At 35.8% G+C, this 54,920-nt stretch overlaps 5 protein-coding genes across 5 annotated transcripts; all 5 read right to left on the reverse strand.

Annotated features, from left to right (window-relative positions):
• Positions 1-6,900: 6,900 nt before the first annotated feature.
• LOC116172166 lies at positions 6,901-7,686 on the reverse strand. The gene is made up of 2 exons (XM_031489317.1): positions 7,351-7,686; positions 6,901-7,299 (listed from the first exon to the last, which is right to left on the reverse strand). Exons 1-2 carry the CDS (start codon positions 7,399-7,401, stop codon positions 6,961-6,963), a joined length of 390 nt encoding a protein of 129 aa, XP_031345177.1. The 5' UTR covers positions 7,402-7,686; the 3' UTR covers positions 6,901-6,960.
• Positions 7,687-11,803: 4,117 nt separating this feature from the next.
• Positions 11,804-12,528, reverse strand: LOC116172522. Its single transcript, XM_031489753.1, has 2 exons — positions 12,369-12,528; positions 11,804-12,320 (listed from the first exon to the last, which is right to left on the reverse strand). The coding sequence occupies exons 1-2, from the start codon at positions 12,429-12,431 to the stop codon at positions 11,976-11,978; spliced, it is 408 nt and encodes a 135-aa protein (XP_031345613.1). The 5' UTR covers positions 12,432-12,528; the 3' UTR covers positions 11,804-11,975.
• Positions 12,529-15,026: 2,498 nt separating this feature from the next.
• LOC116172153 lies at positions 15,027-15,822 on the reverse strand. The gene is made up of 2 exons (XM_031489298.1): positions 15,680-15,822; positions 15,027-15,621 (listed from the first exon to the last, which is right to left on the reverse strand). The coding sequence occupies exons 1-2, from the start codon at positions 15,728-15,730 to the stop codon at positions 15,277-15,279; spliced, it is 396 nt and encodes a 131-aa protein (XP_031345158.1). The 5' UTR covers positions 15,731-15,822; the 3' UTR covers positions 15,027-15,276.
• A 2,619-nt stretch (positions 15,823-18,441) lies between these two features.
• On the reverse strand, positions 18,442-27,352 carry LOC116171411 (methylcrotonoyl-CoA carboxylase subunit alpha, mitochondrial). Its single transcript, XM_031488243.1, has 10 exons — positions 27,245-27,352; positions 21,215-21,327; positions 20,983-21,163; positions 20,718-20,935; positions 20,284-20,665; positions 19,852-20,236; positions 19,681-19,802; positions 19,071-19,356; positions 18,838-19,022; positions 18,442-18,787 (listed from the first exon to the last, which is right to left on the reverse strand). The coding sequence occupies exons 2-10, from the start codon at positions 21,247-21,249 to the stop codon at positions 18,494-18,496; spliced, it is 2,088 nt and encodes a 695-aa protein (XP_031344103.1). The 5' UTR covers positions 21,250-21,327; positions 27,245-27,352; the 3' UTR covers positions 18,442-18,493.
• Positions 27,353-27,639: 287 nt separating this feature from the next.
• LOC116170895 (GTPase-activating protein) lies at positions 27,640-36,332 on the reverse strand. The gene is made up of 10 exons (XM_031487450.1): positions 35,721-36,332; positions 35,382-35,502; positions 34,705-35,334; positions 31,721-31,913; positions 31,518-31,666; positions 29,796-30,216; positions 29,508-29,743; positions 29,126-29,232; positions 28,509-29,073; positions 27,640-28,457 (listed from the first exon to the last, which is right to left on the reverse strand). The coding sequence occupies exons 1-10, from the start codon at positions 35,773-35,775 to the stop codon at positions 28,349-28,351; spliced, it is 2,586 nt and encodes an 861-aa protein (XP_031343310.1). The 5' UTR covers positions 35,776-36,332; the 3' UTR covers positions 27,640-28,348.
• Positions 36,333-54,920: the final 18,588 nt, after the last annotated feature.

Below are 54,920 nucleotides of genomic sequence, written 5' to 3' on the forward strand. Positions count from 1 at the left end.
TCTTAGGAACCAACTTTTCGGTTGCTTCATGAGATTTCGACAGGATTGTATCGGGAACAGTGGAACATCCCACAACGTTTATAGCGTCCATTTTTCAGTGAAAAAAATTCAATGTCAACAAACTACAAACTATAGCAACGGCCGTTGCCACAGAAACAAGGTAATGCGATTTTTACAATATAATGAAATTTTGTAATCTTTGAAATGAAATAATGATACAAAACAGACTTACAGTATGAAATAAAATACGTTACGATATACGTCCGGTAGTACTTGTAACAGTACTCGTTTAAGACATTCTTGACTCGGCACCTGACGTCGCCTCGTCCATAATGTCTAACTCGTACTGTTACAAGTAACCTACCGGACTTATAACGTAAATAACTATTGTTAGTACATAAATTTTTCGATTAGAACCTTTTTCTGTTTCGGTTTCCTTTTCGCAAGCTTTGCCTAGTTCCTTCGACACGAAGATATTCTCCGCTATAATTTTAGTAATGTCTACTTCCCCGTTAGCCGTTAAAAATCCCATTTCATGATAAAGACATTTGAGAAAGTCGACGAATGCCTTGTCGTTTGGTAGATCAACGTCCTTCAACATATTTTGTATTGAATGCGGATTGGCGTTTGATTTTTCCATACACTTTGGAGTGTGTGGCATCATTAAGGCACCCCACGCGGATATGGCGTCAGCGGGTAGCTACAATTAGAAACTCTAGTGCACCAAGTATAATTGGTAAATGTTACCTTCTTCGCCACACTGGCGACAACCAGAATAGTAAGTAGTACCCACACTCTCATTGCTTATAGCGCAGTTTTGGAACGCAGACATACAGGGTTGCTTATATAGAACGGTAGGTAGAAAAAATTTGCGGTAGTCATGTAAGGAATTCGTGCAGAAGATTATAATTTTTAATCAATTGCGAAGAGGTTTCTTTTGATAGATACGCATAAAGACAGGCACGAATAGCAAATTAATATGGTTATATCATCACTTTTTTGGCTCTATGAAGCTGTCAACATGACAGCACTGTATTCTGGCCCATCGTAATTACGTTTCTTCTTATTAGGTCTAACAATATTCCAAATCTCGCGAGTTACGCAATTATATAATCACAGATATGTGATAAAATCAAAGGTCAGATATGGATTCTGTTAATCTGCATAATTTGGTTAAACATGAATCTTCACACTTTTATAAACATGTTACAATATTCTTATATAATGTATAACGTAAAGTGTGTACTGGATAGCAGCCATTTGAATCCTTGTTGGTTGGTTGAGTAAGAGATTTTGTTTGTAAATCGAAGACATTATTTAAATGGGAAATCTAAAGTTAGTTGATAAAATGTAATTTTTATTTAAATTTAAACATTATTCGACAATTTTATCGTGTTAACGTCAACAATTACGATCTAAATCCGCCATTAACTTAAGTGCTCTGAAGTACCAAATTATTGTATCAAAATAAGTTCTCTTTGAAATGCTTACTCATTAGCATTGTGGGTTATTCCTACTTACCTTGGTTGCAAATGACATGAAGATGTAACCTATAAGGGGAAAATCAAAGAAAACCACATTTCGTGACCAAATTAAAACTGGCACCTTATACGGTACCGGCAATTTATTTCTATGGAAACATATATTCACATAGCAAATAATCTATCAGATAGGTTTAACCGTAATACGAAATTTTGGAATTAGGGTAAAAAGTTCTATAACTAATTTAATCTATGCTTCCGGTTTGAAGCATCAAGACAAGCTTTTTAATACAGAATTTTCATTAACATGCCCTAGGCGAATTGCATACACAATTCAGGACAAAGTTTCGATGCAAATGTGGTTCACATCAGAAGGATAAAATGCACGGTGATATTAGCAACATAAGCCATTGGGTAAGGTCTTTGAATATAACATTTTATATTCAAAGGTAAGGTCTACAGTGATTGGCCACTTAATCAGTATTTTATTATACTATTTTCATGTATTGTGAGAAGGCTTCTATATGTCTTTGTATTGGTGAAATGGTTTAGTATAATACGGTTTGTGAATCCGTCAAAAATAAAATGTTTTGACCGTTTAATTATTAAATTCGTCAAAAAGGTCAGAATATTTAGTCATTGGCTACCAACACACAAAGTGGTTATATTGAATCCTCGCTCATGATTGCAGCCTTGAGAAGGATACATTCCATCTGATTTAAATGATAGAAACAAGAAATTTTCTTTCGCTTTTTTCTAGAGGGATTTTTTCACACGGAGATCAGCGACAATTGCCCAATATTCTAATGTTGCGCGAACCAAGGTAAAGTATAATAATTTTAAAGTGAAAATGTTCACGAAATCTTTAGTATACGAATTATAAATCCTAGTATTTTAATTGCTGGGCTGAGAATGTGGGCCTATTATATGCCAATTATATCTGTCATATGAGATATATAAAGCAGTCTATTACGCCCGAGGGCATAATGAGAGGGCATAATGGATCATCATTTCATTATTCCCTCAAACGGCCTGTTAAATACTTATATTGACGGAGTTATATTATGTAATAAAAAATGATGCTACTTGATATGAAGCACTTTAATGTTGCATATAATGGGGGTTTACAGTATAGTTGAATTCCGCAGTTCTAATTTAATAAGCGTGTACCTGAAACCATAAAACACTTTTTTGGACAGTAAAAGTTTATTTAAAAATAGAGGCTGATCAGCAAAAAAATAATGAACATGTGCGGTTTTAAAGGTTTATTCAAAACGATATGATTGTGGCGGGCTCTGTGACGTAATAAGCCCGACCAATCAGTTCCTATTAGAACCATTCAGATGACATAACGACTTGGCAATATTGCAGGAGAATGGCATTTATAACTTGCGTCATCTGTCACAGGCACTTGTCACTTTCGTGCTAGATGCAGTCACAGCCGTCTATAATTACAAGCCATGCTGAGAAGTTTGGCAACGTTGTTCGAAAGTCAATCGGTGGGCCGATGTAAGTTTTAATGGCGTCTTGTTGCTCTTGCAAAATTGCATTTTTCCTCTCTCCTGTGTTTCGCCTTGGCGGTTTTAATGTAGAAGAAAGATACTTAGGCAGCTTACAATTGTGCATATATATTATTTATTTACAAAAATGGATAATAACATTTTTTGACTTTAAAATTCGGAACGCTGTAAATTGGTAACTGCATCATAATGTGTTTTCCATCGAGATCTCCGAAATTGGTGAACTTCTGTCGAAAGAGGTGGAGGTGAAGCACACGCTTGAGCACCTAATTTCGGCAAAAGGATAGTAAATCGCTGTGCATCAGCCAGGTTTTATCAACCACCAGGTGTGATTCAGAATGGCAGATTTTAAGCCCGTCGCTACTCCAGTGGGTCTAGGTACGAAGCTTTTAAAGAGGGGAGCCCCGTAGACTTCAAATTCCCGTACCATGAACTCTTGGGAATAAGTTGAAAGGTTCCTTCAGAAAATCGATTTGACATGTCCGTGCTAGAATACCTGAAATACAAAGTAATTGCATTTTTTCACGATAAACACTTACCGTACTTATACCACGTAGTGTGTAGGTCATATTTGAGCTTGTACAGGTACTTTGAACTTGCTTGTAAAGGGTCCAGTAACAAGTAGCCTGCTTTAGAGGTTAAGACAACAAATCCATATATTTCGTTTAGCAACTTACCTGAATAATAATTTCTGTTCATTCCATACGGAGTAACACAAATTGTCGCATTCTCGCTCTGTTAAAACAGGTAAATAGGAATATTACACCCAAAACACGTATAAAATACACCTGAAATCTGTCAAGTTGAATTAGGAAATCGGCCTACCATGCAGTGTTGCCATAATTCTCAGCACGGCTTGTAATTATAGACGGCTGTGATGCAGTTAAACATCCCTGTCAAAACGTCAAATGTGACAAACGTCAGACCCTCGCGTAAGGTTGCCAGCTCACTTCTACGTGATTGGTTGTAGGTTTGTGACGTATTTAGTCTGAAGCGTTTCAAATTCGGACTAAAAACACAGCTTTTCAATAATTTATTTTGGGTTTATTTTACTCGCAAATAAAAATTGAGGACACACGGGTCTTTTTATTTTTAATGTACTTTGTGGATTAAAAATAAAAAATGAAGGCGGGATGACCCCATTATGTAGGTACTATTATAGGTACCGTTTGATAACAAAAGTGAGCGGCCGGGAACAAAAATAGCGAATAAACGATTAAAGATAGGCGTTAATTAGTTAAAACAAATTAAGAACCGGATAGAGAAGGACATGTTTTGGATTCATTCAGTCTTAGACAACGAGATGTTGGTACGTGCGGTCTCAACTCAAGATATTAGGTCTAGACACTAAACGCAAGTTTGAGCTGCGAGTGAATTAACATACGTGTCATTTCCACAGGCTGAAAAAATACGAATGAACTAATCGAGCGTGCTCGTACATTTTATCTACCATGCTAGTGTAAAGAAAAAAGTCACTATAATGGTTTGTTTCCCGGGAAACCAAAGAAGGCGGTTGAACTTTTGTCGTCATAATCGTAAAATTATTATAGTAACCGCAGTAAAGAAAATAGTAATAAAAAATGTGCCCAATTGTGGGCAGAACAGCTTCCTAGCTCAAACCAAATATTTAAAAAAAAACGTTTTAGGGGTAAATACTACGCCTTCTTGTCAAGCCCTTCAAAACTATACTTACATTCCAAATTTTGTTCAGATGAATTGATTGTTAAATGTTTTGGAACACTATTTCAGAATATTTCAACCCTTAAAAATCAACCCCTTTTGTTCTTTAAGTTAAAAAATGTATGTACCCTCATAAAATTAATTACCTATTTATCACCTAGCTTTAATTTAAAGATGTTATTGCTTAAAATATTCCAAATTGCATTTTGTTTTGAACCTTTAAAAACCACCCCTTATCAAATTGCAATGCTCCAAAACTAGTTTAGTGGACTAAAACAGAAAAAAAATATGTACAATTATACATACAAAAATATAGATATATACCTACACGTAGGTACACACTATACATAAGCATAAAATGTTCATGATTTAATCATTTCAATATTTTACAATTCTTCATTCACTTTGTCAACGACATTACCATTCTTTTCTTCGTCTTCTTCAACAATTTGAGCACTATTGTCCCAATGTTCACCGAAGCATCCACAGAACGCCTAATTTTCCAACGATGGCAAAACATTCGTTTTTACAATTACAAAAAGGTCATCGGGTGCAGGAAATTCCGTATTGTAACCGGTTGCAATGAACCATCCTTTCGCAGGACTATCATCCATGCAATTTTGTTACGTTTGCCCAAAGTGAACGTAACAACTCCATCGATTTGGTGTACGTGAATGTGAAAGATGACAAATCACTTTTTAATTGGACCATATTAATAAAGGATTAATTATGGCATTAAACGAGGGGGCTGGAAAAAGTGGAAAAACACCCATTTTTCAGAATATTATGAATTAATGTTAAATCATTCCTCAAAATAAAAATTCTATAGTATACCAAAAAAAAAGACGCTAGAATACAAACCAAATGTTAATGAAGGAAAATTTGATACGATTATAATTTCTTTGGGCAATAAAATCTATTTAAATATACATGAAATGGTAACGATAATTCTGTTTACATCACATGTACTACATAAAGCAAATAACAACCGTAAATAAGTAGGTAATAAATTTGAGAGTTGTTTCAATGGTAGATCTAAAAATGACATACGCGGTTTTTAAGCAATTTACGTTGGAGGCGGAAGATTTACTGTATTTCCTGTATAATTACTGGGAATATAAGGGCGCGCTTCTGCAATAGTTATTTACATATGAGTATGGTAAATCAAGGTTTACGTTAACGAGTGAGATGTTTACTGCCGAAGCGTATAGCTGAGGCAGGAATTTCGAAACGAGTAACGTAAACTGATTTGACATACAAATAATGTAAAACATTTTTTTCACTACTAGCGTCTGATGACATGATTATTAACCTTTTTTCCACTTGTAAAGTAGGCTTTCTCGGCATTTGTTCAAAGTGGTTAATAATTTTTTATTATTAACTAGTAGTCAATAATGAGAACTGTCACGCTGTCACTTTTAGAAAACACAACCCGAAATTTCGCTCAATGAACGTTTAGACAAGTTCTCTAAAACGAATAATTGCCACCATTCGCAATTTCCAGAGAAATTCATGCCTAAAATTATCACATTTTGAAAAAATTCGAACGAAATTACTCTTTGAAAAATCTCAATGACAGAACAAAATACGGCCTGTTTGACTTGTACTTCCACGTACTTGATTGACATGTTAAATTAAGAAACAAACAATTCTGTCCAACCGTTAACTCCCTTATCAATATAATATGTTAATTTAGAGGATTTCAAGTGCTAGTAGTGAAAAAAATAGTATATATACCACGGTAGAGAAGTCTATTATTGCCTTCGCCCCTTACCCCCCTCGGCGCAAGCGCCTCGAGATGTAATCTTGGTGCTCAGGCAATAATAGTGGACTTCTCTACCTTGATATATAATGTACTATTATTTCATACTGCTCTATTTCTATTAAAATACCATTTTGATTAGAATGTTGTAGGTACACATTAAAATAAAAGCAAAAGCCGATCACTTGATTTGTTTGATCTGACAGTAGTTTGACAAATATCAATCCATACGTTTAGATGGATGTCAGTTGCGGTTGCTAGGCAAAATTTCCAGTCTGGTAAAAATTTACGATTTACCAGACTCAAATCAGTCTGGGAAAGCGGCGATTACTAGATAGTATGAAATAAAAATATTTTTGCGACGAGTAGGTAGGTACACGACTGTATTTCACCACTTGGGTCAAACTGACCAGCTACGTGCAGAAGTCAAATGAGTGTCAATAAGAAAACAAGGAGCGTGTGTCTATGGTTTATTAATCATACCGAGATCTACATATTTTATATGGTATCTAAATACTTATACTACTTCTCTAGCAATACACCCGACTATAATATTTATTTTCTTGCACATATCTGGTTCCATGGCTGATTCGTCAACACATAATTGCGCCATCGCTGGAGTTAACATATAAATTTCCTTTACCATCTCCTCTTTATCAAATTCGTTATTTGACTTTAGAAACGACAGTTTTTCATAAACGCATTTCATGTAACAAGCGAAGGATTTATCTTTCGGTAACTCGTCCTGTTCAAACATCGTTTTTGGAATTTCGGGAAGTACGTTCGTTATTTTCACACAGTCATCGTAAATAGGCGTCACTATTCTCATCCAAGCATTTGTAATTTCCGGTGGTAGCTAAAAAAAGTCAATTAAAAAATTTGGGTGTACTTACCTAACCATAGTTACCTTTTTTCCATGTACCGCAATGAAAAGAAAACATAATAATAATAGCTTCATCTTCACCCAAGTTGTTCATACAGTTACGGCGCAAGCCTTTATAAACCATTTCTACACAATGGACCTAGTTTTAAACCAAATGGCCATGGTGATAATTTTAAAAAGTCTCAAGAATATATTGAATTGTTTTCTCATTTGTCTGCTAGCTCTAAATAAATTCTCACTATTGTAAGTAAACCGATTTGCACGTATCCAATTCAAACATTAGGAATATTTATTACTTTACACTTATGTTGTAACTAAAGCCAAAATAGTCAACATTCGCACGCGGATAAAGATTGAGACATACAAATTAGTCTCTAAACTGGGTGATGTTAATCGTAACCGATGGGTGGAAATACCATAGAATGATTCCCATTAATTTAGTTTCCTAATTACATCAATAAAAACATGTTTAATTACCAGTGACGTAATGTCAATAAGTTTTACAATTACTTCGTTATGCAACAGACGGCACCATTTCGTCAATGGTAAAATATAAACTTACAAACAGATCTTTTCCCTAACGATGTCTATCCAACTTGACTCCTAAACTTTACAAATTTCGGGAACTGCAATATTAATTGGAGAAGGCCACTCTGGAATATTATTACTCCTATAACATTCATCACAAGGTATATTCGTTACCTGGAGTATTCTCCCATAAAACCGCCCTCTGAGATGTAACGGATCTTACAAAATAATTCTTCTACTCTATCTTACCTCTAACTATTTTTCATACATCTTATAAATATTATAATTATAATAATTATATTTAAATATTATTATTATACCTATACATATTCTTGTTAGGTAATAAAAAAATCTGTAATGCGCGCTGAATAGTACATCTTCTGACCTCTTAAGGAAATGGTAAAGGGATAAATAATAATAACTCAATAATCTTTATTCAATTACGAAACGATACTTATTTGCTTTATGGCATGCCGTTACTGCAAGAAAATAACATACCAGCATTGTTTTAAAATGCATAAACAGAGATACTAATAAATGGAGGTTTGAAGTGAAACAATCCTGTAAAGTAAATGACTAAACCACATTCATTCACAAGAACACAGTTTGGATTGATCGGAAATATTCAACTTTATTTATAGGTACCTGAACTAAATTCAATGTACAATGGGTGACCGTCAGGTGCTAAAAAAAATCAATTGTATTATCCTGTTCAATAAAAATAAAGCGAACTGCAATACGTTCATATATTAAGAAATTTCAGGCGCAGCTCTAAAACTTAACAAGCAAGTGGGGTCCACAAAGACACCAACTTAATGCAAACCGCAAGTAAGTGGATAAATCGCTATTACATAATTACACAAAATTAAGTATCGCTTGAGTATGAAATCTCCAATAAGTATACGACGAGGCAAACAACAAAAAATGGAGATACGACAGAAAGCTGCAAAACCTACAACGAGATTAAACTAAAACGTTCATAAATACATCGAGTGTTTGTGCACGAGGATTTCTAGATGCTTTTTCGTCGCCGCTCCGATGTAGAATGGGTTTGGTTCCGCCCCCCTTGACATGAATACGATTTGGAACGCACGGACCGACTACAGACTCCTGGGGCGTGACTTAATATTTAACTTCGCGCTTTCAAAAGCTTTTTGACCCGTCGCCTAATTCAGAACTCGAACTGATCCAGAGCGCGCTTCTAGCGTTCATGGGATCCGTTAGACGGAGCCGAGTCCCAAAGACTTCAAAACCACCGTCCGCGACTTCAGAAATGAGTCCTGGGAAAACCGCCTGCGATATTCTTGAGTCGGAGGACTGGTGTATACGGACGCCGATTAGGCCGACGGAGTATGTAGAACGTCAGTTTTTTCCCAACTGCTAAAAAGCGCGGATCTAGACTTTATCGACACCGGCAACCGAAGGGTCAGAGAGATCCCTGCGTCGACAAATAAGCGGGGTGGCCAACCGTACGACCGAAGAAGAATTTTCCGACGCCATCAAAAAGACCAACCCGAGAAGGGCGCCAGAACCGGACGGAATTCGGAACAAGGTGTTCAAGGTACTCCATCAACATGCCGCAAGATTTCTCGCTTTTATTTCTAACACGATACTCAGACTGCGGCACTTTCCATCTCGGTGGAAACGTGCCGACATAATTATGTTACAGAAACCGGTCCAGTTCACGACGTTCCCACAGAACTACCGCCCGATCACCCTGCTGTTGACGATTGCCAAAGTAGCGGAAGCGGTGATCTGAGGTGGCTGCAGGGCCCAGCCGAGGAGAGACGCTATGACGGTTGGATGCAATATACCTCTAAGATGGTAATTTATTAATTTGGTTGGCACTTGAAAGTTGTTGCATAATGTGAAATTGGTTAGATATTGGGACATCCATTTGGTTGGATTGCAGAAAACGGATTGGGGATTGTCGAGTCAGTCAAGCCGTTCTTGTTGTCTGTAGATTCGGCGAACGACCGTATATTTCAGCTAGGTTTTGTTTTTGTTGGTTTCGATCACACGCAGGTGACGAACTTTGCACTATTGGCCGAGATTAGGAAGCTTCACTTAAAATTGTTGTTAACAGAACGTTGCGGATTCTAGTGCATGTCGAATTGGGGGCTGAACCCCGTGGTTAATTGAAACCATCTCGTACTTAAGATTACGCTTGAGAGATTACGTTTTGAAGAATTTGGATGCACCTTTTTTTAGTTGATTGCTTGGAAGCTGTTGTATTGTTAGTAATGTACAGTTTTGTCAATGTAATAACCTACTAAATTGTATAAGTACTAACGACTCACCGGCAAATCAAGTACAGATATCTTGTGTGTGTGTTTTATGTACAGTTTATTTATATTGTTGTGGGTGGGGTTGATGTTTTCTGGAAGTTTAATCAGTTTTCAATGGGCTTATTTTTATAATCCCAAATTTTAATGTTACGCACAACGTGCTGCTGTGGATTGTGGGTGGAAAATAATCGGAATCAGGTCTCCCCTTAGTCCCCTTACCCACGGTCCAGATTGTTGCATTATACCTCAAATACATTGAAGGGATGCAAATTGCGTGAGCGCTAAGCAACGTCCGGAGTACCCCAATGGTTGCTGTTCTCTCTGTACGTACGGGACATGCCGAAGACACGAGACACCCCCCCTGACTGTCTACGCGGACGACCATCCAGGCAGAATCGTGGAATCCAGCGACCATTTCTAGCTATAATAGGGCAGGGATAAACAATTAGGGGTAGTAATTTTTGAAAAGAATTTATATCCGAAAACCGTTGACACACAAAGGATCTTAAAATTTCAAATATTTTCAAACATTTTGTGAGAAAAGTGTTGTGACTGTTTTGTTGTGTCCACGTTCGAAAGGTTGCGTGTGGTCGAATTTGAAAAAACGCACGAATGTTTTGGGGACTTAGCTCAGAAGAGACTATCATAAAAGAAATTACAAGTCATAAATTGTTTTTTGCGCCATAACAATAACTTACATTGTGAGAGCAGACTGCGGTTTAGTAGCAGACTTTAATAGAAGTTCATTACCCGATTATTTGCACACGAAAAGGGAGCAGGAAACCCAGAAAAGCCCGGGCAGTCGTATTTAAGGAGATCCATCCTATATTATCCATTCTCACTCGAATAAGGGAAGTACAATTTTGTACTGTAAGAAAACCATCGTGTCCAGGGAGCACTATATGTAAAGGTACTGTAATTTTTCTTGATTTGTATAAAAATGACGATCGGTTCTCTTTAATAGAGTGTGTAAAACATATTTTATTGAAAGTAAGCAGAAAATACTTAAAGGTATTTTGTTCCGTATGTAGCGTATTTCTCACTATCCCAATCATAATCGCTCACTGATGAAAACATTGAATGCAAAAGTAAGTAATTTGAGTAATTGTTGCCAGCAAAACAAAATACTTATTTTCATTCAACAAATTGTTATGATACAAGAAAATTTATTTATTTATCCGTCCGTCGGCGTCATAAGATTTGCCGTAATATATTTTTAGCGCATTTTTGAAAAAAATACGCTATTATATTCGTTATGGCTGGCCGGCCGGCTGTCCGGGTCAGATCTCCGCAACTACAATAGCTAGAGACTTCACATTTTCACTAAAAGCTTTCTGCTATAGTGTAGATGTGCAGGCTCTAGTCTATTTTGAGTTAGATTACTTGTGAGATCGATAATTTAAGAAAATAATTTCGATATGGTATTCGGAGGTGCTATAATTTTACCGTTAGATAGCGCTACCAGTATAAAAATTGTATTTACTTTGTGATTTGTTTTACAAAATAAAGACGTACACTCAATTGAAATTAAATAAAATTAAATTATTTAACGCAGCCAAAATTACTCGTGAGATCGATAATTTTAAACTTCGCTAATCAAATACTGACCTGTATTACCAAAAATGCGCTTTAATCATGCATATGCTGATTTACAACTTGTTTGTTCAAAAGGCAATATATGCTGGAAAAAACAATTATTTATTATAATTCTAGGTAACTACATCAGAGTACTGAATTAGCATTTGAAAAGAAAGTTTCTCAGATCTATATACTATGACATTAAAGAAATATAGTACTAAAACGAAACCATAATTTAAACGCATAGAAAATATCTTAATCATTTTCAACGCGATGTATAATACAGGCGCTGATATCGTGTGTTTTCTTGCATACATTTGTTTGGTTTGCTGATTCAGCCATGCATCTCTGGAGTTCTCCTGGTTTTAACATATAAATCGATTTTAGCATTTGGTCTTGATCCAGTTCGTTATTCGAGTTGAAAAATGACATTTTTTCGAAAATGCATTTCATGTAACAAGCGAAAGATTCTGCGGTTGGCAAATCCTCCAGCTCAAACATAGTTCTTGGTATCTCTGGATCAACGTTCGTCATTTTGACACAATCGTCGAAATAAGGTGCGACTACACCCTCCCATACTTTTATAACTTCTGGCGTTAGCTACAAACATGCCTTAAAAATCAACTGTAATTTAATCTACCTAAGTACCTTCTTCGTGTGCACTCCAAAGAGGGAGAGGTATAAGAAGAACAACTTCATGATGAGCTGCATTTTTTTATTGGTTATCGTCTAAATAAAACTAATTGTAAACGCACTTACAACGATATAAATTATCTTATACGGCTTATGATTTGCATTTTTTCCCATTTGCTTGAAAGGGTTCTCATTCAAGACATCTCAGGTATTGTATTTAAATAACATAATTGATATATTGATGTACGTGCGTACGTGGTTCACATCAACATATTTAAATTGTAAATCCTCGATCTAGGAAAATAACGAAACATAATCAAAATTAAATTCACAGCGATATAAAAAAAATCTTTTATACAAAATTCTCAAAACTATCGACTTCAAAATGGCTTACATTTATCAATGTTCAAAGTGAAATTCAGATAATTGGATGGTGTGACCATTGAATTTATAATAGTTATAAATTCAATGGTGTGACGTTGTGCAATATAATCGCACTTTCCTGGTAAACTTGACTGCTCGTCGAAAGGGAATCTCGAAAGAAGGTTGTTTTATTAGAAAGGTTGTCTCGTAACTCTAAACCAATAGAATGCTTGCATTTTGAAGGCGGGAAAACGTCATCCAGAATACACATTTAAAATTGCTCATAGGTTACAATGCTAATAAAAGGGGTAAAAAATTTAGTTTCTGCAGTATATTTTTGGATTTATATGGGTATATGTATATAAGGGTGGATCTTATATTGGAAATCTTGGAAGTTTATCGACTTCCATCTTTGAAAACATTGCACGAGGACTTGTGAAAATGTAATCAAATTCATTTTAGAGGTGGAAATGGATGAAATTCCGCGTTCTACAAAATAGGAACCACCCGTATGTATTAATACATAGGCTTTGGGAATTAAAACTCTAAACATTCCTTAGCGGATGACGCCAAATAAAATGCAGTTGCGTTTTATGGAATATGTATATTTATGGTATGTACAAAATGGTAACCGAGGTGCACACGGTGAGCTCTGTCGTTGGAGTGAGCCCAGATGCAGGTCTTTTGACTGATGGAGTGTGGCGCGAGGTCGAGCTGGCAAGGCGACCTGGTTCTGCAGGTGAAGAGCTTTTTGTTTCTTGAAGTGCAGTCGAAGCAGAAATTGCGTTGCACTTTGCAGAGTTCGTGGTTCTGCTTTTAAACGTTTGCGGCCAGGGACGCTACGCTTTCATCGGTTGGCCGTTTTGACCAATGAGGGCGCAGCACATTTTAGTTTGCTGCCGGATGTGCACCATTTTCTTACCCATTCTTTAAGAACGGTAGGGTCTTTGGGAAACGTAAAAACCGAGATTTTGTTTACACCAGGATGAAGAATTTTAGTGTTACCGCCACTCATCTAAAAAAATACTTAATTATAACATACAAAAGTGCATAATTGATGAACTAACCTTTCAATCACGGCTATGAAATTCCACAAAATTCACAAACTAAATGTCTTTATTATAGCACCAAACAGGTATCTACAGCTAATACATGTCCTTATGCACTTCAAAATTCAACAAATTTTAAACAAATAAACTATAACTCAAGAAAAATAAGCACCCGCGCGACTACAAACAACGTCGAACGTCAATGTCTGAATTCTCGATGACGTATACATTCCGTCCCTCCCGCTTCCGCCCACATAGTTACCAAGTAACCTTTGAAATAAAATGACCTTGATCTCGAAAGTTGTCTAACAATTTATTAGAATCCGGAACAAACTGGGATTCAGCTTTTTGTTCATTGGATTAATTGACCAATGTTCCGCATACGATCGTGGTTCCGCATTAGGAGGATGTCAAAACAATTTCCTTATAACTTAGGGTTTAACATGTAGCAAACGCACGAATTAATTGTCTTTAAACTTTTTACCAGATGTGATTTAATGTAGATCTATTAACACCCCTGTATACACAAGAGAGGTGGGCAGTTTTGATTTACAAACTTGAAACTTGAACATAAATCCGCCTTCCATTAATTTTCATTACACGACGAAGTTCATCTTGTCGCATAATAAATGCGTCTTATTACTGGTTTTATTAGAAATTGCAGTTCAGAATTAAAGCGCCCACGACAATAACTCAAAAACTAGCGGCACAGGTTCGGTTAACGATTGTTTTATATACCGCAGTTATACAGCTTTCCGTTCTAACTTTCAATTAAAAATGAAAAAATGGCGCACACATTACACACGATTGACCTTGAAAGCTGAGCGATGAATTTCGTGCAATCTATTACCACAGATTTAAATATACTTAAATCTGTGCTATTACGGCGCTTACGTTACGCCTAGAAATTATTCCACGTTGAGTCGATTTGACAGCCAAGTAATCTGATTGGATAAATAAAATTAGTTTATTGGTGAAAAAGGTTAGCGTCATGAGATGGGTGTCAATTGAAAAAGTAAAGTAGTGGGAAGTTGGCTGTTTTAGGAGAACCGTTAGGAAATGTGCGTTGAACCGCCAACAAAGTCAAATTAATTAACTGTAATTTACCGTAGGGTGGATTCTAATTTAATCCTTTGGCGTTTATAGTAGGTATAGCAGATAATACTACACGAATAAAGTTTATTATTATTATTATTATTATTATCATATACATCAGTAACTCTTAAGATCAATTTCATACTTCCTCGGAGGGGGTGCGTAATCGTACTAAACTCTTTTTATTGGTTTTAAAATTTTAAAAAGGAAATAACAGTATCGAAAAGGATAACACCATTTACTCTACCACAGATTAACTACAATAAATCTGTGACACTACTAAATAAAAGTGATTGCAAGCTGCTGATGACTGAAAGGATTGTCTCATATATTACCCTACATATCTACATAAATTGATTGATATTCGATTACATGTATAGGTATCTAGTATTGTACAGAGCGAATCAGACATAGTTCTAATCATTTTCAACACGATGTATAATACAGGCGGCGATATCATGCGTGTTCTTGCACAAATCTGTTGACTTTGGCGTGTCAGCAATACATTTTTGGAGTTCCTCTAGTTTTAACGTATAGATGACTTTTAGCATTTGGTCTTGATCCAGTTCGCCATTCGGTTTCAAAAATGACAACTTATCATAGATGCATTTCATGTAGCAAATGAAGGAATCTGCGTTTGGTAAATCCTCCAGTTCAAACATAGTTTTTGGTATTTCTGGATCTACGTTAGTTATTTTGACACAATCATCGTATAATGGTGCAACTATACCCTCCCATACCTTTATAACTTCGGGTGATAGCTACGAAAGAGGTAAGGTAATGGCAATTTTATTTCATCTAGAATCTAGATATACCTACCTTTTTCGTGTAGACTGCAACGAATAAAGTGAATACTACGAGTAGCTTCATCTTCACCTGAACTACAATAGTCTCGACAATAGTTTATTCGGCACCTTCTAAATTTAAGTAATTTAGTTTACACTAGAGCATGCAATAAATAATCTTGAAGATCTTATAATTTGCATGTTTTTCCTATTTGCTTGTATTAATGGGCTCAAAGGGGTAAGACTAGATCACCGCACTCAATACCATCACACGGATAATAATGTTTAATTGTTTAATAAGAAGAATCGCGTTTTGTATTTAAATAAAATAATGGATGTTTGGTGTAGAATTTTAACGGGCTTATATTATGTAGATGTGTGGTTCACGTCAAACATATTTAAAATGTAAATTTTCGATCTAGGAGAATAGACCATAAATGCATAAATATATGTGGTATGCCACTACTATGTGAAATAGTCACGTAGTTTATCGTGTGATCTTTGCCGAATAAGCTGTGAACAAGAGAAATATTCACAAAAGCTTTATTTTGTAATATGTAAAATTATTTGGTACACGCCTAAATACACACGTTATCCTGAAGCACAAGCAAAAGGATCCCCTGTAAATTATATTCGTCCCTTTTATAAATTTCGGCACTGTCAGGAAGGGAACGCTGGGTTTCCCAAAAAGCTCAGCGAACTTGGGTGATAACGTTCAAAAATTAAAACATGTTTAATTAATTGATCGGTTAATTGTTATCCCAAAAATCTGGAAAAAAGCTTAAAATTTATGGTAATTAAGCGCGCTTCATTTGATACCAGACACATGCTGCAACATATCTGATTAGCTACCGGCAATCATTATTACTTAATGAAATAATGAATGAAATAATGAAAATTGGCAGAGTTGAAATTCTAATATTTGGTACTCCAGTTAAGATCCGTTATTGATTGTAATTCTCGGGTCAAATCTCGTCTTCTAAATGACGGGAGTTTTCGAAGGCTGCAAAAATAATTAAAATATTTAGAGACGGGCGCCTGATGAAGTTTCGTGGGTTATTGACTAGCTACCGTTTTTCATTGTCTACCATCAGGCAAAATTCCGTTTCCTAATGTTGACGAGAGAAAAGAGACACCATTGGTTGTCTAAAAATGACGGACGTCAAAGGCTTCATAGATTCAAAGAAAGCATTTGACAAAGTGACTGTTGAGAGAGCTTTATAAAAACCAGAAGGTGGCGGTCAGAGTGAATGAGAAAGAAACTGAAGATTGAAGAGGTGAAGATTGAAGAGAAGTGAAGTGTCACCGGTGCTTTTCAACGTCTATGCTGAAACATTATTAGAAAAGGCGGTAAGGAAATTTAAAAGATTAATGATAGGTGGTAACAACATAAAAACAAGACCAAGGTTCTCTATAACTCTCTTGCGCGACTCCTTTTCCTTTTTCGAGATCCGTGGATGACGGGGAGGAAGTGATTTTATCTTTCATGGTATTCTAATTAAAGGTCTCAACTCAAGGAACTGTTTTCTACCAACTACCGCCCTTCTTCTCCAAAACGGTTTGTCGGAGGGCAGTACTCACAAAGGCAAAATGAATCGTCTGGAGGAAACATACCTATCTCACTCAAAAGGAGACACAACTACTGGTGATGTCAAAACTGTCAGTGCAAATATCTGCAGAACGGTGTGTAGGAGAGTAGGTACTCTCAAAGGGAGACATCCTACTAGCGATCTGAAAACTTAATAGTGACTCACGAAAATGTTGGAGAAAGGCATCTATCTACAAAGGGAAAATGCAATATTTCTGAGAATTTCTCCAAGGTCTTGATTCTTTTTCCATTGTTGTTATAACGCAACTATTTACTAAGCTAATTTGGTTTAAAAAATGCGCTTTATCTGCACAATAGTTGTGCACACTTATACTTGTTTCTCGTAATCGCGAAAATATGGCTTTCGACAGTTCCGAGAAATATGTTCGAGTGTTTTATTTAACCTAATAATAATTCTGATGCTGCAGCTGGAGTATATTTCAATCAATACCTACCCACAAAGACTTCACAAATGTTATGAAGGATAAAACCTGACCAACTATGGAGCATTTGAGAAACCGAATCCCAACAATTACATTATGATTCGAGATTCGGAGGAAGTGGCGAGTTGGTGTCATTGGAGCCGTATTCCAGTGAATCAACTAAATGTCAACTACTAAACTTGGAAAAACATGAAGCCCAGTTTGTTGCTGATTCAAATCATCAATCGCCTTTCAAAACCAGGCAACGTCAACGTTGTTTTTTTATTTAGTAAAATAACTCTTCATTACCTGCCCGCAAAATTTAAGAGTGCCCAATAGAATATTTGGACTATGCAGGATGCAATAACTCAATGTTTCTACAGTTTTTTCCGCCCATGGTCTCTACCGTTTATATATAAAGACGTCTTGACGACGTTTCCGCTTGAAAAATGCTAAATTGTATTGTTCATCGAACACGAATCATAACTTCAGTGAAGTTCACTGTTTTGACAGCCAGTCCAAACGCGTAGGTACTTTCCGTACCTTGGTGACACAAAAATACCCCTACAAATAACATTTTAAGCAACTCTCTTTTTGTTAATAGCGCCCCAAAGATCTAAGCAATAAAACTGAGGAGTGTTCTTTTTACATTTTTCTCAATTGAATATAATGGATTGTTTCCGAACACCTTAATCTCAATGTCTATAATACCAGACTATATAATCATACTCAAACTACTACAGCTGTACTGTAAAATGCCAAGTTAAGGGAAAAAATGGAAGAAACTGAGGTAAACGTAAAACTTTATTAACAAAATGCCTTTCTGTTGCTGCCAAAATTATTCCGTTGTTTCAAATTGCACAAGAACAGTATCCTTTTGAACATTATCACCGACTTTGTGTAGAATGTCGCTCACTTTCAGATCTTTATGCGCTCGAACTATAAACTCCATTTTCATTGCAATTAATACTGCTACCGGCTCCCCTTTTTTCACACTGTCTCCAATTTTCACAAGGATTTTGTCTAGTATTCCTGGCATTGGCGCCAGGGCTACATTACCAAAACCAAGCACCGAATCGCCATCATCAGTTGAAAATTTGGTTTGAGGCAGTTTGAACTCCAACTTGCCGTCCTGAGAAATACAAAAGGCAATTTGACGAATTCTTAGTTCTAAAAGCTTACGTCATTGAATAGAGCTAAAGTCTTTCCGTCATGATAGAGCTTTGCGTTTGTAACGAACCCGTTGATGCTGCATTTCAGCGACCCTCCCGTTCCAATTTCACCTTCCACCGAATGCCACGTCTCCCCATCATCCAACGACACTGAATACTTATTTCTACCTAACATTTTTAACATTGCGTTGAATTCTGAAACACACGTCATTAAACACGAGCACTTCATCCGCAATTTCTCACCCTTATCTTTGAAAAACAGCTTCACGGTCCTTTGATGGAAATGATTAACTCTAAAATTTGATTCGAGAACGAATGGGCTATTGCTCTCGCCGATATCGCCAGCTTCACTTTCCAACAAACTTAAAGCGACGGCGGCTTGGATTTTTTGCTCATCGTCTATTTTCTCTTGGGGAAATAAGCTGTCGTGGTAATCTCTGATAAAGTTTGTGTGGACATTTCCCGCTGCAAATTCCTTGTGTTTACATAAACTTATTAAAAAGTTCACGTTTGTTTCTAATCCGGCTATCTAAAATGAGTTTTTGTCTCTTAAGGCACAATTTATTTAGTTCATTGTTCAGGTAACCAAAATTTAAAAATAAGTAAGTGACAGGGACATAAGCCAAAACTTAAAAATCGGTATGCAGGTTCATAAAAATAATAAATGAACAGCGACTCATGATCCATAGAAGAAATCTAACTTCTAAGCAAGTTTTAGAAAGGGACACTTGTGGTCGTTATAAAACGGAGGAGGTTGTGAAAGAGGCACCAAGGGAGCGTAAATGAGTTCATAAAAAGCCTTGGGGGAAGACTATGGCTAGCTCATTCATATATACCCAAACTATTTACTTACATTGTAGTGGACCAGATTTGATTTCATTTTCATTAAAGCTTCATCTCTGTCTTTTCCCCAAACAACGAGTTTGGCAATCATTGGATCATAGTGAACTGATACCTCATCCCCTTGCCGCACTCCTAACATTTGCACAGTTAAGGATTGTATTTCCAAAAGCAACGCGTTTACCTGTTTCAACTCTCACATCATCAGATACCTGGGGGGTGGTTAAATGTTTCAATGGACCGGCTCCAGGAAGAAAACCACCCGCCGGATCTTCGGCATAGATTCTCGACTCAAAAGCGTGACCATTCAGCCTTATATCACTTTGTGTTAGAGGAAGACGTTCGCCTGATGCAATTTTAATTTGCCATTCCACCAAATCGGTACCGGTTATCATTTCGGTTACCGGGTGTTCCACTTGCAACCGCGTGTTCATTTCCATGAAGTGGAAGCTATGGGAATGACGATCTAAAATGAACTCGACGGTACCGGCTCCCACGTAACCGACTGCTTTGGCGGCTCTAACCGCCGCGGCTCCCAATTCTGATCTTAACTCGGCAGACAAACCAGGCTGCGAAGCTTGATTAATTCGTGTACTCGTAAAATAGAAGACCTTACCGCTGGAGCCTCTTCAATGATTTTTTGATGGCGTCTTTGCACCGAGCAATCGCGTTCGAACAGATGCACGGCGTCACCGTAGGAATCTGCAAATACTTGCACCTCTACGTGCCTAGGTTCTCCTATGAACCGCTCCAATAGAACAACAGAGTCACCAAAAGATTTTTGAGCTTCACTGCGTGCCGACTCGAGCGCCTCCATAAAGTCACTTTCACTTTGGGCGATTCTCATGCCTTTACCACCACCACCTCGCACGGCTTTAATCATTATGGGGTAACCAATTCTGGCTGCCTCCCTTTTTAGTGTTTCGTTACTCTGATCATCGCCATGATAACCCTCAATTATCGGCACGTTTGCCTCTTTCATTATTTTCTTGGAGGTACTGCAAGAGTGCGATGATGAGATGTGGGAGACACGTATTGGTGCGTACAAACCTTTTTATACCCATGTCTCGGATAGCTGAAGCTGGAGGTCCAACGAAAATGATACCTTGCTCCCTGCATTGATCGGCAAATTCGGCATTTTCCGATAGGAAACCATACCCAGGATGTACCGCTTGGCATTGGGATTTTTTGACAACGTCCAAAATTTTATCGGCCCGTAAGTAACTTTCTTGTGAACTTGGGGGTCCAATGAGGAACGCCTCGTCGGCCTACCAATAATGTGACTTACGCAAGGAATGTTACAACTGGTGTTTACCATTTGCACGTGCATCGCATTTTTATCGGCACTACTATAAACGGAGACAGTTTTTACACCCAATCGTCTCGCGGTTCTTATCACACGACATGCTATTTCACCTCGATTCGCAATTAATAACTTATCTATTCGTCTCTTTGTGCTACTAAACCTGTGAGGGACCGTAATAGAGCATCCAAAACTGAAAGAAGGTAGGCCAGAGTAAAGCAAATTGCTACAGTTCATCACTTACGTTTTATACAAACGCGCGACCTTCCACAGAACCATTTTAGACGTTCAACGTACGCGAACTTCCATTAAAAGGAGATAATTTTAGTGAAATTCTTATCGCGATATTGTGAAAGTCTGAAACGAATACAGCGCTAGTTAAATGTTAATCCAATATCTTTACCTAACAGGCTTTCATTAAAAAAAAATTCGAAATTTAGCGGGATTTTTCACCTCTGCTTATGCAGAAGGGACACGGAAAAGGGCGAAACGGCCTTAATCTCACCAGACCAAGTCCATGACGCAACTAATGATAAGAACTTATCATGTATTAATATTTGTGTATGTATGCTGTCATACGTAACCTATGAAAAACGATAAATGATATAGGACTGCCCAATCTATGTGAAAAAGTAATTTAAACAATGGTGCTACTTACAGAATCTGTGAGGGTGTCCTTCAGATGCAACAAGTACCTATCGACGTCAGTGAGTGGTCACATCGCATCAATACTTGTCTTTTAAGATACCTATGGGCCATATTTCAAAGTGTTGGATATATGCATGCGGTGTTCTAAATGAAATGAAACCTAATCAATCCCAGGGAAAAAATGGAAACTTCAAGAAAATCTACAGTTCTGATCAAATGATGCAGTACTGCACCAGCAGGATGTACAATAATATTGAATACAGAAAACCGCAGGAAAACTACGGAAAAGAACTGAGGAAAAGAGGAGATAAACCAAACAAAACGCTTGTGAAGTAAATAGGAAAGCAGTGACAAATACAAATTAGGAAAATTAGTTGAACAAAATAGAGAAAAACAAGACAAGAAATAATAACGATATTATAGGGTGTAGCAATTAAATGTCAAAAAATTTTGGTGGTAGAGGACACCGAAACAAACGTTTTTTCCCAAATAAACTGAAAATGTTTTTTAGAAGCTGCTCTCCGTTAAGCCCCAAATTTGTGTTGCCTTAACTTTTTTCTTAGCAACTGTAACATACAGGAGAATGGAGTCGATGGCTTTGTAATCGGTCCTTGCACCAAATGTAGATTGCAAGTCCATTTTTATAACTACGATAGAGTGGACTTTGACAATCCAAAACGGATTCGTGCCCATCGTATCAACTCCGAATCTTTAAATATAATTTTATATTCAAAGTCCGAATGCATTACATGTTACTCGTACAGCTCTGCGGCGAAAAGGTCGTCTAGACGAGACGCATTTACCTACTGGCGATGTAAAAGCTTAAATGTCTCGAAAATGTTGGAGGAAGATACCTACTTACAAAGGGAAAATTCAATATTTAGGAGATTTTCTCTAAGGTTTTGATTCTTCTTGCATTATATAGCGTAGATTTTGAATCTATTCCAGGCGGCTTTATGTGCCCCCTCCCCATTAATCATCTAGCAAGAAAAGATAAATATAGCATGCTACTATACCTTTATAACCCAACCATTTACTAAGCTTTTTCGGTTTAAAAAATGCATTACCTATCTGCACAAGAGTTGTGCATACCACACTTGTTTCTCGATATTTCTTAAAAACCATATGGCATACGCCCGCGTAAAAATTTTTTCTACAACCTTCTTTTATCTACCCTATGTACCTATATCAAACCCTCACATCGGATGGCCGGGAGAGCGGAAGGAATTCCAGCAGACCATAAGCTATGTTTTTTTAATGCGTTAAAAATAAGATGCTCACAGAATTTTATTTGGGCGCTAAGATAATTAAAGTCCTTCAAATTTCTTCCAGTCGTGGGTATGATTATCTAGATTGTAGATCACAGAATTTATTCTAAAAGTAAATTACCACGATTTCGCAGCATTCACGCAAGTAATGCGATCAAAAATGAGTTGCTGTCGAGTCACCTTTGGAATTTTTGTATATTTTATTTTATATTTTGTACATAGGAAATCGTACTTAATTTGGACTTCCAAAGGCGACTCGACCGCCACTCATTTTTAATCGCCCTTTATATGAGAATGATGCCCACAGTGGCACTAACAAAATTAAGCCTTGCTTAAAGATAAGTCGAACTTAAAATCTATGGCAACGCTTATTAAGACAATCGTCAAGTTATCCTTAACTTTTCATAAAATATGAAAACTTGATTAGGTATGATAATTATGAGAACTTTTTACCAATTGTTTACTATTTCAGTCGCCATAGGTGAAAATCCCTTGTTCCCATGGAAATACCATGCTTCAATGCGAAGCAAAATACCAAAACCACTCTATAACGGTTGGTAGAGTTCGTGCTGCGGTTCCTCAAACCCGCCACATAAACAGACAACTAGCTGAGGGTTGGAGAACAAAATAATAATTTGAGATCTTCCACAGCGGTAGTTCGTTCTAGACATTTAAACTTCGTTAGACTTACCAATGGGGTTGAGAGCCATTCAATTTCTATCTTAACTCTCCCCGTATGAAATTGACAAGATACAAGGGCACCTATAGTAATAACAGCACGAATTGATTTAGGTACCAAAAGAAATACTGATTTATTGTCAATATTAAATCGCAAAATACAGAGTATACTGTAGAATAAAAAAAACTAGGCTAATTCCCAATTTACATCCACTTTTGGAATGTTTAGGTACTTTTGAACCGATAGCTAGCTATATATCTTTAAAGTTGCAACGTCAGTCGGTAGTGGCGTGCGCGCTGTAATATCCAAAAAAAGAATTTACAATTAATTTTTCCAGAATCATTAATTATAGTCGAGTCAATGAAGCCTAAAAATCGACTAAACTTCTTAATTCTCACAGCAACAGCTCCGATTTTAATAATTTTTAGCGCATTTTTGAAAAAATACGCTATTATATTCGTTATTGCTGGCAGGCCGGCTGTCCGCGTGAGATCTCAACAACTACAATAGCTAGAGAATTCAAATTTTCACTAAAAGCTTTCTTCTATAGTGTAGATGTGCAGGCACTAGTCTATTTTGAGTTAGATTACTTGTGAGATCGATAATTGAAGAAAATAGTTTCGATATGGGTTTCGGAGGTGCTATAATTTTACCGTTAGATAGCGCTACCAGTATAAAAACTTATTATTTACTTTGTGATTTGTTTTACAAAATGAAGACGTACCGTACGTACCGTCAATTGAAATTAAATAAAATTAATTATTTGACGCAGCCAAAATTACTCGTGAGATCGATAATTTTAAACTTCGCTAATAAAATACTGACCTGCATTACCAAAAATGCGCTTTAATCATGCATATGCTGATTTACAACTTGTTTCTTTAAAATGCGTGTTTCTTAGTATTAGGTATTTAAAATCAGAAACATCCCGATTTCAGGAAATCATTTTTTATATTGTTTAAACAATAATAGCAACGATTTACGGAAAAAATTGATTTTTAAAATATTTCGCACGATATTTATGAAAATGTCAATTGTTTTTATTGAAAATTTAGTATCAAAAGTGTCTCCCGTAGTCGTGGTTAATAATTATTTATATTGTTTAAACAAAATAGCAATATGTACGGAAAAAATTGATTTTCTATAATGCAATGTTTATTCAGCACGGACAGTCGCCCTACTATTAGTTCACCAATTTATTGCACGCCACGCCATGGGGCGCCCGCAACTTTGCTGATCTACCAAAGAACGAACTTCACACCTGCGCTGTTCAAACAAACATGCCGTATGTTGGAAATTAAGAGTATACAAACTTCCGCGTACAGACCGTCATTTGATGGTGGAGTCGAACGACTGCATCGATAGTTTGAAGCGTTACGTCAATCAAAGAGGTTTGGATTGGGATTTGCATATTAACTTGGTCCTGGCAGCTGGCTACTTATAAAGGGTTTTTGATTACGCGCTGTTTAAATTTAACCAAACCGAGCTGTGTATGATATATCATCGAAACTCTTTACTAGTTTGAAAGGCCTATCGACGCCGATTATGTATGGAATATAACATTGTGCAAATGACCACCGCGGCTCCGCGGGGTGGCGCCCATCCAAAGTTCCAATTTTCCATGACTACGCTGAATTTGGTCGATGGCCTGGGTTATGTTGGTTTTGAGGGGCAACATCCAATTTGACAAATTTAGCTTCAACAACACGGCCGCTATCAATTGCCAAAATTCGGAAGTCCCTATTGGAAGACCCGATAGAAGCGCCGTGCATAGTAAAATGGGGTTCTCGCCGAATTCTCTCACCTTTGGAAGAGAGCTAAGCACGCCGTTCGAATGGGACATTGATCCGAAGGAGTTCTACGACATTTGCGAAGAATATCCTCGAGAGCTGCTCCCAGAGGCTTACGAATGACTTACCGAAAAGGGTCAAGAGTCCTCAATCGAGAGTGAACCATTACCGCACATTAAGGAAGTTTAACTTGGGAGATAAGGTATACGTCCGAGTCCGCCAAGTTTTAAGTGAAACCCACTGGGATTTCACAAAAGCTTTTCGTTCCGTGACAGGCCCATTTGAAATAGTAGAGGTTTGGTCAGCTGTGAACTTTGGTAGTCGATAGGGGCAACTTAAATTCAGAGCATCAAGAGGTGTGTGGAAGAAGAGGAAGCCGAAGAAGTTGTGTTCTCCAGGGCGATTCCATTATTTGATATGAAACAGCACCGCACCAACAACCATTTCCTAGGAAAATGAATCATCGGACGAGGATGAACTTTGGGATTGGGATTACAATTCGATTCCGCCCCTTGAGGAGCCTAACTTATGGATTTCCTCGCCATTAGGCCAAGCAGAGCCGACGCGACGCTACAAGAGCAACCACTGCGGTAGCCTTACGCTCTACGACGTAGGACTTCGATTCGCTCACCCTCCCCGTGTCCGCGAGTAGTCGCCGAGAAAGTAGTTGTAGTATCTGTGGTGCCCATAATAATCTCTCTCACAAGATGCTTTCTTTATTTCCCAAATGTTTATTGGTCTATATTAAATTTGACTTTATTTTGTTTATAATGTTTTTCAGGTAAATAATTAATCACTGATAATAATCGTGTTTTTACAAATAATACAAATAAGTAAGAAACATTAACAACAAATTATGATATGTACTATAAGGTACTAGATATGTTACTATTATTGTTTAAACAATATAAGTACCTAACTATTAACCACGACTGCGGGCGGCATCTTTGATACTAAATTTTCAATAAAAACAATTATTGACATTTGCATAAAATATTGCAAAACAAATTTTAAAATTAATTTTCGCGTAAATTCTGTTATTATTGTTTAAACAATATAAAAAATTATTTCCTGAAATTGGAATGTTTTTGATTTTGAATAGTACCAAATCAAAAACTCGCATTAAAAAGAAATTATTAAAATCGGAGCTGTTGCTGAGAATTAAGAAGTGACTCCTGCTTTGATCTCTATTTATCGTGAGCAAAACTGGCGTTTGATCACTAGTGAGCAAAATTCGGCATTTTCCTGCAAATAGATGAATAAACAGTTGCCTTAATTATTATTTGCCGATTTTACTTTTCCCAAAAAACCGAATTACGCGATATTCATAAAAATTACAGACGAATCTGTATCAAAAATCGTTTCATATTTCAGAGTGCCTGCTACGGCGTAGCAGACATCAGATTCCCCCACCTAAATAAACCACTTCCGTCGCGCTGCATTTAGGCATTGAATAATTTAGGGGTAGGTTCACTCTTGATGTATGATCTAAGCACTCTTAGATAATAATTCTATGACCTAAGGGTTCCCTCCTGTCTTTTTTTTGCTCGTAGACTCGAATATACGGGGTCCGAGACGGATCCATTATTGATGTTGGAAGGTTCTCTACACTGCGAACGCAGGTGGTATGTGTGTTGGTAATCTTGTGAACAAAAAAATAAGCTCCCACGTGGTTATCAATTACACATTACCATACTAATATAATTAAAATGTAATCAATTAAATTATTCAATGCCAAATAGAATATCAACATGAAACGCCCTAAGTTTAGTCTTGAAACTAAAATTCCTTGCATCCACACCATATCACCACATACCTATATCATTTAGGCACACCGCTTACTTTGCGATGAACCCCTTTTTTTTTCAAATTGGTTTATTAATACATACCTTCTTAGTTCTTATGTATGTCACCACATTCTTTCTTTACTAACCACTTGCAATACACACATACTTATGAACTATTTTTTAGGTTATGTATACCTTTTATCTGTTCGCATACAAATTAAGTGAACTTTATACTTGTCCTTAGTTTGCTCAAGATTAAATGAAACAAAATAGTCAATCAATTAAATAATTTATTCAACGTTCTTGTCTGTACATGTTTTTTTAATAATTATATTTTACATACAAATTTCAAACAGTTATAAATAACTTATAAAACAGTTAATAGTTTAAAAAGAGAAAGTCTGTTAAATGCAATTACTTTAAGAGATTTAGTAAAAGGTAGGTCTATTGCTTATACGTAAGCCACTAATAGCAATTGGAAATAGCCTACATTGTGATTTTGCCTTAGCAACTCGGGACTTAAAAACAAATAAGATCAATGTAATGGCACCTGTGTAGTACATAATTCTCTACTAGCTAGGAAATAGTACGTTCGTATACCTCCAATTATATTGAAAGAAAAGTACAAAAATAAAAAACAGAAAAATAAATATTAAAAATAACTAACATAAACAATATGTTATAAAATACTATTTAAAATGCCCTCAATTTCGCGTCCACTGTAGAAATTTATACTAAAATAACGACTTTCTTTAAATGGTAATCACACCTCTTGTACAGATAATCAAATTTCGGTGTTTACAAATAAATTCGATTTTTCTAAAAATACTTTGTTTTTTGTACACCAACCCACACTGTGTTAAAAGGTTCAAAAAGTATTAGTACAAAGAATAATTTGTTAATAGAAGTAATTATTGCTTAAGGAGGTAATTATTAAAATTAAATTACTTCTTTTATCACTGGTTTTTAAAAATATATCTTAGTATTACTTTGTACTTTGTAAAAGATATAAATGTAACTCTTGAATACCAAATGTACAAGTTTGACATCAATAAGTTTATTAAAATATACACCTTGCAAAGGGGTCAAATTCTTTTTAGAATACACACACTGGTGTTCATTAATTGCTTAACTTTAAACTTTTACCAGTCTTGAAAAAATAAATATCAAATCCATAGTAAATTTTACATTTTCGAAACCGATGCATCACGATATCGAGAACGATCCGTCACTCGGTCCGTGCCGTCTTAATAATGCAGTATCGAGATTCATTCGGGATGCTAATAAGTAATTATCATCGCCGATTGGTGCCGATCTGTAAATAATCCATTAATAATCGAATACAAAAAAATAATGAGAAACTTACTTGCTGCCATACTTGGTTTCCCTAGTTAACATGCGTTGATATGTCCTGTGTTTTTGCTCGAGTTGATATGCTACTTCTAAGATTTGTTTTAATGTTTTGTGTGCACCATCCGCTTCTTCGTTATAGGTTAGTCGACTTCCTGTTGCGTAAACCGATGGACATTCTCTAGACGTTAGCAGTCTTTCTATACCGGACATGTGAGAAATTATCAGAGAGTGCATCCGCTGCAAGTCCCTCTCAGGATCCAGCGCCATGTGCAAATTACTTTCGGGACACGAGACAGCACTACAACCGGGAGCTAACTCGTTTGGAGACTTGCAGCACAACCATTGACCATTAATAAAAGCGCACGGATGATACTTTTCTAATCGATTACTATTCGTATGACAGATCTTTGTTAGCAAATCAATCCACTCCTTTTCCTCTACACAGTTGGCAGCCTGTACGTATAAGGCGCGCTCTGGCTGCACAATTTGAAACATGTTTTTCATCTTGAACGAACGTTCTGTTAACTTCTCGACGGCCAAAATGTTAGACAGTGGAATCTGACATAAAGCTTCCCTACCTGAAAAACGGTCGAGGTGAGTATTTGCAAATTGCGAGAAGTCCTAACAAACCTTTAGTCTTCGAATAACTGAGATCATGCGTTGTAAGCTTAAAATAACGCTGCTTAAAATTTTTTCTACCAAACCGTTTCCTACCCTGGGCTCTTTTGATCATCGCTCTGAGAAATAACAAATGTTATAAATAAACAGAAGAAAAATTAAAATTAGTTGGCACTACCTTTTAAACTCCCTAATGCGGCAATAAAGTAAACAAAACATTAAAGAAGTGCGACGTGGCGGTTGCCATAGTATAAAGAGACAACTATACAAAGATAAAGGGAATAGTGAACATTTTAAGAACATTATCAAATGTCTGTGACAATTTTATCTTAAATTAATTGCTTCCCAAGAATATCAGTGGGTTGTCTCACTATTTTATTGATCGAGTACTTACCCTTCCTTCAGTATAACTGGCGTGTCGACTGTTACGGTCTGAATATTGGAGCTGGCGGATATTATTTCCAAAAATTGCCGTACAGCCTGCAAATGCTGATCGGTAAAAAATTCCTTGTAAACGCATTCCATATATTCCTCCTTGCAGACTTGCTGCATCGAACGACAGCTAACCAAATTTCCCAGGGATTGAATCGTTTTCGAAATTAACGTCAGCGTGCGATTCGTTTGACAATCCTAGAAAGGGATCAGTTACGTGCGCGCAGACGTCCTGATTGGGATCACTTACAATTTGTTCCGTTGTCAAATCGAAAAGTCGTGGTCCCAGAATGGCGGGAGCGAAAAACCTTAAAAAAATAAATCCCGAAATCACCGAGTATCGGACCTCGCGGTTGTTCGGGAAGTACGACGTCGCGCATTCGCGCAAATTATGAAATATCTGGCACATGAGAGCAGGACAGTGTACGGCGCTTTGCGTTATTGCCTTAAAAATTTTCTGTACGTATTCTTTTAGATTAGCTAAGTTTGCTTTCGCGAGATTTGTATCCTTAATTCTAGTAATGTCAATTTCGCATGGCTTCTTCTCGTTAAATACTAAATCTAAAGTTGGTCGTAGTGTTTTATGCAGGTACTGTAAGCCTATTAGACGCATCGACTCGTCCATCATTTTAGAAACTAATGTATTGCCACGAAATATCGTTGTTGGATCACTAAAATAAAAAAGTTTATTAACCTATACAGAGTCACCAATAAATCCCAAAATGGTCAAGTAGATTTTTTCAAATCAAGTAAGAGCAAAATAATGGACTAAAACGCAAATTTTTGTCTAAGTAGAACACACTTTCTTTTATCTCTGAATACACAGAAAAACCCATTCAAAATACTAGCAACAATTAAATATAACGCACCATGGATATTTTAAAAAAAGATTCAAGTGATACACACAATTCAAAAGAGTTTAAAATTTTTTTTTTGAATCTTTTTTTAATTAATAATTAACAAAAAATAATTTAGTCTCAAATTTAGTATATGTACTGTCTTTTTAAGTGAACATCTAGTGAGCGGTTCATTTAAAAAATTAGGTTAGCTCTGATAACTTTTTACCTCAACAATCGGTATAAAAAAATTTTGGTATAGAACATTTTGCTGAATCTCTTCTAACTAAGAAAATAAGGGCCATTTTGAAATTTTACCATTTTAAGTTTGGCCCAGGAAAAGCACATGACACCAATATTATTTTTTTGATAGCACTAACAATTGAAGAGGTCAATGCAAGAAGTGCCCAAGTGACTTACTTTGCTGAATTGAGTTTGTGCCGCCATCTATTTATTGGCCGTTTTTATAAGCTTTCAAAGGGTAGTTTCAGATTTGCAGAAATATGTACCTAAGCGCCTCATTTTACATTGTTTCTGATGGGACTTTTTGCATTAACCCCTTCAATTATGGAGATACCACATAAGTGCCGAAAATGGGACACCCTGTACATTATTAGTAAAGTTCACTAAAATTTCAGTGTCACTTGAAGTTTGCACAAAGTATGTGTAAAATACTCAAAGTTTAGGGTACAAATGTTAAAAATTCTCCCTTAAATTTCAGAGTACCAATCCCTTTTTAGAATAGGTAATGTTTGGTGTCATGATGTCAGATATGGTGGGATTGGAGAGAATTTGTTGGTTCCTCTCCCATCTAAAATAGATAAATTTACAATCACAAAATTCTGAAAATTACCACGACTTAAAAATGCCAGCATCTGCTACTGAATACGTGCATCATTATCAAAGTGTGTAATTTCTAAGAAACGCCGCGTACAAAGTTCTTTTTTTATACCCGGTTACTTCATTTTAGGAAATTGAATTAAGCCACATTTCCAGGAAGTGGAAACTGCTAAATCCATAAACGAAAAATTCCCCCTAATAGAGATTAATTTAATTACATCGCATGTCGAAGTTTGCCCTAATTGGGTTAAAAAAGCGAAAACGACTTAGGCCACAACCATTCAATTAATACTTACGTTAAACTAGAGATTTCCTTTTCAGCTAGCGCTCTAATTACGGGAACAATTTGGTCATGATATACAAAAATTCTCACTAACGGTTGTGCAATTTCAGTTTTATTTGTTACGATATCTCCGAGCACTTGCACCGCACTTGAAGTTATGGACTGTGAAAGGAGATATTAGAAGCGATGCAGGAGGGGCGTTAGCGAAGTACTCACCCTACATTGTATACTTTGGAGTAAGAGCTTTCTGAGGGGCTCGTAAACGAAACTAGGAAAAACATGATCTGCTGTATACTGTACATTTAAACGTAACGAGCCTAAGGTACTGTTCACAGAGAGACGGGTACCGGGCGGTGTAGCGCAAGAAGGCATTGGCCTGTCCTTCGTAGAGCGTGGCTGAAGAAAGTACCTGAAAGAACTTCTTTAAAATTGTCTGCATAAGTAGGGTCATTGTATTTAAAAGGTTACAATAGTGCCATGCAGTGTTGTATAAGAGGAACTGTTTAACAGCTTTATAGCAATTGATGAAAGTGTTTATGACTTTATGTCCATCTGTCCCTAGATGATACAACAAACAATTATACATATTGACACTTTGAGCTTCCTAGTTTGAACTAGTTAGCTATTGCAATCACAGTTTTTTGGACTTAGAAATTTCATCAAATGTCGACGTGTAAGATAACTTTAAGCAACTTTTAAAGAATAAAATCCATGGTCTATTACTTAAAAACCGTAAAAAATGCAAAAAAATTTACGTTAAAATAGAGTGTTGCAAACATTTTTTGACCACGCCACTGAATTCTATGTAAAAATCTCTAAAATAAGCAGTCTTTTCCTTTTTTCTAACCTACATGGGTAGTGAAATATGATAATATGCCGAAAAGTCAAACTTTTCATATTCACCCTGTATCTTAGAAACAAAGATAGCTAGAGTGATTCTGTTTGTGAGTCTCACAAAAAAGTGAGAAAGGTTCGCGAAAAGCGCAAGTATATCTTTAAAAACAGCCGAGATACACTGCAGTCTCAACCAAAATAGGACACACGGACCACGGTACATGACTTTGACTAGCGATCTACCCCTTGTAATTTTCTACAGATTTTCTCTTCGATTTTCTGGTATGTGGCAATATAAAAAAAATGTACAGTGCCTATTTGTGTTTTGTTTATTTAACACAACAGCAGCTGTTTCTTGATCTGAAAACTAAAAAAAAAAAACTTTTGGCAGGAATTCCTGATCAGCATGTATACATTTTGTGAACTATTTTTACATGATATTTTATTTCAAGTCCTGAAATGACAGCACTTGAAAAGTTCATCGTGCTCCTATGGATCAACCTGTTTAACTGAAGTATAATGCAGGGTGATATTTATACATACACAGATACCACCTGGCGATTCTGACCAAAAGTTTTTCCGCTCTTCCTTTTGTCTAAGAATATGTGTATATAATTTGGTTCCAATGGTTCAGCTAGAAATGAGAGTACAGACGGACAGAGCTCAATGCAGTAACGTGTGAATGGTCAAAATACTCTCGAAGGCGAAATAATGTCAATAATAAATTAGCCAATTTGGACAATCTGGAATATTGGCGCTCCTGTTTGAATAAATTTTGGTGAATATCTGATAAATTCACGCTAGCGTAGTCCTAAAATGCCATCATTTCAGCATCTGTACAATGAGATTTTCAAAAAAAACTGAGCTACAAGACATTGGTCCTTTGATGCAAATTAAATTTTTTGTATCTTTTTAGAAAATTGCAACATTTAAAACAACACCAAGCGACAATTTAATTAACCGAAAAAACCCACTGATTGAGGACCCCCACATTGATAAAAAATAAATAATCTGTTACCGTTAGACAGCACTGTCTAAAATTGTTCTATTGATCAACATCCCATCTATTCAGTACAGAATAATGTACACAAAAAAATTAAAATAATAATAATAATAAATTCACATTTTTTAGTCCAAACAGCAAAATACATTCAGAAATAAATTCTTTTGTTCTTTTTGCAGTATACATGGTGTTAATACTAAGTCGTGACACCCGAAAATGGCAGTTAGAACTGAACAACTTCCCTTAGTTCCAATTTTTGATTTGGTGCCCCGGTTCAGACTATTGAAAAAAAGCAAAAACTTTCAAAACTATATTTCAGCTCTCTAAAACACTTGTATTTGCAATTATTTTTTATTTTTTCAAATAACAAAATAATAATGGATTAAAAATTTAAAAAAAAAACAATGATTGATCCACCACCCTCGTCACCACCCCATCGATTTTTGAAAGCAAATCATTTATAAAATCCCTACACCATCTACTACATTTGTCCTAAACATTTTTTCAATTTTGTTTCAATTTCGATTTCCAAAATGGCCCCCCTCCAAGGATAGATTGAAAAAAAATATTTAGGACAAATATACTAAATAGTGTAGAGATTTTATAAATCTTTTACTTTTAAAAATCGAAGGGGTGGTTACCAATAAATGTTTTTGAATTGATCGATCCCTGCGATTATTTGAAAAAATAAAAAATAATTATAAATACAAATTACTTAGAGATCTTAAAGAACCAAGGATCAAATCAAAAATAGAAATAGTTGTTTGTTTTCATAAAGTTCTAACTGCCATTTTCGGGTGTAACGACTTAAAATGAACACTCTGTATACAGAGGTATACATATATAAAATTTTAAAGATCGATTTATAGGATAGAAGATAGCTCTTGACAGGGTGACGCTACAAAATTGTTTGCTGGGCTAATGTGCATAAAACAAAAATAATTTAATATGTACAGGGTGCTAGATAAATGTTATTTGAAAAGTTCAATAGATTGTTCTAAAAATTTTACTGTTTGTGTACACAAAAACTGTTGTAACCAATTTACCTATGTGAAACGTGGCTTTTCTATTGCAGCTTGTATAACAATTTGAAAAAATGAGATATGGTTTTAACATTTTCTGGGTTGATCACCCTCAAAGACCCTTAAGTAAGTGTAAAGGGAAATAAAATGCTGCTTTTAGCAGGACATTTAGTTGGAAAATGATTCCTCAGTCTCGAGTACGATCATTAATTGTGGTTCTATGATAAATTGTGGATGTGGTCACAAACACAGTGCTACCTATATACGAAAATTTTGCAGCACGCTTCCCTATCCTGTGGCACTAGAGTAACCTTCTAACCACAATGATTGGGTTTACCCACCATGCATTACGAAGGGCAGCATTTTGCTGCTGTAATCCTTGTAACGGAACTCGTACCTCTCCCAGAAACACATCGTCGCCCATACTGGGCCCGTCGTGCCAAAACGATACGTGCAATTCACAAATCTCGCCCTCATTTTCCGGACACACAGTGTACGACGAATTCTTATCCTTATCCTGCCCAACACTACCGTCAAACTCGAACGTCTCATCAAACTGCGGACACACGGTTTTTTTACGCACTTTAGTCCGCTTCGAGATACGTTTCCCATTCGAGTATAACACACACACTAGGGCGAACGGATCGCACGAACCATTCTTCAACGTCAAGTCCGAACACTCGGCCACCCGTACCAAGAGACGCTTCTGGCAGCTTAGTTTGTTCCGGTTATTTACCGGCTCGAACCTAATATCAATGTTGGCCTTCCCCTGAACCTCCGAATCCGCATCTACCGCTTTAATCGTAAACCAATGATCCTTGTTGTTGTACGATGCTAAATCTTGCCTTTTAATTGCAACTTTACCGATGACTTTGTCCTGCTTTAAGGGACGATCACGATCATATAAATAAATAGAAAGATATCGAAATTTTCGAGGCACTTCAAATTGAAATTCTTCGCCGAAGAAGGGGCTACAAAAACATAACCTCAATTTAATTGGTATTTTACCAATGCTTACCTTAATGTTTTCTCGATGGTGGACGTGCGAAAGATTTCCTCTTGGTCCAGGGATAGCGTGCAGTATACGTCTCTGTGCGGAGTCGACCCATGATTACGACACAACAGATTCTTCGCTTCTCCTAAGATTAAAGCAAAGCGTGTATTAACAGCAGAGACAGTCCGCTCGTGTCGTACTTAACGAAAATATTAACACCTGCAGTTTCAAGTTTAAAAATGAAGACTCTGACACAGATCAAGATGAGTCATGATTGCATAAGTAAACGATTTTAAATAAGAAAATTGATAAGGCGAACGTAATTTTGAGGAAAAACCAAGCGAAAATGTTAGTTTAACTTACCGATTTTGATTTTTAAACGTTCTTCGGTTCTAACTTTAAAGGTCTCGTCCGCCATGTTGCCTCCATATCCTGAAAAAATGAATGGGCTGGTGTGTAAGTGACGGAAGGTACACCGAAACGGCCACCTCGAACCGCACCGCACGCTACACCGAAAGCCTACGCGAGAATTGAAATGTCGGCCACTTCCTTCAATTCACTTCGTTATTATCAAAGGTGTACCGCATTTTTTTTTAGTAAAACAGGGGGTAACACGTGAGCCACTGATAAACTTCCAACATATCAACACAACGTAGACATTTATGAATGAACCTTACGACATTATACGCGTACAACACTGCATGTGGCCCAGTAAATCATTGCGCGCACACTACGCATTCTCCAGTCTACATCAATGAATGAATGAATGAGAAAAGCCCACTACCACTTCCCATAATCGTCTCACAATATTATTACATTTTTTTATTGTTCCTACGCAGATGTACTGTTGTAATTATTATCCGTGGGAATCTTCATCCTAGTATTCTACATCTATATCATCGTGATTGCACTGCAACGAAAGACAAAGCTTTAAACTTTCAAGAGAAAGCCAAGTACACACACACATATTGCAAAAGTGCGTTAGTCGTAAATTCACATCGTTCATTAAACAAAAGAATAAGTTGTAAATGAAACACCTATTTAAATTGAATTTATTCACCTCAGTGGCGTAACACACGTTACGTTGACACCTACTTGCGTCACACAAAATTAATCCAGGGACTAAAAATAACATTAAATTTAATTTGAGAAAAGCTATAATTAGTGTAGGTATGGGTTTTTTTAATAACACCTGGGAAAAAGATAAGATTATCTGGAATTTCTTTAGCAAATATTTTGAATTTTTTATGTCAAGTATCTAAATAAAGCCATTAAAGGGTTTTTGACTAGGTACATATTAATTATAAGTAGTTGATTATAGTGACTGCGAATGATTAGTGATTATTTAGAAGGTACAATAGGTAAGCACTAGTGTTTTCCATCGCCAGGCAACGATAAAATTATTGCAAGATGGCGTTATTTGATAAAGGACGTTTTTTTCTTTCTTTCTTGCGTTATTGCATGAAGTATTTACCACTAAAATGCAAAGGTGTGCGTGCGATGTATCTATTTCAAACTGTATTTTCTGTAATATAAACAGAAACAACATTTTGAATTTTGAAAGCATGTTTTGAGTGAATTACCTACATTACAATCTATGCAAGACGAAGACGATCTATATTTAGATACGTAATCGGGCCTCTCTAAATCTCTTGTAAAGGGCAATTACCCAACGGTCCTTCCTGAATGGATGCTGCAGCACAAAACAGATCTTCCGCTAAACCTTGAGAAAGCGCAAATTGATGAGAAATAGTTGTCAAAGAATAGTTTATATAGATCGAGTGAACAATGAACATTTTCTCTGGAACACGGGATATATCTTCAAACCAAGACTTTTTTTCAAGAAACTTTAGGGCACCCAAAATTATAAACAATTTGCTGCCAATCTACGTAGGTACTTTAAATTTCTGGGCAGTGGCGTAGGTACTGTTGCATAGAGAAGGGAGGCATTTTTTTTGTAATGACTACTAGTTTTCGCTAAATATTTTAGCATTGGAAATGCTTATATTTTGTGTATGGGTATGAAGTTACCAGTTTCGTCAAGCAGAAAAGAAGACAGTGGTGTCGCATCAAGTGTTGATTGTACCGTACTCGGCCGCAACGCAATCGGCAGATTAAAGAAAAGTCGCGGGTACTTTTATTCGGTACTTACTTAATAGCGCGCAATTGTTTTGTTAATTCCAATCTAAAATTCTCGCACATCTCCTTTAATAGGATTACGAGCATGTTATGATCAGGCTTATTATTCAGAAAGTGTACGTTTACGGCACGAGCGAGCTTTCGAGCGCGTGAAGCAAGTGATCCCGGGTGAATAAGGCTTATTTGTGTTTTATATATAGCGTTATACAGTTATTATTTCTAATGTTTCCGATGGTTGCATGGATTGCGAAATCTGTAAATTTTTAAAGAGTGCATTTTTTTGATATAGCGACATAAAAAAACTTATAATAATAATAATGCCATTTATTAATTACCTACGTACAATTATTTTTAAGGTAAAAATATATTCTTTACTATAGGTATATACACTGTACGCAACTAAAAGCTTCGCTTTTTTAGTTCACATGCCAGAGACGACATTCGTACTCGCACACAAACCTGCTCTGAAATGATGAAATAATTATAATTAAAACCATTTATCTCGTACGAGTGCAAATAAGTATACTTACATTTGGATCGAATACATACATTATTCATGGATGAAAGATGAAATCGATAACGTGATGATAAAAAATTTCTATTCAAAGAGAAGAAGAAAAAATATAAAGAAAAAAGGAAAAAAAGAAGCGTATTCTGTAACAAAATTGATACTAAAAATTAGTATGAATGAAGTTTTTTATGAAAGGATTTAAAAATTGATTAAGAAATTGATAGAGGGATAGAGGATATATGCAGTTTGAAAAATAATCCCGAATCAATATATAAACCCAGGCTTTTAACACAATCGACGTTTGACAGTTGATTATCTTTGACTTTCACACATCTCCTGTTTTGCAATATTGTTTTGCCAAGTAAGTTATATTTTTAATGATTGATCTGCAGCCCATGCTCCGCAGATAAATTATTATTATTATCGAATTGTATTTTCGTGTCATCGGCATACTGGTGAAATTTAGTGTATTTCAGCGTTTTCCAAAATTAAAAGTGTAAATAATAAACAACAGCGGTCCAAGTACAGAACCCTGGGATACCCCTGAAAGAAGCTCACATCAAATTTAAGAGAGAAATTTAAGGAAAATAGTTTTGCAAATTAATTTTTTAAGTTCACTAGTTTGCGTTGAGAAAAAACCTTATTCTTTTGTTAGTTATGCCAAAAGCAATTTATTGTATCAAAAATCATTCAAAATTTATAAGTTTTATACTTATGCTTAAAAATTATTTACAGTGGCGTGCGTCTATAGAACTAACAGGATCCCTTTTTTAATGGAGAGCACTATTTTTCGTTGAATACTATTAAAAAATGAACCTTTTTTAAATATGACAAGATAAAAAACATAACACAATTATTTTCCTTATTTTGATTTTTTCTCTTTAATTTGATTGTGTAATATAATACGGTTTTTTCTGCTGTTATATCCAAAAAATTGTATTCTTATGTAATGAAAACTAGTATGTAGTTGTCATTAAAAAAAATGAGCCCGCCTTGACCAGGCAGAAGTACGCAACTGGCCACAAATTTAAATTACGTAGAATGGTAGCAAACTTTTTATGATTATGGATACCATAAAAAGCTTCTTAAAGTATAATGTTATTGTTTTAAAGATAATTCCAGTGTTCCTGACAAAATGTTCACCCTGTATATCAAATTTCTTAAAATTTGTTCAACCGGATTCCACATTTTGTGAAATAAAAACATGCGTTTATTGGGATATTTTGAGTACTTACCAAGATAGTACAAAGGCCGCCAAAGAAAACCTTCAACAGGAATAAAAATTAAGTTGATATTTTTTGTAAGTAATCCATGCTTGTTTGTTTCACGTATGATATTAAATATTATCATACACATTAGTCGTGAAGAACAAGTGGGAGTGAGCTCATGGTCATGGTGCTTCAGTTGTAAGTGCCCAACTTAAAATAGTAATTCCGCATATTCCGTTTCTAGACTAACTTTCTTCCATTAATTTCGTATTCCGGTTTGGTTTTTTTGTTTCCGTTTTCGTTTTTATGATGAAATAGTACAGATAACGGTATGTCATTAGAAGAGTCATAATCCTTGTCTAACATTTTAGGTCCCAAATGGTTCAAATTACAATCGTGCACGAAGTCACTAGCGTCACTGTCGCAATCGGTTTCTACCTTTAATTTTACTATATTCAAAGATTTCTAGCATCTTCCGGCCGATTCAGAGACAATCTGACTTAGGTAGGTAAGTTAACAAGTTCCAACATTACGTACTTTCTGCATATTACGAAGGCGTAGGAGGGCCATAACGCCATAAGTATTTTATTTTATAATGTTGACTTTAAACTCGGAATTCCAAATTCAAAGTCGAGAAAGAAAGCTTTTAAAAACCGTACCACTTCACAATTTTCGGGTTCATTACAATTTTTTTTCAGATGAATTTCTAAATTGTGTAGCTTTTCTACAGGTTCCCCATCAGTGTTTTCGAAATGGACGCCGTTTTTAATGATGAAATTGAAATAGAGTGAGATGATCAAAATAACGTACCAAAATTGTGTGATGGAATCATGTACACTATACCTACCGCGTTCTAAGAAGTTTCGCAATTGAATTTAAATGAAAAAATAATGAATAATGAATAGGTATGAATTTGAATATAAAATTTCACCGATAGGTCAATACCTATTTCTCGAAAAGATACGTACCTATACTTATTTCATATTTAATTTATTATTTACCACGTACATATCCTGTGAATTACCTATACAATAAACAATACGAGCAATTCTTCCAGGGAGAATGTTTAAATTAGATACTTTGACTAACAGAAGTTGGACATTAAAATCTGTAAACCCAGGATGCATGCTGAAATCGAGATTTTAAAGTTTATTTGAATATAGTGGTAAAGTAAACTCATTTATGCTTGCCGTTCAAACTCCACGCTATAATTAAACGGAAACCGGAAATTATGATGCAATCCACACACAGGTCTTCTTTAAAATCATGAACTAAACTCAATCTATAATGAAAGCCGTTTTTCTTTACACCACAAATGAATCCATGCATTGACTGCCTTACTGCCTATTAATACTAAGCAAATACTTCCTTTATGACTTTATGAGCGTCTTTCTATAGGAAACAACAGCACAAATTGTACGTTTAATGTACACTAACAATAATTAAAGATTAAATGTAATGTAAGACTGTTGATTTTTAAAAAGGCGTCGGTAAGTATTTTTGCTGTTCTGTTTTTAGATCGGTAAGTAATTTTGGCGTCGTCGTAATCATAGCAACTGGTAAATGCTACGTACTGTCATGGAAACACACATGGTAAATAGCCAGAAATGACCGATCGCGCAAAAAAGTTATTAACGTAACGTTATAGGATGATATTCTTATAGCATCTCGGTATCTATAATTTATATTTGGTTTATATGGACTCATGTATTTTTTTAAATGTACACTGTGTACAAGATAAGGATGTCTATCATGGGGATCTCTGAACTGAAACCATAGAAGATACAACGATGGTAAATTAAGGAAAAGTTGCGCAATTAAACAGTTATTATCATGCTTTTAAGAAAACCAAAAAATTCGGATTATGCAGAGGTACTTCCGAAGATATGCCATAAAAAATTTGCCGATTGAGTTTTTATTTTTTCGTGGTGTTATTTGAATCGTTACAGACAATGCGAGAATAGCTATCGGCATATCTGGCATATTTTCGGAACTATCTGCGCATCTCTTCTCTAAATATGTGACAATCGTCGTATCTTCTATGGTTTCGGAGATCCCCATGATAGACATCCTTATCTTGGACACAGGGTAGGTATGTATATGGAAAACCTTATGGACGACCAAGCTACCGCTTAGAAACTAGGGAAATAAAGTCAACATCCACAAATATGTGCTAATTTTGCTATTTTTGAACGTAAAAATCACGAATCGGAAAAAAGTTTTTGAAAATTCGAAAAAAAATTCCACTGCAATTCTTGACAGGACAACGAAAACGGAGAGAATTCAAAAAAATTTACGGCTTACCTGTGGGTGCAGGTTTTTGGAATACACGTGATTATCTGCAAGATGGTAAAACTATCACCGGCAAGTATTATTTAAAGCGTTTGGATATATTCAATATTTACTTGAAGCAAACACGACAGCATTTAGTACAGAAAAAAGTGCTGTTCCATCAGGACGATGTACGGGTGCATACACGTGTACTCACCATGGCAAAATTGTAAGGCGGCCAACCGTCCCGTATTCAGCGGGACAGTCCCGTAATGGCAAAGGCAATCCCGCATTCAAAAAATTAACAAATATGTCCCGGAATTAAACCAATGCGTCCCGCAAGTCCCGCTTTTCGCTTTTGTAGTAGTGTTACCCTTCATGTAAACGAGACAACGCCAACGAGCAACGCGATTACTTGATTACTTGTAATGAATTTCATTCATTATTACTCACTAATGACAATGCCTTGAATGCCATGAATTCTGAAAAAAAGTATTCATTTAAAATTAGATAATTAAATTAACGTTTTGTTTTTTAATACCTATGGCACTACATAATACTATGTATGCATATGTCTGTTGTACGTTTGTCTTTTTAATAATATAAATATTTTGTAACTTTGCGTGAGTTTTTAATTTGAAAATGGGTAAGCAAGTGGGGGGGGGGGGGGGGTGCGCAGTGGTGTCCCGATTTTTTAACATGGAAAGTTGGTCACCTTACAAAATTGTATCAATTGACCTACCAACTGCTACCCCATCCAGCATCTTCACCAGATTTAACCTCTTCAGACTGTTTACTATTCCCAAATCCGAAGAAATGGCTGAGCAGGAAGAGATTTAGGTCGAATGACTGGTCATCAGTGAAAAAAACGCCTATTTTGAGGGATTTGAGAAAACCTATTATTTGCAAGCAATAACGGTAGACTAAATGTATTAAGCTAAAAGGAGGCTATGTTCAGACATAAAAAAATTTATATGCCGAAGAAAGCATCTTTCATTCAAAAAGTCACTGACTTATCAAACTGCCCTCGTAATTATATATAAGTAGTTTTAAAAGTTCTTAACCATCAACGGGTATGATGGATCAAAATTGATCAAGACTATTCTTTTTTAATTTCTGCTTCCAAGACGAGGGGGTGCGCCTTTATGAGTTTTCCCCTAAAAGGCGCGGCGGTTGTTAGTTCAGTTGGTACATTAGTGTCCAAGCGGCAGCATAATCCGGGTTAGAATTGACCCACCACATTGTAAGTGCCAGTGAAGTGTATAAGAGATAAATTGATCAACAACCAGAAAATAGAAAAGGACGACGATGCTATATATATGTGCCATGATGATAAAGAAAACATCCCTATGTGTGCTCAGAGTGTGAAAAGTTTGTGTGTAAATCTTATAGCAACAGCGTGGCTATGATGTTTAAACTGTCATGTGATTGAATAACCGTATAATTAGATATGTCAAAATATGTCCGCCTTTTTAGAAAAATTAACTTTTAATTTTTATTTCCAGTATGGTGATATCGCACAGAATTAAAATTTATTTTGATATAGATAAAGGAACCCTGGTTTACAAATTTTACAATTAATTTACAAAACTTACAAGTTTGTATATGTTACTGTTTCTACTACAACTTTGCATAATGTAATGAAAAAACTCTAAAAATAGGACCTAGTATGACCAACATGACCATTATTTACAACAGCGGGTCAATTATGATCCACCATATACTGTCTACGTAATGAATGAAAGGAGTTATAAAATTTTAAAGCGCTATAATAGATGAGAACACTTTCATTGAAGCTACGGGAAAGCAGCAATTTTCCTTATGTCTAGTAGTATAACATGTGATTAAGGATAAAACTGTAGAAAAGATTCTATTCTTAGAGAGGTAAACCAAACACACAAAAGATACATATCGCCATTGTATTTATAAACTATAAATTAATGGTATAGCGTATTCAGTAAGTTATTTTCCATAAATTTATTTTGATGTGTTTCGTTACACCTTCAAATTATCATTATCAGAACAATTTTCTTTTGCCACGCGAAAGACCCGTGAACATCACTACCTACCCCAAAAGACAACCTGAAGACGCCATATTTTAAATATGGATAACAGCGACCTCGGCAGGCGCTGTAGTAGGCATCGGTTATGATTTTCCAGTATATATTATTGCACGCACCACTCCCCTTGCGATCAATCCAAACGAGCAGAAGTTTAGAGTTCAGAACCATGTTGAAGAATATTTATAGCGCTTTGGCGGTCTAAGCGCCGACCCTTCAAAATTTTTATTTATCTCTAAGCTACTCGTATATTTGTTGGCTGGGTCTGTGGTGGTATCGATTGCTTGGGCTGTATAAATTTAGAAATATCATGGATGTAGTTAACTCAAAAAAATAAGCTATAATGATGTCGCGAAAATGCAATAGAAATAAAAGTGGCCCAAAAACACTATCTTGTGGTACTCCACTGTTTACTGGTGTAGTTAGAGAGGTGATTATCTGATTATCCATATAGTAGGTAAATAGTGGCAGTTTGCGTTGGGCCGATTAACTAGGAGTTAAAACAGGTTAACGTTTATTCCCACAAGCAATTTTAATTTTCTAATGCAAATCCATCAACCTTTGAAAAAATATAGACTAATGGATAGTGTATAAAATTGTAATGCCATTGATTTTACCAAAATTTTTTGATTTATTATATATCTTCGATTTGATCACTTATTTTGGAAAGCACATACAGTATGTCCATTTACGATCTAGAGATTTGATCATGCATTTGAGGATTAGTTATTAACCTTCCAGTTCCACCTAATATCTAATTAAATTTATAATTATAGGCACGTGTTTGTCCAACTAACGTCATCGCGTAAACACACGTGCAGTGTTTCGAAATAAAATTTGGAGTCGCAGCCGAAGCATGTTAACATTTGACACAATTATTTTGCTGACTGGCGTTTCGAAAGTAGATATTGCTGAAGACATCCTTTGTAAATTGTAATTTACTCAATTGAATTAAGAAAATTGTCGTACACATAAAACAATATGAAAGAAAGGTGCTTATTATTCAGTAGGTGGAATAGCGGAAGTGATTTACAGGTAGCAATTTAAAGATAGTATCTGTAGTTGATGATGCCATAAGTAATTACTTTTAAATCTAGGTCATTTCCCAAGTTCGAACAATTTTTACATGGCATGACAATAACTAATAAAGAATTTCTCCACCATTATATTCTAATGCAACCTCTTGATGAGTTCGTATGTAAATGACGTACAAATTTTCTGCGTTTACTGAAATAGTTTGCGATTCTATGTAAATGACTTTGACAATTTGAATGCCATGCCCAGGGCCATGCCACATGTAATTATTGGGGTTATTGTTAGGTAATATGTCACGATCGAACAGCGAAGCTCGTGCGTTGAATAGGAAGGGTAGATAATATGCTAAATCCATTGAGCGTTGTAGTGATGACTATTGGTATAATGGCGCAATGATTCCTTTTATAACAATCACCGTATGCGAGGCATATATGGAGAGTAGGTACATTGCAATTCAAAAATTCCTTGACGTTGGACATCAGTTTCAATTAGATGACGTAATCCATTCAACTTTGATTATGTAATTGCAGTATAGTCATAGTAAAATTCATGAATTTGGCAAGTGGGAACAAAATAAACGTAAAACCATGAATGGCACTTTTTATTTCATTCAGTAAATGAGCACTCAGTAGTTGTGCAATAATTAGATACCAAAGTTAGGTTGTTTTTTTTCGAATTGAATCAAGGTTGTTCTAAAAACAATTCAGATAATCCTCATATCTAAAGTTAAAGCACTTAATTTACTCGTGTATGAATATTCAGACTAAAGGTGTGAGGCTAGGCTACTGATAAAGGATAAGTATCGTTTCTTTTCATTAGTACTTACCTGCTTATTTTAAGATGTTGGTTTCATTTTTATTTGTTCAACGATCAGACCCTCTTACTTGTTCAAAATAGGTTCTTTAAGTAGGTACCATAGTCCATAGACTTGAAACGTTTAATGCGAAACGCAAACGCTTATATTTATGCGGTTTTGAATATATATGTTACCGGCAAACTGCGAAATCCGGCATTTTGCAAAATCCCTAGGCATTTTGCGAAATGACCAATGCAGCAGGCAAAGTGAGAAATGGAACTCGACTTCGCACTTCGCCTGCCTCTCTTTAGGGATTTCGCGAAATGCCTAAACATTCAGGCAGAATTCTCGGTTATTTTCCACAGATTGCGCGTACAGCTGTGCCAAACGTAAAACCCTCGCGTTAGTACCTTCCCCCATTTGATACATTCTCCATAGTAAATCCAAAGCGTGACTCAACAGAAAACCCATAGAAGGAATGCAGTCTAAACGTGAGCGCAATATTTAGCGAGTACTTAAATTAAATCGCAATCGTTGCGTCGTTTACCATCCAATAGCAACGCTGTATGCGCAATCTGTGGGAAATGACGAAGCCTTCACACTATTTGTCTGCATGTTTAGGCATTTCGCGAAATCCCTAAAGAGAGGCAGGTAAAGTGCGAACTGCAGCTCCGTTTCTTACTTTGCCTGTTGCATTCGTCATTTCGCGAAATGCCTAGGCATTTTGCAAAATGCCGGATTTCGCAGTTTGCCGGTAACATATAGATACATTTTTACGCAAAATAGTGAATTTTAAGTACTTTGTATTTTATTTATCATACAACTACAATAAGAGCCGATCTTCAAGTAGTGATAGATAATAATTTGATTTATTATGATCTAAAGAATTGCCTTACCTAACTTGTAAGACGTCTTCAAGCTATGGTATTCCACAGTATAGATTTTGTATTTTGTGCGATTTCGTGATTTCGCTATATGATATCCTACGTCATTTACTGAAAAAGACAACAATTTATTAATTATTTTATTTAAAGAGGGATGAGGGGTCTGGGGTACTCGTCGCAGCGGAGATTGATACATTTTGTAACGGCAGCTCTAATCTGGATTTATTTTTTCGAATTTTAGAGAGATTTGATTTTTTTTTATTTCAAGGGTTAGAGCAGGTTACGCATTAGATGTCACAAAAAATTACAGAGTGCCGAAATTTAGAGGGCTAATTGTTTGACTAGTGGAATTGTAAGAATTAATCTGTAAGCATTTGGTGGAATGGAAGATTGTCCTTTTTGCATATTTTAATTTCTGCAGAGCGAAAGTTAATAAAGGTTATTGAGTTATTATTTATCCCTTTACCCTTTATCTTCGAGACCAAAAGAGGGTTGTTAACCGACGAACAGTCGAGGCATACTCATATAATTAAGAAGAAGTAGGAGAAGAGGATCTGTAATTCGTTATATGGTGCATGGGATATATTTTTGACGACATTTAAATTATTTTATTAATAATAATTATTTATTTAATAGTTTTCGCGTTTGCTATTACTCATTTAATTGCACAAGCAAATGTACTCCCCCAGCAGTGACACACGATTCCGTTAAAAATCAAAAATTTTCTCCAAAATCGAACAGAATTGAAATTTTAAGTTTTTTATTTGTCCCAAACTACTTACCTGCCTGAATCATATGAGGAGTCAAAAATTGTGCTTGAAATACTTACACATGGATTTGTTACTTGTATATTGCCAAGATTAAGAGGTAATTGTTATTATCACACTTAGTCATTACCTGTAGGTAGTGCAAGTAATAATCAAATAAGGTCATTTAGTTTATAGAATGTTGTAATTCATGTAGAAATTTGTTCGAATTGCGGAATTTTTTCCATACGAGATTAAGTTACGTTTGTAGCCTTTTGACTATAGAAATTACAAATTGAACCAATCCGCAATCGTATTGTATGTCAAGAGGATATAGATTTATACATTTTATGTAAATAAAAATCGTTAATATTTTATTTATATTTTGCATGTCATTTTGGCAATTAATTTTAAATGTTTATAATCAGCAACACTGATAACCTTATTATTAACTTTTGGTAAATAAGTTGATAATGCCCACTTGTGCAAAATTTGTTATATATTAGGTAAAATGCCGATAAGAACCGTATGAAATTTTATGCAATCGCATATACTTATCATGAATATCTGGCAGGTAATCGTTCATTAGAGAGGAAAACGTAGGTAGCTTTACAAATAACAACACACATCTTGCGTTTTTTTCCCAGGAAGTTTGCTTTTTATCTGATAATCTACACGTTGAAAGAATGAAAAGTTATTGTCACAAACAATGATAAGGAAGTAGATATGATTGTATGCATATTTGCTAAGTAGGTAAAGTATGATTCACATCCGTTTGCCATCAAGGTTGTAATTCAATTTTTACCTATAATACTGACACATACTTTGATTATAAAGGACACATACCATTTTTTAAATGTTAAATTCGCGTTCGCATTTCGCTACAAGAGAAAAATATGGAGAACGTAAAATCGATTTTTCATAATTCCACAGTAATTTAGTAGTTTTGATGGACCTCATATCTGTACCTCAGAGGTAAAGTATACTAAGTCACAAATTCAAAAGTTTACAGAAAACCACATTATAAGAAGCACAAAGAAATAATTTGACCTTATTAACCTATACATTTGATTACTTTCATCATGAAGAACCATGTTACTTATAACTAGTAAGTTTACATATTATATACATATTTAATACATTTCTGCTCGAAAAGGGGAAGCAAGCATGTTTCATCACGTACAGGACGTGGAGAATGTTTTTCCTGTATGAAATCACAACTCAGATTAGAAAAAAAATCTATTTATTTGATACAATTCAATAATTTTATTGAAATTAAAAAATATATCAATACTGTTCAACTATTCATCTTCTTCGTTGTTGTAAGAAAGAAATGGTCATCATTTTGTTGAAAATTTCCTCCATAAACGATAAGAAACAAGTAAGTATAAATTTTTTGAGGATTAAAGCAGATTTTTAATAAGACACTTAAATTGAAAAATGACAGCCATAAATGGGATATTATAAAAATAATAAATAAACAAGTATAAATTGTGCACAACCCTTGTGCAGATAAAGCGCATTTTTGTTTAACCGATATAGCTTAGTAAATGGTTGGGTTATAAGGGGAGGAGGCTCTTTACACACAAACATTTAAAGACCGCCTGGCATACATTCAAAATTCTCCGAGACTCCATTCTGCAGATTTTGCCTATGAGAGTACGTTCCTCCGACAAACCGTTTTCGAGATATTCGCTCTTAAAGTTTTGACATCACCAATATTTCTTGCAGATGTTCCAATCGCCCTTTGTGAGTCCCCTCTTCCGATAATCCGTCCTGGAGATGTAAGGGAATATATCCGAACACGATAACAAGTCGAGGAGGAGGACTATGGTTGATAGAAATTAATTCCTTTCGTTGAGACCTATCATTAGGGCACCATGAAGGATAAAACCAGTCCCACTCCCATCTCAGGAAATAATTGATGGGGGGGGGGGGGGTCCCCCTTTAAGACAGCGAAATTTGATGGCCATTTGGAACACCTTCAAGGTAAGTATATGGTTACCTACTGCAAAAATTCCTGGACTCTAGAAGTATTTCGAAACGGCAGAAGTGGGTCCGGACAGACGGACAAAACGCAAACAACAATAGCACATTTTTTTATTCTTAAAAAATGCGCTAAAAAACCTGAAACATATTCCTTATAATGTACTAAATCCATCAAAACAATGCAACTATTGATACTAAGTCCACTTATTACAGTTTAATTCGCTAACTCTGTTGTTTATCATCAAAGCCCTCCTGTAAAACAATAGCAGCATTTATTACCCTTGAAATTGTGTACTGTTCAGACGGAAGAAAGAGTCGTCTACCAATTACACTGCCCGATATAGATTTAGAAAAACGATAAAATCGCAGAATAATAATAAAATGGTTGCTTAGCTGAAACGAGACAATTTCAATTTTCAAAGTAGGTAGTACCGTTGACTTAACTATTAGCACAGATACCATCCGCACGATTTTGACTAAATTTCAGTTTCAGTTCTTTCTAAGTAAAGTGTTTAAAGAACATATGAACCAAATTTGGTTCCATTCGATGCAATAGTTTACCCATAACATGGAAAAATGTCAAAAATCAAGCTTCATGCACTGCTAGTACTCGGCCTCGAAACTGGCAAAACCTTAAACAGATCGAACTTTTCTATTCAATTACCTGAGCGTGGCAACGCGACAAACCAATCAGCACCTCGCTACAGCACGCTCTTTTCGGTCCCGCAGGCAAATTTTACGCGCAATTATCTTATCGTAAATACACAATTTTCTACGAAAACAAACAATTTTTTCCGATTAAAATGCATCCTTATCTCTAGATAATTGCATCAACCTTTTATAAAAATAAACGAAATGCCCAATAAATCAAATCTGAACTGTCAGATAATAGTTATTAACGTCATTAGGCCGATATGTGTCAAATAACGGACGCGGTTAAATTCAACCAAGTCCGTACGTTGTTTGTATATCGGCCAAATTACGTTCAGTAATTTTTACAATACCTTCGAAAAGCACCCAATTTCAAATTTAGAAGGTAAAGTTAAAAATAAAAATGTACATATAAATCAAGTTGTTGCGTTTTCCGTTGCGATAGAAACATTCAGCCCTGTGATGTATCAGAAACGTCAAACTTAACGTGCAGGTTATTTGCCAAGAAACGTTATTTTGAGCTATTTAGTATAGGCAAAATGACGTGTCTGACAGATAACCTGCACGTTAAGTTTAACGTTAGTGATACATCACAGGGCAGATCGTTTACAAATGTTTATGGAATTTAACAAGCCAAGATCGTTATAAGTAACTTATCAGCCACATTTACATTACTAGCTACGTCAGTTTACCAGATAGGTATTATGAAAATCATTTAACAAAACAAAATTGATACCGAAAATAAGAGATAAAATTTCCCTATCCTTAACATATTCTATATTCTTTTTACAACGTTGTGATGACAATTATTTCTACGCTACTGGTTTCAACGTGAAAATGTACAAAATTTTAGCCGGCGCAATTTTTTGTACCTTTCATAATAATAGAGCCATCGAATTTGGAACAAACAATGCAGAAAACAGTCACCATTTTTTTCATTTAACCAACATTCTAACTCTAAAGGATTCCAAGGTCCTAATGCTGGGCAAAATAAGTAAGCCACCCTGTATATACCCATGAAACGTTAAAAAATTGCTAAACTTCACAAAACACGCACTGTAATACTTTTTTTATTAAACCGAAATGGTGCAGCAGAATCTTGTTTATAAGAGTAGGTACCTACATTTTCAGTTGTTCATTCGACTAATAAGTTTCGTGTCAATGAGATTGAAAGAGATTGATGCTTTACGTGTACAAAAAAAGGGTGCCAAGAAGGTGAGACGGTGTATGGTTTTCAGTAGGTACATAGGTACCTAGGTATCGTAAATCTACATATAGTAAGAATTTTTTTGTTAAAATTAATTGTGGAACTTACATGAAAAAAACACGTTTAACTATCTATAGATGAAGTAACGCCGACAGTGTAGAATCTATCCATTATTAAAATGAAGGAACACAATAATGCTTTCAATTGTATATTCTTTTTTTATAGTTTTATCTCTGTAGTATCTATTCCACTTAACAACCGGAAGCAATATTTTAAAGTAATCTCGGTATCTGCTCAATATACTGCGTTATCTAGGCTACTACTATTTGTTTATCATACCGACAAACGTAAGTATGTTACGATTACATAACTATTGATAGGCAGGATACTTATTTTTTTGATATTCAAAGTTATACACCTACATCTGTGCCTACTATTGTATTGCATAATATCAAAACGAGCTCATCTTCGTGGCCTAGTTTCAGTAATTTGTAAGAAATCCTCAGAGAGCCTGGGAAATCTCTTGAAGTTGAAGCCCTCGGAAATCCTGGATATTTACAGGAATTCCTAGCGATATCATTAATGTATACATTTATTTAAAAAATGAGCTCTTATGCACATACGAAGTTTTGAACTTACTCTTTGATAAAAAAAAATGCAAATGCATGTTGTTTATGTTAATTTTAAATCAGGGGTTAAATTAATTTTATTGCTTGATCGAATGATATTGCAAGCAGGATTATTTTCGCCTGAAAGCTCACTGTGTAAATGAATACATTTTTGTATTGATATCACAGAGAAATCCGTTCCTATGTAAGTAGGTACAATGTTTATGCGAGCCTTTCGGTCAATGAGTCTAGCAATAAGAGCAATTCATCTTTAAAAACAAAATTACAGAGCTGTGAAGAAAGATACATATATTATCATTTGAATTGAAACGATTTCATCCGATAAGGTTTTCTTCTTAGACGATTTGATCAGATTACTCTTTCTAATCAGTTAGTTGTAGTCTGGAAAAGTCAAACGAAATTGTTACGTTAGCTCTACATTTGGATCTAGTTTAGTTTGGAGATTTGGTAGTGGAATTGTAAGAATAAAATAACCGAGTATTCGGTGATCCTTTTTTGCATGGATCGGATTAACGATCTAATATGGCCGCCTACGTTAATGAGAAGCCATCTTGTAGGTTTTCTTAAATTAATAAGGAATAGAGGGGATTAGCTTTGGGGAAAACAATTTGATGATTCATGGTTAAGCACGCGTGTGGTCATCAGTGCGGCCAGTTAAATGGCAATATAAAATGTGGATTATGTCGTGTCTGAACCACGGACAGTTTGGCGATAGGTACATATAAAAATAAATATAAAAAGGCGAAGGTCGGTGATTTTCGGTCATAATAGAAAACCCCACCTTAAAATGTGCGAACTATTAAATTGAACGCGAGATTTACAGTAGAATCAATTAATATCTAGATAGGCTTTAAGGAACTTGGTCATTTATTGTACCATAAAGGGAATTATTGTGTAGCCAGAGGACGTTAAAACCAGTTACGTTACCAGGCCGTTAAAACCGTTAAATTGTGAAATACGTGCATATTTATAATGGCATATTGGAGTCGCGTTCAGACAAGGACAGAGTAATTAAACGCGCTGAATTATGTTACGCTACAAACAATTCAGCTGTCTTGCTGTTATTGAAAAAAGGGATTAAAGAGGATTGTTACGTAACTCCGAAATTACCCGCAGTTGGAAAAAAAATATCCGAAAGTTAGAGTGAAAAAACGTCTGGTTTAGTAAACAAATTTCTCTTTTTCCCGGTTTCCTGGCTGCAATCCATGAACAGAAGGATTAACTGTTCTACTAACTACACCCTAGAACTTTTGATTTCGTTGTGTTAGTAAAATTAGTATTAGTAAAGAATCTTAATATCCGGCCATGACTGCGATTTTCATTAGCAGGCGCAGACCAGCTGATGATACTTCAAAACCTTCCCTTCTTTACCTTCACTTGATTCTTGATTTAGACGTTTTGATGTAACTAATTTCAAATGTAAAAGTGGGTTTTTGGTAGTGGTTAACTGCACTTTATCTAGTACTAAAGTTAACCAAAAAGTCAACAAAAAACCGTTTAACGTTTGCTTTGCCTTTTTAAAACATTCTTCGCTTCTACACTTTCGATTTTACTTACTTATTATCTTGTTAACATTAGCCGATCAAATCTACTAGAAAAACGGTTTAATCTAGGTTTAAGAGCAAAAAGATTTAAAAGCAATTCCAAATCTTTTACCAGTTGAAAATTGTGAAAGATTTCGGTCTCTTTTACATCAAGTACATTGAAACTAATTAGACGGACCTTCTCCAGTCCAGAAGGTATCTAAGGTCCTTATTGATACGGCAACTCTTAGACTAAATTTGTATTTGTATTGACTTTAAGTACCAAAACTAGCATCAACACCGAAGTCTGATCGAGCAACAATTGACAAATTAAACAATCAGTCTTGACGGTTAATCTTCTAGTTTATAACTGAGCCCAAGCATCAGCCAATGGGATAACAGCATCCTAGAGCGGGGAAAGTGAACATTCCTCGATACGAATTGTTTGGTTGTTAGAAGATCTCAATGCTCTCACAGATATTTCTTTGGTAAAAGAAGGGGGAATGGGATAGAGACTTGGCTTCTTGAAACACAGTCTTGTGGGCATTTTGAAAAGAATACTTAGCAACCGCGGATTTAGAGTTATAATGACCTTTGTGCTCAGAAATTCGAGTGCTAACTGACCTATCGGTTTGACCGATGTAGACTAAACCACAAGAACAGCGGAATACGGTACACACGTACCTTTGCGAGATAGGGGTTTGAATTTATCTTTAGAGTTGGGTGATCTGAGAGAGAGTAGACGTGTTTCCGAAGAATCCCTCCAATCCGATCAGCGACATAGTGGACATAAGGAAAGAAAGCGATATACCCGGAGACCTCCTCCTCGGTGTTCCCATGTTTTGGGGTTACCTAGGTGCCAATTTATACCCTTGTGTGGATTTCGCTCCTGTGAAAACCACTGTTAACTATAGCGCGTTCGCACCACCAAATGCAGTTAGGGATCTTATGGACTAAAGGCCTCCTTGTTTCTCGCCGTGACGATGCCAAACTGGCATATGATTGAATTAAAGTATTAAAACACAACTTAATCTTATTGTTCTGCCATTGTCACAAGCACCACCATACTGCATATGGTGTACTAAAAAAGCGTGTGCAAGATAAGGATGTGTATCATGGGGTATCGGAAAAAGAATACCAGACCTGTTGGACTAATTTTCTATTTTTCAGATAGTTGTCCGATAGGTATTCTTGACCGATTAGGGCGTTGTACGAGAGTGCACCATTTTGTTGAAACCAACAGTTTCTAGTTTTTGTTTTTTTATGTGCCGTACCTCGTTGTATTTGTTAGTCAAAAATGCTACTCAATACAGTATGTATTTTTTTACGAGTCATATAAAATAAATAACATTGATGATGATTTTTCCGAAACGAAACCATATATTAAAAATCTCTCAAGGCCTCAAGTGGTTTTTAAAATTTTTTTGTATCTGCTCAAATAACATCAGAAAAAATAAAAACAAAATCGGCAAATTTCGGGTTTTCTGGCAAATCTTCGGAAATAATAGGAATTGGCTGGTTTTCTTTGTTTTCTCGTTATCAATAAGGAGATAACGAGATCACGTCCTCAATACACTGTTCTTATTTCTTGTTCTCGTTCTTAAGGCATTTGTTTTATCATAAACTTGCTCAAATATTTGGTTTAGTTTTACATTCTTAATTATTATAGATACATAAAATGTACAGCATCCAGTTCCTTTAGATTATTCCAACAGTTCCAGAAAAATATCCTCGCCCTGTATCATAAATGAGGACGGACTGATCGGCAAACAAAACTCAGACATCGTACGATAGATTGCCTACGTACCAGTCAAGTTTCAAGAATTGCTAGACTTCTCACACAAAGGAATCATCGGTCGGGTCTATGTTTTGTTTGCCGATTTCCAAAACAAGGAATATAGAAGCAAAACTGAT

The sequence above is a fragment of the Photinus pyralis genome, unplaced genomic scaffold (assembly GCF_008802855.1).
Source record: "Photinus pyralis isolate 1611_PpyrPB1 unplaced genomic scaffold, Ppyr1.3 Ppyr1.4_LG5, whole genome shotgun sequence".
Classification (NCBI taxonomy): domain Eukaryota; kingdom Metazoa; phylum Arthropoda; class Insecta; order Coleoptera; family Lampyridae; genus Photinus; species Photinus pyralis.

What these genes read in the sequence shown, in the direction of transcription:
- LOC116172153 (XM_031489298.1), bottom strand. Translation starts at nt 15,730, where the DNA reads ATGAAGCTACTCGTAGTATTCACTTTATTCGTTGCAGTCTACACGAAA. An exon ending in TTGCAGTCTACACGAAAAAG is followed by an intron (nt 15,622 to 15,679) that starts GTAGGTATATCT and finishes CCTCTTTCGTAG; the next exon opens with CTATCACCCGAAGTTATAAA.
- LOC116170895 (XM_031487450.1), bottom strand. Translation starts at nt 35,775, where the DNA reads ATGGCGGACGAGACCTTTAAAGTTAGAACCGAAGAACGTTTAAAAATC. An exon ending in GCTGCCCTTCGTAATGCATG is followed by an intron (nt 31,914 to 34,704) that starts GTGGGTAAACCC and finishes AAGTTCTTTCAG; the next exon opens with GTACTTTCTTCAGCCACGCT. An exon ending in ATTTGACAACGGAACAAATT is followed by an intron (nt 29,744 to 29,795) that starts GTAAGTGATCCC and finishes ATCCCTTTCTAG; the next exon opens with GATTGTCAAACGAATCGCAC.
- LOC116171411 (XM_031488243.1), bottom strand. Translation starts at nt 21,249, where the DNA reads ATGGTTCTGTGGAAGGTCGCGCGTTTGTATAAAAC. An exon ending in GCTGTTTTTCAAAGATAAGG is followed by an intron (nt 19,023 to 19,070) that starts GTGAGAAATTGC and finishes CGTGTGTTTCAG; the next exon opens with AATTCAACGCAATGTTAAAA. An exon ending in CTTTAGCTCTATTCAATGAC is followed by an intron (nt 18,788 to 18,837) that starts GTAAGCTTTTAG and finishes TGTATTTCTCAG; the next exon opens with GACGGCAAGTTGGAGTTCAA.
- LOC116172166 (XM_031489317.1), bottom strand. Translation starts at nt 7,401, where the DNA reads ATGAAGCTATTATTATTATGTTTTCTTTTCATTGCGGTACATGGAAAA. An exon ending in TTGCGGTACATGGAAAAAAG is followed by an intron (nt 7,300 to 7,350) that starts GTAACTATGGTT and finishes GACTTTTTTTAG; the next exon opens with CTACCACCGGAAATTACAAA.
- LOC116172522 (XM_031489753.1), bottom strand. Translation starts at nt 12,431, where the DNA reads ATGCAGCTCATCATGAAGTTGTTCTTCTTATACCTCTCCCTCTTTGGA. An exon ending in TTGGAGTGCACACGAAGAAG is followed by an intron (nt 12,321 to 12,368) that starts GTACTTAGGTAG and finishes GCATGTTTGTAG; the next exon opens with CTAACGCCAGAAGTTATAAA.